This window comes from Macrobrachium rosenbergii, chromosome 41 (assembly GCF_040412425.1).
Source record: "Macrobrachium rosenbergii isolate ZJJX-2024 chromosome 41, ASM4041242v1, whole genome shotgun sequence".
Lineage (NCBI taxonomy): Eukaryota > Metazoa > Arthropoda > Malacostraca > Decapoda > Palaemonidae > Macrobrachium > Macrobrachium rosenbergii.
The window spans coordinates 23475381-23535380 of record NC_089781.1 but is presented as its reverse complement, the minus strand read 5'-3'; the positions used below and the strand labels follow the sequence as shown (position 1 = coordinate 23535380).

At 34.9% G+C, this 60000-nt stretch overlaps 2 protein-coding genes, 1 long non-coding RNA gene and 1 pseudogene across 3 annotated transcripts; all 4 read right to left on the bottom strand.

The window, feature by feature from the left end:
• The window catches only part of LOC136826751 (uncharacterized), a 5192-nt pseudogene extending 163 nt beyond the window's left edge, over nucleotides 1-5029 (bottom strand).
• Nucleotides 5030-11646: 6617 nt separating this feature from the next.
• On the bottom strand, nucleotides 11647-17021 carry LOC136826750 (uncharacterized). Its single transcript, XR_010849700.1, has 3 exons — nucleotides 16086-17021; nucleotides 15597-15688; nucleotides 11647-12279 (listed from the first exon to the last, which is right to left on the bottom strand). It is a non-coding gene; the product is annotated as an uncharacterized lncRNA (long non-coding RNA).
• A 4643-nt stretch (nucleotides 17022-21664) lies between these two features.
• Nucleotides 21665-37817, bottom strand: LOC136827057 (probable cyclin-dependent serine/threonine-protein kinase DDB_G0292550; the record flags this gene model as incomplete). Its single annotated transcript, XM_067084808.1, is given in 4 exon segments — nucleotides 21665-21883; nucleotides 22657-23033; nucleotides 34883-36374; nucleotides 37164-37817. Coding segments are annotated over 4 exon segments (2742 nt in total), but the record flags the coding sequence as incomplete, so codon positions are not given.
• Nucleotides 37818-46207: 8390 nt separating this feature from the next.
• On the bottom strand, nucleotides 46208-52616 carry LOC136826749 (uncharacterized). The gene is made up of 3 exons (XM_067084159.1): nucleotides 51712-52616; nucleotides 48839-49641; nucleotides 46208-48154 (listed from the first exon to the last, which is right to left on the bottom strand). Exons 1-3 carry the CDS (start codon nucleotides 51743-51745, stop codon nucleotides 46778-46780), a joined length of 2214 nt encoding a protein of 737 aa, XP_066940260.1. The 5' UTR covers nucleotides 51746-52616; the 3' UTR covers nucleotides 46208-46777.
• Between the last annotated feature and the right edge of the window lie 7384 nt (nucleotides 52617-60000).

Genomic DNA, 60000 nt, shown 5'->3' with positions numbered 1-60000 from the left:
TATATAATAGTGCTAGATGGCGGGATACAAAGAAGTCAGCTTACAAAGTCAGTATCCTGACGATCTGCGCTGAAATCAGGTGACTAAAGGTAACAATGGTGAAGAGAGATAGTTGATATATCTTTCAACTTTCGTTCAGTGTCGAGATATATTGAGAAGCATTGCCTAAAAAGGAGCATTGAAGAATGCGTTGTTGGGAGGGTTGGATTTAGCTTTAAAAGGAGCATTTAGGATGGGAAGGAAGGGTTGATGAAGATCATTACAAAAGGAGCATTGAAGTTCCCTAGGAAAGGGATGTTGAGGATACCTCGAAGAAGACCACTGGATAACTAAAAAGGGAGATTTAGGAAAGGCGTGTAAGATCATTTGCAAAGGAGCATTGAAGTTCCCCAGGAAGGGATGTTGAGGATACCTCGAAGAGCACTGGATAAATAAAAAGGGAGATTTAAGAAAGGGCTGAAGAAGATAATTTCCAAAAGGAGCATTGAAGTTCCCTAGGAAAAGGGATGTTGAGGATACCTCGAAGAAGTCCATTGGATAACTAGAAAGGGAGATTTAGTAAAGGGCTGAAGAAGATCATTTTCAAAGGTGCATTTAAGTTGCCAAGGAAGGAAATTTTAAAAAGGACTACTGAATGAAATAGGGGCATGATGGGTACATAAAAGAAGGATTAAGGATTACAACGAGGCACTGAAGGATACATTAAAAGGAGAGCTGAGGATAGATTTAAGAAGACCATTGAGGATACGTAAGGAAGGCGAGTTCAAGAAATTGTAAAGCGAATTAGGGATTTCGTATACAAGCGCATGAGCGGACAGATAGCTTCTACATATGAGCGTTGCTGTGCACATGGATAAAAGCATCGATAGATAAAAAAGAAAGAAAGAAAGCTCCCCGTATGAAAAGAATGAGGGAAAAAGAATGAGAAAGATTATGCACACTGGAATCCAAAACTAGAAAAACAAAGCTTGGTCTAATAGTTCTATAACGTTATAATCATTAAATCATATAAATAATAATAATTGTTAGTACGAGTCTCAGCCTCTTCTCGCGACAGAAAGGAAGTCGTTGTTCAACCGTGAAGTCATGAAGTCAGAATTCAAATTTCATTTAATTAAGGCGAGCTTATTTCGAAGGTGCGCCGTACAATCCATTTGGAGCAGCGGGAGCCGGCGCTGAGTAGTCGTATCCGTTATTGGAACCGTTTCCGTTGGCGCCATTGCCGTTTCTGTTGCCGAAGCCGTTTCCGTTGGCGCCGTTGCCGCTGACGAAGCCGTTGCTGTTGCCATTTACGTTACCGGCAGCGAAGCCGTTGCCATTGTTGACGTTGCCGTAAGTGTATCCATTTCTGTTTCCGTTACCGTTGCCATTTACGATTCCATTTCCGTTACCGTTTCTGTTTCCGCCGGCATTGCCGTTGCCGTTCCTGTTGCCGTTACCGCCTCCGTTCCTGTTGCCGTTACCGCCTCCGTTCCTGTTGCCGTTTCTGTTGCCATTAGTGTTTCCGTTTCTGTTACCGCTGCCAAAGCCTGCGCCATTACCGTTGCCGTTACCATTTCCGTTTACTGTTACGCGGCCGATCTCGGAGTTCAGCCCGAAGAATTGTTGGGCAGTGGAACAGTCGAAGTTGTACCACCAGTCACACACGAAGTACTGCTGGTTGAAGATGGTTCCGTTGGGACACAGGAAGGAGTCAGTCTCCCGTCAAACTGACAGATGTGGAATGCCTGCGGAAAGGGGGACAGAAATATATATATATATATATATATATATATATACATATACACACACACACATATATATATATATATATATATATATATATATATATATATATATATATATATATATATATATATATATATATATATAGTGTATAACCTCAATAAACAAGAGGAGTCCATAATATTACGGTAATAAAAATACATTTTTTTTTACACACATACGCATACATTACTGTCATAATTGCATTCACGACTGTACCAAATGTAATTTTTAGGCAACTGAAATTTATGGCAACGTAAGAAAAGCACGCTAAATACCATTTAAGGAAGCCATTGCAAACGCATACAGGACTGCTGTATATACATTCAAAAGTGAAGTGTATTTGCTAAGCAACTCCAAAGTACGACAAATTAAAAAAAGACTTCACATCTCTTATATCGATCTCTTTTTTTAATAACATACAAAAAAAAACACACACACACACACAAACACACATACACAAAGTTCACTCACAAACAAGCGTACCAACATTATTCGATCTACACACCTACAGATGCATTCGACGGACATGCGCACAAACAGCTGTACGTGCATTGAAAATGTTACGCTAGAAAGCTAACCTGACATCTGGACTCGGCGCTCGTATCGGCGTAGTATCCGGGAACGAGGCCGTCGCAGGTGAATCCGGTGTCCGGAACGGCGGCCAAAATGGGATAGTCCTGTCCGGGGACGCCGCCCCCTCCGATGGCTTCGGCTAAGGCGCTGATGGGATCGACGGCTCCGTTGCCGCTGAAGCCGCCGTTGCCGGTGAAGCGGTTGCCGTTGCCGGTGAAGCGGTTGCCGTTACCGCTGAAGCCGTTGGCGCTGCCGAAGCCGCTGCCGCTGACGGATCCGAATGCGTTGCCGCTGGCGGCTCCGAAACCGTTGCCGCCGACGGCTCCGATTCCGTTTCCACCGGCGAAGCTGTTTCCACCTACGACGCCGTTGGTGAAGCCGTTGGCACTGGGATACGAGTATCCGTTACCATTTCCGTTGCCGTTACCGTTTCCTCCGTTACCGTTAAATTCGTTCGTCGGCGCAGAATAACTCTGCTGCTGAGCTAAGGTGAAGCCAATCAAGGCTAAGAAGAAGAAGAAGACGAAGAAAGTGAATACATGTTGATTATGAATATGTTCGCAAGAATACATATGTGAGCAAACACATGTGAATATGTATGCATGAGAGGCATATACAACGACCGACACCTAAAGTTTATTTTTGAATTTTTTAAATATTATTATTATCATTATTATAAGAAAATTCAAGTATAATCAGGCTGCTTTCTTACTGACATACTTCAGTTGACAATGGTTCTGATAACCAAGAAAAACCTGTAGAAAATTTTACTGTCTGTAGATTATATTCCCTAAAGTGTTGTGAACAGGAATGAGAAAAAAAGAAGAAACTACATGATAGTTACGAGAGAAATAGAAAACATGCGTTAACCAAATCAATTTTGCAGGAACAAAAACTAGAAACAACTGTATAACCATGTGGAGTATATATGTATATGTATATATATATATATATATATATATATATATATATATATATATATATATATATATATATATATATATATATGTGTGTGTGTGTGTGTGTGTGTGTGTGTGTGTGTGTGTGTGTACAGTTAATTAGAAAAATAATTGATAAAAATTATTAGAAGTGAACTAAATAAAACTCCATAAATATGAAGTGAATAAAATACTGAAAATGGGTTCGCTTGAACGAAAGAAATAAACTCGAATAGAAATACACAAAATTTTGCAGAAAACTTTGAAATTGTATGTATAAAATAAATTAGTAAAAAAAATGGAAATACATTAGCTAAACTTGAAAAACTCTATATAAGATCAGCTATAAACATTTTGAAACATAGACCTGTAAATATTACAGTAAATAACAAAATATAATCATGAACTAAATAAACTTTAAAGAGATTTAGACGAACTAAAAAAAAAAGGAAGAAACTATAGAACACGAAAACGGTTAAAAATATGCACATCAACTCTTAATCAACTAAAACCAAACTCAGAATAAGTTATAGAAAAGCCAAGCAGCACTCATAAGACCGCAATTAACTCTAAGAGGGCTAGATGAGGAGAACGTTCGCGCAATCAACAGTTCATGAGAGTGCAGATCACTTCCTGGCATTAAGAAGGTCAAAGAATGTGGAGTGATCATAAATGTAAATTGATTGGCTCCTCCCCTGAAGGAAGTTCTTGAAAGTCAGTTTTGCTTTCGGTGGCATAAGGTACCTTTCTACCTGTTCAAGCAGCTATTTCATACCTTTTCGTTTCTCTCTAATTTAAGTCGGTATACCTGTTACTTTCAAATTCTTGATAACGCGGCTTCGGAACCTACCGTGGAAAGAGGGTTTCGAAGTTATATTTCCTTACTTGGGATTCAGTGTTTTCATACAGAAAACTTATGCAAACATATTGAGAAAATAGAATCTTGAGAGTTCTTCGTTAAAACTAAAGTCTTGCTTGTTTTAATCTTAAGACATTTGCAAAGGCAAAGTTCGGCTGTTTTGATCATTGAGGTTTACATTTAGTGCATTTTGCATGATTGTTTTAGTTCGATATAATCTCATGAGGCTGGTATTTGATGTTTAAATTCGTATTTAAAGAGGTATAACAATTTAGATTTATGAAAAATAATCTTTCCAAATCAACGAGAAGCTTTTCTAGAAATTTGTCCTACGGACTGAATATCTGAAACGTACTTATACCCAGTCCTCACTAGAAAACTATGTTCGCAAATAATGCTTGCAACTTGTTCCCGAGTTGTTTGCAAAAGGATTTTCAAAAACGTTTGCAACAAACATTTTGCAAAATGTTCACAAACAAGTAGAAACAGTTTATACATTTTTTTTTTTTGCGAACAAAGTTACCTGGTGTGAACCTGACGTTATCGAATGTCTCTAGTCTGTATCACAGATTTTTCAAATACTCTGGGAAGAAAAAATATACAGATTTCATAGTAAATTTGTCGAAAATAAAACGAAAAAGAAAGAAAGACGAAGAAAATCTCATACTCACCAGTAAATAAAACTCTGCTGAACATCTTAGCAGACTATGTCGCTCTACAAAACCGGAGATGCAAATCTACAGAGCCCAAGAAATACGTCCTCAGAGGCCACTGTTCGTATTCGGTCAAATCGAAAACTTGTTCGGTGTTTGTTAGTAACAGCTAGAGAAGAAGCATGTGTGAGATAGACAAGAGAGAGACAGAGAGAGGAAGAGGAGGCTGTCGTTCAATCGGGAACAAATGGTTGTATGTTGCAGGTTTCTTGTGCACTCAGCCTTATATATATATGTGTACATGCCTAGAAGGTTTTGCAATCTTCCTGGGGAAGACCATTCCCCGGGTAAGGGGTTTTGGGGGAGGGGTGTTCTTTGGGGAGAGGGTTGGGGAAGAGAGAGGAAAGAGGAAGAGGAGGAGGAGGAGGAGGAGGAGGGGTCGCTGAAAAGTAAAATGAGAGGCAGATTTATGAGTACCAGAGGCATATGTGAGAAAGAAAGAATAACATTCTCAAAGGCTGTAATTTCAGAAGAAGATGTGCCCTGCTCTAAATGCCCCTAAATTAGGCTGCATAGCTTTCTCTCTCTCTCTCTCTCTCTCTCTCTCTCTCTCTCTCTCTCTCTCTCTCTCTCATATATGCAAGTCCTATTGTCTGTGTTTGAATATGAAACTTATACATACATTCATACATACATACATATATATATATATATATATATATATATATATATATATATATATATATATATATATATATATATATATATATATATATATATATATATATATATATATATATGTATGTATATATATATATATATATATATATATATATATATATATATATATATATATATATATACCATTTCATAAATATACTACATCATCTGTGCACTTCTAACCTAGCCACCATCTGCTGTTATTTGCTTGAGCCTTTGAGAAAATAAAAAAAAAATTTCATACTATCGTAAAACAATAGCCCACATCATTTCGGCTCTTTAAAGGCACGTGGCGAAAAGGCATGCAGGTAGGAAGCAAGTCACAAGCATTGGCATTTTAGCAACAATAGATTGTTGTTACAGTTGACTCGTTACTTATGAAAATGAATATTTCTCGTTTTGATTTTTCACAAAGATTCACGATCAGATTATTACTCTATGCATGAATAGCCTACCCTTCGTAATGAATAAATCTGGTGAGACTTTTTAGATTCTAAGTCAAAATGGATTCACTAATCAGATTATTCTCAAGGAAACCGAAAATGGCCTACTTTCCTTTCAATGCTGCACAAAGCATCTGGGACCATCTTAACGAGAAATATTCATAAGGATTCATGATCAGATAATTCATTCTCTATGAGAATAGCCTACTTTCATAAATCTGGTACACCTGGTTATTATTTATTTCAAAGTTGGCACCAGTGCACGTTAGCCTTAAGTGAAGTTACGTTGATGGTCCCCAGATGCTTTGTGCAACATTGACAGGGAAAGTATTTGCCATTTTCGGGTTTCCTTGAGAAGAATTATAAAAGATTAGTGCCATATTTTGCCATAGACGCATATCCTAGTTAACCCAATAGTCTTGAAGATGTTTTAGAAGCCTGAAAGTTTGGAATATCTTCCTTCAAGTTCACACTGTTTTGTCATACTTAGTCAGTCGTTCATCCTCATCAGCCTAAAACTGGATACAGAATGGATATAGATTTATGATGATTTAGAGGACGCTTATGAAATCAGCAGAAAAAAATAATTTTCTTCAGACTAAGAACCACCCACCATTTCCTAGTATAGGCTGCATGACACGCCAACTTTATTCTTAGTATTAGAGGGACTTATATGTATGAAATCAACTATATTTGTTTTATATAAATCAACTGACGCCTTCTTTGTTTTATGGAGATGTGACCTTGAAGTCCCTCCTTGCATTTCCCGTGGGACTGCAACCTCATCCCATAAACACTTGCAGGAAACTGTAATGGGAGTGACTCCTGGCGCCACCCCTCCAAGGGAGAAAAGTGTACAGTGGAATAATATATACATATATATATATGTATGTTTGTGTATATATGTATATATGTATACATATTTATATGTATACATATACATACTGTATATATATATATATATATAATATATATATTTTATCTATTATCTCTTTCTCTCTGTCTATCTATCCATCTGTCTATTTATATAAATACCTATATAAATATATGTAAATAAATTTGTATATATGTATATATATGAACATATTTGTGTATATATATATATATATATATATATATATATATATATATATATATATATATATATATGCACGTATATATTTATACAAATAAATAGATAATAAATAGACAGACAAACAGATAAAGAGATGAACAGATAGACAGATATCTTAGGCATCGTTATATTTCCTGAAAGAAAAGTCACCCAAGGCCTCGAAGAGCGTTCTCCAGCCCGGGGCTAATGTAACGTTAAAAAAAAAAACTTCGACAGTAACTAACAAAGTATGCGTAGTATTTAGGCCTACCCAAATAGCAAATAGGTACCGTTGTTGTTATCACCCTGATTAACTCTTGAGTTAATCAGGGTTAATTACGTTACACGTGTCTTTAATATGTTCTCCTTCCGTTCTTTCCTTATCCTTGTTCATTAAATTGGTTTTTTTTATATTATCGTTAATTTAAAAAATATTTTTGTAGGTTGTAAATTATAAATTAAGAGACTCACGGTATAAACATCCCATCTTTCATATATCAATCAGACTGAACAATGGTGGAGGGTTGTTAATAATTACAGGCAACAATCCCTTGCTGACAGCTTATCAAATACAATAAACCTTTTCAATTTCAATTTGACTTATATAAACATTAAATCTTTTCAATTTCAGGCAGACTGAACAATGATGGTTCGTTAATAATTACAGGTAACCATAACCTGATTTGAACTTATCAAATATAATCCCACTTTCTTTTCAATTTCAATAAGACTGAACAATGGCAAAGGTTTGTTAGTAGTTAAAGATAACAATCACCCGCTTACAGCTAATCAAATGTAATCACCCATTTTTCAATTCCAGGCAGGGCTGGACAATAGTGGAGATTTGCTAATCATCAAAGGTAACAACCACCTGCTCACAGCTAATCAAATATAATCATCCTTTCTTTTCACTTTCAGGCAGACTGAACAATGATGGAGACTTGTTAATAATTACAGGCAACAATCACCTCCTCATAGCTAATCAAATATAAACACCCTTTCTTTTTAATTTTAACTAGACTGAACAATGGCAAAGATTTGTTAATAATTACAGGTACCAACCATCTGTCACAACCTCTCAAATATAATCACACATTCTTTCAATTTCAGTTAGACTGAACAACAGTGGAGGTTTGTGAATCATTACAGGTAACAATCACCTCCTCATAGCTAATCAAATATAAACACCCTTTCTTTTCAATTTCAACTAGACTGAACAATGGCAAAGATTTGTTAATAATTACAGGTACCAATCATCCGCTCACAACCTATCAAATATAATCACCCATTCTTTCAATTTCAGTTAGACTGAACAATAGTGGAGGTTTGTGAATCATTTCAGGTAAAAATCACCTGCTCACAGCTAATCAAACATAATCACCCATTCTTTCAATTTCAGGCAGACTGAACAATGATGGAGGTTTGTTAATAATTACAGGTAACAATCACCTGATCTAAACTTATCAAATATAATCGCCCAATCTTTTCATTTCAATTAGACTGAACAATGGCAAAGATTTGTTAATAATTACAGGTACCAATCTGCTCACAACCTATCAAATATAATCACCCATTCTTTCAATTTCAGTTAGACTGAACAATGATGGAGATTTGTGAATCATTACAGGTAACAATCACCTGCTCACAACCTATCAGAGTGGAGCACTAGGGGTACTAATTAACTCATTCGCAACAGACAGACTCGAAAGGAAAGTTAAAAAAAAAAAGTCTCCGAAGGAACGAGTTTTCGTTCGTGGAACTTTCGAACGAGGTCCGGGAAATGTCGGGATGAGAACGAAGGAAGGTCATGTCGTAAGCTTTTTTAGACCACCTCGCGCGTTGCCCTCAAGTGATGATAATGGTCACGGTGACCAGGAGTTTCTCTCTCTCTCTCTCTCTCTCTCTCTCTCTCTCTCTCTCTCTCTCTCTCTCTCTACACACACACATTCTGAGTTTGTTTTTCATCTTATGTTTGAAAAAAATGTTCACATTCTTACCTGCTATTTTCATCCTTTTCTCTCTCTCTCTTCTCTCTCTCTCTCTCTCTCTCTCTCTCTCTCTCTACACACACACACACACACACACACACACACACACACACACATTCTGAGTTTGTATTTTTCATCTTATGTTTGAAAAAATGTCCAAATTCTCACCTGCTGTTTTCATCCTTCTCTCTCTCTCTCTCTCTCTCTCTCTCTCTCTCTCTCTCTCTCTCTCTCTCTCTCTCTCTCTCTCTCTCTCTCTCTTTAAAATGTCATTTCTAACTTTATTTATAGAAAAATCCTGAACCCTTACGAACTCAAATTTCATTGCATTCAAAACCAAGCTTTGGTCGTCATCGGTCTTCGGTTAAGAAATAGAGTTATTCCTATTTCATGGCTGATATCCACAATATTCACATTAGCTGGCTAGGAAAAACTAGTAAAAGCGTAATTGCTAATAGTAAAATCCACGTAAGGATCGGCCTACTGTATTTTTACGACTTATTCTTTTTAGTTACATAAGCTCAAAAGCTTAACGTACAGTGTGCATATGTATGTATGTATGTATGTATGTGTGTGTATATGTGCATATATATATATATATATATATATATATATATATATATATATATATATATATATATTTATATATAAGTGCATATATATATTATATATTATATACATATATATATACATATTATATATACATATATATACATATATAATACATATATACAGACACACGCACATATATATATATATATACATATATATATACATATATATATATATATATATATGTTATGCGGTTTAGTTTTTCTTTGTATTGCGTTGCACCACATATGAATGACCGTGTCTGTAGACTTTCATTTGATAGTAACGCAGGGGACTCGGTAAGTTAGGTTGAAATTGTCTATTAATATTTTCTAAATTTCAGGAGGGGGTAAGTATTCACCGGGCACGGTTTTTCATAAGTTTTATTACAAAACTATTTCACACGGCCAGCCACCCTGGACTTAGAAATTTCTTGATGTTAAGAGAGGAGCGAGTGACACAATCCTACCCAATTTGGTTTTCAAGTAACTCTGGCTAAAAATTGATCAGAATGAACTCTGGACCTATGTTGAATAAAACTCCGCCTCCTTGAGGACGTCTACTTTACTCTTAATGGTTCAATCTTAACTCCCACTTTTGGCAAGGACAAATCAGGTCAATTTTGCTGACCTTTTCACTTCTTAGTCTATCCTCTAACTCCTCCTTCCTTTCCCACATCTTGGAGGTTTGTTATGGTTAGTCTTCAATTTACTTGGTCCCATGGCTCATCATTTTAAACTATCAACATCGTGTCTCTCTCTCTCTCTCTTTCATAATCCCGATCAGTGAATCTCATACTTATTCACTGCATAACATCACTCGGTCACCTACCTGCATTGACTACAATGCAAGTAGATAACCAACTCAACTTGACTATAGTCAATTACTTCAATGTCAATGATTTCTATTAACAAGCAATAAATGCAAGAAATACTATAATGCATCATAGTGCTAACACAAACAATATAAGTATGAATTTGAATATCAAATACTCAAACTAAATGCAGAAAAATTATGGCAAAGTAAATACATCAAATGCCTATTACTCTCTGGTTATCAATTATAAATTGTAAAATAAAAAAAAATCAATCACCAAATGTTCAAGTGCAAGTCAATGGTAAACGCTATTACTCTCTAGGAAGGATTCTGTCCATCATGTCTTTGATTAAGGTAAGCTTATTCAATATTAATTTCCTGACAATCATAAAAGAAATGAAAGCAAACAGTATTAAAAGAATGACATTTATGAATGACATGATAGGAGAAATCTCGGTCTTATATATATGAAAGAAAGTATGAACCTCTTCTAGCTTTGTGAATGTCTCCAATTCCAGTTCTGAAAGTTGAAATTCGTTAATAACTGCAAACTGATGTACACTTTTACTGAAATTCAAACTGTATGTCGAAGAAGACTGTAGGTTTGTAATACAAATTATGTAAAATAACCAATTCACAAGCAGATGAAAATGAGTGTACGTTAATGAAAATTACTTCTGTTTTGTTTGACTTACAGTCAATCTTAGCATTCAATCTGTTTGCTGAGAACACAAAAATTTCATCACCAATGATTTGAGCCTTGAAAGTTTCTGTAAACGGTATATATTTACAATGGTTCTTACCATTCTTGTTGTTTACAAGATCATCTAAGCAATGAAGAGCACTCAATGGTTCATAGAAATTCACAATGTTACAAACATATACACCATCATTAAGCATGACACATTCCCTGAATTTATGTTCGGGAATTTCAGTCACTAGGAACGAATCATGCTGCAAGGCAAAGTGTCGAACTGTTCCTTCTAGTACAATGGACTTATTATCTACTACCATTGGGAATGGATAGACTGACATCAATGAGTTGACGTCTGGATTGTTGAAAGGGATCACTAGTATGATTTGATTGGCTATCACTTTCACTGTTATCAGGCCATAATAGTCCACTATATTTTCTACTAGTGGCTTCAAGTGATTGTTCACAACACATTTCTGAATAATGGCTTCAATTTCACTAGGGTTATCAGAAAAGGCGACAGCAGGTTTTACCTGCCATCATGATTGCATTGAGTAATTCCTTGTATTCCAGAAGGAAATTACTTGTTTCTATGAGCAGTTGCTCCATCATTTCTGTTTGATGGATTTTAGCAATTTCTGATGAAACATTATGGAGGGCACTATTCACAAATTCTTTCAGCACTGTGATCATTTTCTGATTTTGATTGACATTTCCTATTACTTTATTATAGACAGTGCCCTGCTCAGAAGCCCAATTTTCAAGTTGTGCCACTCTTTCCTTTAGCCTTTCAACATTACCATCGGTCGCCACTCCAAAGAGATTGTGTAAAGCGACGCCTATAAAGGGTATGAGTGATCGCTTTACTACTTTCCTTGGCATAACACTATCGATGTCCCTCTGCAACTTGGAGAGCATGTCGTACAAATTTCTATCTTGGACACTTTGTAATCCTGCCTGTATCTGATTGCTCAGCTGGCCTAACTGCTCTCTCTGATCGATAATGGAGTCCGTCTGGATCTTAACAATGGCTAGGTCCTGTATCATCTTAACCTTGCCATGCTCCTTGATGATGGCTCCCTTCCTTAGTTGTACGAGTGAGTTCACAATTTGACTCACTGCCAACCACCATACAATCCATTTGCTGAAATAATGTTATCAAGCAGTAAAAATCTTATCAACTACATTTGTTTACCATTGCACTTGCCATTACCTTCTTCTCAAATTATACCTTGGGGTCATTGAAGATTCTATTTTATTATCTATCTTATCTTTATTGGACAAATCTTTTAACTGGGTAGACGACCAAGGTTCTGAATGAACTACTTTAATGTGGTTCCAATGTACAATGGATTCTTTCAAGGTAATTTCATGCATTAACTTGAATTTATTCAACTTCAAAACTTCTAAAACTCTATATGGACCTCGAAATTTTGGTGATACTTTAATATTAGGTCCTTCAAGAACATGATTGAGTACATAAACTTGTTGTCCTACCTTTAACGAGGGTATGGTGGATCTGTTATTGTAATACTTACTAGATTTTTATGTAACTCCTTTAATCTAGCCCTGGTGACTTTAACGGTCTCGTACGTACGTCTTGTCTTCCAAGCAATATAGTCCTCGTAGTTGTACGTACGTCTGGGTGGTGCAGGCATCATCCAAAAGTGAATTTGGCATTCTCTTTTGGTAGCCATACAATAGGAAATGAGGAGTTTCTCCTATTGATTCATTTACTGTGTTGTTTAGAGTAAATTGTATGTCTTCGAGAGTCAAGTCCCAGTCTTCAGTGCTAGGGGTTACCAATGTTTTCAGAACATCCTTTATCTTGCGATTTGTTCTTTCTACTGCTCCATTTGAGCTTGGCTTATATGCTGTTATTTGACATTTCTGTATTTCATAAAGTCACACAATTTCGTTAGAATGTCACTAGTAAATTCAGCAGCATTGTCTGAGAGCAAAACTTGAGGACATGAATGTCTGGTTATAATTCTAGACTTAAAGGCTTCTGCCACCGTTGATGCTTCTCTGTTTCTAGTTGGAACAATTTCTACGTATCTGGTTAAATAGTCAATGAAAACTAAAATCTGTTTATTTCCTCTGATGGTGTTCGGGAATGGACCTAAGAAATCCATTGTGACTACTTGAAAAGGATTTAATTCTGAAGGATACATTTCCAGAGGAGCCTTAACGTTGACATTCCCCCTTATGTATATTACATAGGGTACAATTCTGAACAAATCGAGTAGCATCTTCACTACATCGAGGCCAAAAATAGTTTCTAGTGATTGTTCTACATGTTTTCTTAATTCCAGGATGTCCTGATAACTTGTATGAATGGGTTAGTTCTAAAACGTCTTGTATTAGTGTATTAGGAATGTACAAACGTGAACAAGCATTTGGTTCGTCTGAAGTCTTGTACAATAACCCATCTATCAATTGAAACTGAATTTTTCTCACCTTGCAAGAGGTTACCTATTACTTCCTTTATTCTAGAATCCTTTTGTTGTTCCTGACGAACTTTGTCTAAATCTAAGTCTGTGATTTGACAACTGAAGGCGAAATTATGAGTGGTAATTTGTTTCTCGTTCTCTTCTTGTGATCTAGATAAGGCGTCAGCTAATGTGTTATATCTACCAGGTATGTATCTAAACTCTGGGGCAAATTCTAATACGCTAACGAACCATCTATTGAACTTCATATTATTGGTAAAAGCCCTTTTCTTGAAAAGATCACAAATGGGTTTATGATCTGTAAGAACATTAATTTTATGTCCTAGCAAAATGTGTCTAAATTTCTGTAATCCCCAGACTAATGCCAAACATTCCCTTTCTGTTGTACTGTAATTTCTTTCAGCTGCATTCAAAACTCTACTGGCATAGTATACAGTCCTCATCCTTGTTTTATCCTTTTTTTGCATCAAGACGGCACCTAGTCCTGTACTTGAAGCATCACAGGCTAAGTAGAATTCCTTCTCGAAGTCTGGATAAACTAGGATAGGATCTGTTATCAACATATCCTTTAGTGTTTTGAACGCTGCTTCCTGTTCATCTTTCCACTCATAGCTAGCATCTTTCCTAGTTAACTCAGTTAATGGTTTTGCTATGGTAGCAAATCCCTTTATGAAAGGTCGATAATACCCTACCATACCTAGGAATCTTCTTAGTGCCTTCAAATTTCTTGGGGCTGGATAGTCTACAATAGCCTTAATCTTTCCTTCTTGCATTTTCAAACCATGTTCACTGATAACATGTCCTAGATATTCTAGAGATTTCTTCAGAAACTGACATTTCTTAATTTTTACCTTTAAACCGGCCTTTCTGAGCCTATCTAATACTAATTCTATTGTCTTGAAATGACTCTCTACATCCTTACTAGCAATTATTACATCATCAAGATAAACCGATACGTCTTCAACATCTCCCAAGATTTGCAGCATTAAACGTACAAACGTTAAAGGAGCTGAAGTAAGACCAAACGGCATTACCTCAAATTGCAAATGTTCTTTATGAGTACTGAATGCCGTGAGATGCTTGGATTCTTCATCGAGAGGAACTTGCCAATATCCACTCAGTAAATCGAGGCTAGAAAAACCTTGGCACCTCCTAATTGAGCTAACATGTCATTAATGACTGGCATTGGCATTCGATCAGGGATGGTGTGGGAATTCAATTTACGGTAATCAATTACCATCCTCCATGTACCGTCTTTCTTTGGAACTAGCAGTAAAGGTGAATTATAAGGTGACTTAGAAGGTATTACAACTCCATCTTCCTTCATCTCTTCAACCATCTCGTCTACAATGGGTCTTTGACTTATTGGAAGTTTGTAGTTAGGTATATAAAAGGTCTAGCACCATCTTCTATGACTATTTTGTGCTGCAGGACATCTGTCCTTCCTAACTTATCTCCTGTTACTGCTACAACACTCCTATATTTCTCTAATATCTGTATTAACCTGTCCCTACAATGAGGAAAATCTGTATTATTTACTTCCCTTCTAATTTAACTCTTGTGTATCAGCTACAGAGACAAATGCTTTTTCACTTAGGGTTAGTAAAGGGTTAGTAATCACAATTCCCTTACAGAATTTTATGCCGGCATGCAATTCTAGTCTCTTGTCAGAATAATTATACACATAAGTCGTACAATTTCCACCATTAAGTCTTACTAGGAATTGTCCATTTTCACAAAGTCTGGTAAGTCTTCATTAACTAATAACACATCTGTATCACCTGAGGTTTTTATCTGTTAAATTCTAAGACAAACCTTTGTCAGACCTTGTGGATGCAGTATAACGCTATTGTTTAATTTGAGTTTTACAAGATTATCATCGGCAGTACTAACTAAGCAGATCTCTTCTGCATTCTGTTGCATCGGCAGTGTAACAGACATCAGTATCATCTTAATTTTCATCTTGTAATGATCAAGAACCTATCTCTGTCATTTTCAGGTTGCCTACTTCAATTGCATGTTTGCTGAGTTGACTGTATCCCTCTATACAAAAAAAATTCAAATTTTTCCTAACTCATTCCTTCATAGGACTCTCTCAATCTGAAAAAGTCTGATATTAGTATTTATGTATACAATTGTTTGGGTTCCACTGCAAAATGCTGCGCCAAGTGTTTAACAAAAAAATTTATTATGATAGAATTATTTAAACAGAATTGTCTCTATCACCAAGTGAACGAAAATTTCTATTTCGTAAAAAAAATTACTAAATATGAGAAAAAAAAATTATTTCCTTCGTACAACAATAAGGAAAAATTCTTCAGAATATTATTCAAAAGAAAAATAATTTACTTAAATCATTTATGTTTAAAAAAAAAATTATTTGCGCACTGCAGGAAAAATAATTATACAAAATTTCACTCACACACAAAAAAATTTAATTATTCACAGAGAAAAAAATTCTCTTGATAATTCCCCGATACTAGGAATGAATGTTTACTATTCAATTAGCTTCGTGTCGCCTTGCACTTGAAGATCGCGCTGATTGCACTTGAGCGCAATTTGTCGTTAGCATCCAGCGATAATTCGGCACAGCTCGGCCGACTTCCAGTCCGTACTTGCTGAATTTGGCGAAGAAAAATTTTGGAATCCTTCCAAATTGTTGATTGAAGGCGTCACTTCCCTTTCGAGAGGCGGTTATCAACGCGTTGACTTCTAAACTTTATCGCCGTTCCGAATTCTTCACTCTCTTTCGTCGCCGTCTTCCGCTCTCATTCGTCGCCGTCGTCGTCACTGCTCTGCTACCGCTACTTTTCGCTAAGTCTCCCTTTTAGCGACCAAAAATTTTTGGAATTTCGTGTATTTAAGTCCGTACACGATAGAAAGTTCACTGAACTGACGTAGATATTAGCGACTTTCATACGTCCGCCAACACAGTTTGTTTTCGTCTTCTCCGCTGCTGCGATCGGCGTAGTATAGGGCGAGTTGCTGATTCTTTCTTTCGTAAATTTCGTTTTCTTATAAAAATCACCGCTGTTCTATGCCGTGATTATTACTATTGTTCTTATTATGTTCATATATAATTATTAAACTGAATTTCTGGTTGATCTTATGCGAATGTTCGGAAGTTTCAAACTAGGCAGAGATTTACCGCTGTCAATTTTTCATTCCGATCGACGCAAAAAGATTCACTGCTTCTTGGAATATTTCGTTCTGCTTCGTTTCCCTTCTGCTACAGTGTTGATGTTGTATTGGTGTTTCTAGTGCTGAAGACCGTCTTGAGATTATTTGCGCTGTTAAATTGAGAGTTAGTTTTAGCGCTGTCACCGCTCACTCTCTGTAAATTTCTCTAGGGCCGTGAACTTTAATGTTTTTCAAATGTGCGCTGGGCGAAATCCTCCGAAACTGCCACCAAATTATATGTTATGCGGTTTAGTTTTTCTTTGTATTGCGTTGCACCACATATGAATGACCGTGTCTGTAGACTTTCATTTGATAGTAACGCAGGGGACTCGGTAAGTTAGGTTGAAATTGTCTATTAATATTTTCTAAATTTCAGGGGGGTAAGTATTCACCGGGCACGGTTTTCATAAGTTTTATTACAAAACTATTTCACACGGCCAGCCACCCTGGACTTAGAAATTTCTTGATGTTAAGAGAAGAGCGAGTGACACAATCCTACCCAATTTGGTTTTCAAGTAACTCTGGCTAAAAATTGATCAGAATGAACTCTGGACCTATGTTGAATAAAACTCCGCCTCCTTGAGGACGTCTACTTTACTCTTAATGGTTCAATCTTAACTCCCACTTTTGGCAAGGACAAATCAGGTCAATTTTGCTGACCTTTTCACTTCTTAGTCTATCCTCTAACTCCTCCTTCCTTTCCCACATCTTGGAGGTTTGTTATGGTTAGTCTTCAATTTACTTGGTCCCATGGCTCATCATTTTAAACTATCAACATCGTGTCTCTCTCTCTCTCTCTTTTCATAATCCCGATCAGTGAATCTCATACTTATTCACTGCATAACATATATATATATATATATATATATATATATATATATATATATATATATATATATATAAATATATATATATATATATATATATATATATATAATACACACACACGTATATATATAGATTATATATATATATATATATATATATATATATATATATATATATATATATATATATATATATATATATATATATATGAATGAGTCGTGGCGGACGTTTCATATATCATTGGCATAAAAATGCTTTTGGGATCATTGCTTTGGTAGGATATCAGCGTTCAACTTTTTCTGAGTTATCTTATTTATATAATTCGTGTACGTGTGTATGCGTGTGTGTGTGTGAGAGAGAGAGAGAGAGAGAGAGAGAGAGAGAGAGAGAGAGAGAGAGAGAGAACGATGGACGAGCAGACTTGTGAAGCCACTTAGAATAATTATCGAAAGCTATGAAATATTAGTTGTTTTTGTTTGTTTATAATGAAGAAGGCTCGTCTTCTTAATTAATGATCATTCTGAATATAATGACTACCTGGTCGCCAACAGTCCGTGTTGAAACCTCAGAAGCAATCTCTTACGGTAACATAACACTAACTACTTAAACAATTAAATCGTGATTACACGTGTACTCGTGTACGGGAATGGGCATAACGCTGATTTATGTCCTCTTCTTTTCGTGTAATTAAAATCTGTCTAAGATCTTTAACGAGAGTAAGTTTTCACTTCTGTTGCACAAATAATTAGGAAGTGACGACGGTGATCTTTTTATAATTGGTGGCGCTGCCAATTTCCCGGAAGAAGCAGTTGATCACTGGGTAATAATTCATCGAGTACAATTGCGCGTGCCCCTGGGCACAGGGCGCATAAAATTAAGTATACATAATTTAGGCCAAGATAACGAGACATGGCATTAGTTAAGGTCCATGAAACTAGAGTAGTTAAAGGTTAGCCCTTTCTACTTCACTGAAGAGAACAGACGAATTAGCTGCCAGATTTTTCAGTGAACTATTGTGCTAACAACATGGAAGACATTTTGAAGCCGTCAAAAGAACCCCGTGAAATAAAAATAACGGCCCGGTGCTATTAACCGTAGCTCTAAGAAGTCACTTACGTTCATTAAATACTTTGGATGAGGTTCCCAGTAAGTATGTATACAACATCAATGTGAAACTGTACCTGAATCGTGAAGATTTCAGCATACCCAACGCTGAAATATCTATTCGTTCCTTCAGTTACGCTCACTGTAAACTTCTGAATAAGTTCCCAGTAAGTTTGTATACAACATCAATGTGAAACTGTATCTGAATCGTGAAGATTGCGGCATACCCAAGGAAGGAATATCTATTCGTTCCTTAACTTTACATAAGAATAATAATCTTTTCTGTGCATGGACATGGCACGCGTTTTTTTTATCTAATATATATGCCCCTACAAAACATCAAATGAATAGATTTTGAGTATCAAAACCAATGGCATCGAACGTAATGGGTAAAATCTTCATTGATTTATTTTCGTCTGTATTAGACCCAGAAAGGGAGATTAGTGTTTTTATCTAGTGTAAATGCGAAGATTGTCTCACAGAACGAAGATGAAAGGAATCTGGATAAAAAAAATATGACGAGAATTTTCACGATATGAAAAAATTAGCGTCGTATCAAAATTTCTTAAAAATCTGTCAGAGAAAATTAGTTTCGGCGTGTATGCTGTTAATAGGTAAGAAGAAAGAATTGGATGAAAGGAAACACATTTTATGTAATATGAGATATGAAAATAATGTCGCACTTGTAGAATATATATATATATATATATATATATATATATATATATATATATATATATATATATATATATATATATATATATATATATCTATACATATATATATATATATATATATATATATATATATATATATATATATATATATATATAGAATGATTATCTCATTATCAGTAATATATGGCACTAGTAACCCACGAGGAATAATATATTAATATTATTATTATTATTATTATTATAGATGCTAGAACTAAGTGAGCTTAGTTCTGAAAATATGTAAAAAATATAATAAATAATGATATATGAAATTAGTAAAAATATTATTGTACTATTTTGTTTATTTTCAGTGCTTGAGACCTAGCAATCATGTGCACATAACAAAATGTACAAACATATTGCGATTATATATATATATATATATATATATATATATATATATATATATATATATATATATATATATATGTATATATATAATTATATGTACATATATAAATTTATATATAAATATATGTATATATATATATATATATATATATATATATATATATATATATATATATATATATATATATATACTCGAATATATATATATATATATATATATATATATATATATATATATATATATATATATATTTATATATATATATATATATATATATATATATATATATATATATGAATGAATTTTATCACAACACCGTGATTTTTATACAAGCATTAAGCTACAAGTGTCGTTTAGTATCCAATTCGCTCTACACTCGGAAATAATATATGTACATATACGTAAAAACTGAAGGGCAATTACATATATATATATATATATATATATATATATATATATATATATATATATATATATATATATATATATATATATATATATATATATATACATATATATATATATACATATACAGTATATATAAATATATATATATATATATATATATATATATATATATATATATATGGGATGAAGCCACTAGCCCCATGGGCTTCTCTACTGGTGCTGCTGCAACCAACCATGGTCGACCAACTACTCATGAATCGATCTTGGGTCATTTGCTGGTGAGGAAATATCGTTAACTATTGCATATACATTTATATATATATATATATATATATATATATATATATATATATATATATATATATATATATATATATATATATATATATATATATATACATATATATATATATATATATATTTAGTTCAAAGGAAAATATCTTTATTAGAGAAAAAACAAACACCCATTCTTTTTGGGGATAAAAAGAATTATGCAAGACACCAGAGTGTAGTTCAGTGAATAATCTTTATATTATCATTATTACAATATTTGTGATTATTATCATTACTATCAGTAATGCACACAGCAATTTTAGTTTTTCGAAGAGACAAGAATGCCATTGACTTCATGTGTGATCACAGTAGAAATCAATTCTAAATGAAGATCGCATTATATAGAAAACAACTTTTTACTCCGAACACTTGAAATTCTCTCTCTCTCTCTCTCTCTCTCTCTTTCTCTCTCTCTCTCTCTCTCTCTCTCTCTCTCTCTCTCTCTCTCTCTCTCTCTCTCTCTCGGGTGTGTAGTGAAGAATCCTTTGCCATCTGTTGATCAACACGCAACTGCATCATAGCTGAGTTTTTTTTTTTTTTTTTGCAGTAGCTCTTCCTGCATTTCCCAGAGGCGTTTTTGATTGATTGTAATACCCGTTTCTCCATCATTTCTCTGTCAAAAGTTCTTCCAATTCGAGTATAAGGATTTATCTTATTTAAACAACCATAACTCAAATGTCATCAACACTGTCGCTTCGAAGTCCATCGCCATTGAATAGATAGTCCTCTAATCACGGTAAACTTCTATTCTAAGTATTTCCGTTTTATCAACATATCCCAGAGTCCAAGTTTTCCATCTTGCCCCTTTCTTGAAATTTCCAATGACAGGAAACTTGATTTCGTCGTCTCTTACTACAAAGTGAGTGTTGTCGTTTTCAACGTGATATTCAGATCATCAATTATACTGCTGTCTTGACTGGAAATTCAATTTCCAACATCAACAATGTTGCTTCCAGTAACGTTGCCACATCTACTGGAACACGCATGTACCACATTGCTACAAATAGTGAAGGTACTATCATTACCATATCATTCCTGTCATGTCATTCATCTCCATTACCATCATCGCTCAAAATACCATTCCCATGAGAAATTCTATAACCAGTTCCAATTTAAAGCAGTTTTTCCATCAATGAAAATATTAGCATTTCCATTTTAAGCACCATTGCTAATGGTAACCGCTTCGGTGTATTCCTCTTCTTTCGGATTGGCTGAAGACTGGCCTAAAGTTAGATTCACCGAAAAGAACTGGTCTGCGGTTGAGCAGTCGAAATTGTACCACCAGTCACACACCAAGTGTTCCTGGTTGAAGACTGTGCCGTTTGGGCACAGGAAAGAATCTTTCCTTTGGTCGTGTTGACAGATGTGGAAGACCTGTAAAAGATATATGGAGACATTTTAAAAGTAACGGTAAATGTTGCCAGTTACACTTGCCTAGATATTCTTGAGCAAATGTTTGCAATGCTGTTGGGCTTTGATGTAAAACAAATTTTGAAAATTATATATGCGTGCTGCTATCGTTTAGCGTACATTGTATCTTGCTGAATAGAAATTTGGTGAACTGTGGGTCTCTCTAAGGCCTTAAATGTCTCCATTGATGTATGCTGATCTTTACGCTAAATCCAAACTTTTTTTTCTCTCTCTCTCTCAAATAGTTCATCCATGATGTGGCTTTTCAAAAATAATGGTTCGGTTGTTTCAGTGAAAAAAACTAAAAAAATAAGCGAGCATACATCATAATTCAAGTAAAACAGATTGTATTTTAAAGCTTCGGACATGAATTTTTTCATGCTTCTCATCGAAAAATGTAAATAAGCTCTAACCATTTCTTGTTTCTCTTTTCATGAAGAATTGCATTTGCAACGACTATGAATTCCAGCAAAAAAATTGTGAATGACTGTTTTGATTAGGCTATTAGGGTGCTCAATAATTTTAAAGAAAACAGTAAGTAACTGGCCTCCTCTAACTTCTGTAAACCACTTTAACAAAACCAAAGGCCAGTTAATGAAGTTTTTTGTTGCTGTAAACCCTAAACATGAAACCTGTTTCAAAAAATTCTTCCACAAACATCAGAAACAGAAAGGCTCAATATATGTGCTATTAGGCCGAACCATGACACCTGTTCAACAGGTAAAAATCCTCCATACCTGGCAACGGGCTTCTGGATCCACGTCAGCGTAATATCCAGCAACTCGATCCTTGCAGGTGAATCCAGTTTCTGGAACGGTCGCAAGGATCGGATAGTCCACACCTGGAACCCCTCCTAGGACTAGAGCTAGCCAGTCAATGGGGTCGATTCCGTTGTTAGTGGGATTATTTCCATTAATGTTATTGATATCACTGATGTTATCACTGATGTTAAATGTACCATTATCAATTACTGCATCAACAATGCTGTTGTAGGCTTCTGTATTGACGGTGGCTTCGTATCCCGTTCCAACTAATGTATGATTCTCAGTGATGATTTCGTTTGGCGTTCGTAGCGTATTGTCCTGTTGCTGGGCTAAGCACACTTCAAGGAGCACTGAGTAGGAAATATAACAGAGAAGCATTTGAAAAGATATGATTAACTAGTGGACGAGGCAGATATTAAGTAGCACCATTAGGTAAAGGAAATTGAAAAGAACTAGGTATGAAGAAATTATAAATTAGAGCACAAGGCTAATTCCAGGTAGCGCTCTGTAAGATATCAAATAGGAAAGTAAACATGAAAATATCTTGTATAAAGATATGAAATAAAGTACTATTGACAGAATGAGTTCTAAAATTAATTTTCAGAGAATTGCTCCCAAAACTGAAATGTCTATTGACATTAATTAAACATCAATCAGTAGGAGAAGCGATGTGATTCTTCAATTTATAGTAATTGTTAATGGAAGTATATGGAAGAAATCAAATGAAAACTAATGCACTTTCAAAGCAGCTGGCTACTCTGATATTTCTTTGAAAATTAAACACAACATACGTTAGTCTTAATTACCCTTTTTATCTGCTCATTTTTTATTTACGTATTTGTTACAAATACTTTCTGCGTTTAATTTTACTACTGTAAAAACACAGTATCTCTAATTATAATGAAAACTTACCCGTAAAAACAATCCTTCTCGTAACTGAAATCATTTTGCACTTTACTACTCAGTACCGAATATCTTTTCCTGAGTTTTCCTATTTCCTCTTCGGCTCGTTATTTATAACAAAAAAGCGATGAATACGAGAATTCGAAAGTACTTCTTAATACCACTTTTCACGGAGATTTCATGTTGCGTACGACGAGCAACAGCGGCTGAATAGAAATTGCGGGAAACAGCAGAATTAACAGCAGGAAAGGAAGAAGAAGAAGAAGTTGTCGACTCGCCAGAGAGAAGGGTTGTGATGTCGACGAAGGACACTCGCCTTCTTATATACTTAAGAAGGCCCGACTACGCAATACTCTTCTGAAATGCTCAAATGCAAGAATGATTAGGGACATAAATGGTGTACTTTTATGTTATCAAGCGAACCGCAGGCATTACTTGACCACTAAAGATTGCAAATATACTCTAATTCAGATGTCACGAACGGATAAGGAAAATAACTTAGATCTACTGTTTTCGGCGGAGCAAGATGATGAGGTATTTATTTTTGATGTGTTCATGTGAAAAACGCAAATAATTTCTCCGGCTTTTTTTTTTAGCTTTGTCTTTATTTTCCAATTCTTTAAGCCTGTCTTGCATGGAAAGATTATCTTTAATGAAATAAACCTATATGAAATTGTCATTCCAATGAAGATCGTGAATAAAGTCTCTCTCTCTCTCTCTCTCTCTCTCTCTCTCTCTCTCTCTCTCTCTCTCTCTCTCTCTCTCTCTCTCTCTCTTATTCCTCTAATCTATCGTAAAGAGGCCATGAAATATAATGAGACGAAAATAAAATCTTAAAAACGTGTATTCCTAAAATTCAGGTCACTGCTGTCAAAAAAGAAACATGGCTGCTTTATTTAAAAAAAAAAAAAAAAGAGAACAAATAATTGACTGATTGATCAATGATTCAAATCTATAATCTGGCGTTCCATCAGCTATAGTCAGCGGCTAAAGCAACTGACTGACAATAAGAAAAAATATTATAAGATTTTTCTTACATAGTTTTAGTAAAATACATATTTGTCCATAGAATTTCAGTTTAAGCCTCGCACCCGTTAAATTGCTGATGAAAAATAGAAAAAATAAATAAAGTTATATACTGGTTATTCCTGATGCAGAACTTTAAACCAGTGAATTTTATTGGCGAGATTGTCCAAAGGTGATATATTCATAAACTTTGAAGGCGTATCCATGTTTTTTTTTTTTTTTTTGGTGCGGGCCAGGGGAGGAGGAGGAGGAGGGGGGTAGGGGAAGGGGGGGCGGAGGTATGAGCTTTGCCAAGGCATTCTAGTTAAAATAATAATAATAATAATAATAATAATATTATTATTATCATAGAAATAATAATAATGATAATAATAATAATAATAATAATAATAATAATAATAATAATAATAATAATAAAACAAACTAGACTAAGAATCGTGTAAAAAAAAACAAAAAACAAACGAACGCACTGAAATGACACCAACGTGATTGATGCCAGAATTTCCATGACTTAGTAGGCCATTACTGTCGCTTTTTCCCCCCAAAGCAATTTATGTGTCACAGCTGAAGCGATGCGTTAATTTCTTCAGCATTTATTTGAAAATTACAACACCAGAATACATATTTCCCCTAGTCACCATATTTCAAGAGATTTCCCTTGGCGATGTATCTTACTGTTACGTTTACCTTTATTTATTTATCTATTTATTTATTTATTTGTTTATTCATTTAATTATTTATTTACATTTTACTGCACCTCTTTTGGTTTTTTTTTGTCACATATGAGAAATTTACTAACTGAATTTTACTATGTAAGGTAATGAATTCCGAACGTGCCATGTTTTTGTGCATATAATAATAATAATAATAATAATAATAATAATAATAATAATAATAATAATAATAATAATAATAATAATAATAATAATAATAATAATAATAATAATAAAATTATTATTATTATTATTATTATTATTATTATTATTATTATTATTATTATTATTATTATTATTATTATTATAAAAATCTCATCATCCCACGAGTCACAAAAATTGGCGAAGAAATCCACAATGATGTTATTGTAAATATCGTTTTGGATTTCTTCACCTTTATTATTATTATTATTATTATTATTATTATTATTATTATTATTATTATTATTATTGAGGGTGGTACGTGCAAGAGTCTTTGGTGATTGTTATCAGCTGACAAAAAACTTTGGTGTATGAAACATTTTTTAATCTATCAAACTCAAACGAAAACAAAGTCAATAATTGCAATGGAAACTTGCTTTGCAGAAACAAAAAAATTACATTTACAAGCTCCTACTTTGGAAAACGTTATACATAAATATATCTCGACCTTTCTAATGAAATCTTAATGAAAATATAGACATTCTTCTCTTATAGGTATCTTCAGAAGATTTCGCGCCTGGATAATTTTTTTTTTATCGTATCTTACGTCACGTTTTCGCATCACGGAAAGGAAAGGAAAATGGGACTTTTTCAAAATCTGTATTAAAGGTGATTGTCTTTATAAATCCCTTTAAAAATAAGATGAAGATCTTCATAAACAAATAATTATCTGGAACTCATTCTTCCATTTGTTTTTTGTCTGGTAATAAATGTTATGATCTGAATATTATATAGTATGATCATCACAAAGAATATTGTGATAATATGACAATAAATGCAGTGAATATGGCAGAATGTGGCTACGTAAAAGAATGCCATTGTAGCTCTGAATGAATAATAAATTTATGATAGTAATATCTTCTAAAATGACAGATACTCTTCCTTTGTAACGAAAAATGTGTTTATGATCATAAATACTAAGGGATATGAAAGTAAGTAGTCTAAGTAAAATGATAAGTTTATACTAGTAAAGTTTATACTCGTAAAGTTTATGATTATGATAATACATGCTGTCAATATAAAAATCAGGCTGTCTATAATGATTATCATTATGACCAAGAAAGTAAATTCTTTTACTATGATCATAAATGATAAGATTGTAAATACTATCATTTGCATCTAGCATAAATGATAGGATTGTAAATACTATCATTTGCATCTAGCATAAATGATAGGATTGTAAATACTATCATTTACATCTGTCATAAATGATAGGGTTGTAAATGCTATCATTTGCATCTATCATAAATGATAGGATTGTAAATACTATCATTTGCACCTATCATAAACGACAGGATTGTAAATGCTATCATTTGCATCTATCATAAATAATAGGATTGTAAATACTATCATTTGCATCTATCATAAATGATAGGATTGTAAATACTATCATTTGCATCTATCATAAATGACAGGATTGTAAACATTATCATTTGCATCTATGTTTATCATGTGAATGTCAGAACCACACGTTATGATAATTCTTTTTAGCAGTCACTCTCTTCAAGATGAATCTGACAAAGACAGTGTTTATATTGTCCATAAGGGTGAGAAGTAATGTCCTCAACACCAAAACTGAACTACACTGAAGGTAATTTTGGATTTAGGAGGTAATGATCAATAATATCAGTAATTTTGTGCTTGTAAGTAATTTCTCACTTAAAGCTTCTTGTCATCTGCATAATCATGACATACATTTGCCAGAATATTACAGTCATCTCGCCACGTATAATTTACCTGTGACTGCTTTTAATTTTCAAAAGAAATGACCTGTTTACCTTCACAATTTACTTATGACAATTACACCGCCATAACTAGAGAGCTAAACCGTCCATCTCAATTACGTATAAAAAATTGCTTTGAGCAATAATTTTCCTAAAATCGCCGTCAGGTTGCATCAGGGGATGAAGAGGACAACACCATCAAATTTATCACCATTATCACAAACATCACGAGCCCTCCGGGGATCTAAAGCATATGCAAGAACAAAAAACAAGCATCTGTATCCATAAAATTACGTTGCACAAGGAGCAAAGACAAAGGAGATAAAGGGGGTTCTTCTGCGACCGCAAAAACACTCGTTGGTCGGACAGAAAACGTAAAATAATAAAAAGAAAGAAAAACAAAAGATCACTCTACTCGCGAAATTAGTCTGTTGGATTGCCAAGCGCAAGGTGACTGGCGTGCAAAGAAAACGGAGGGACTGCGAGGGGTAACTCAAGAAGGACGGACGCCTCGCGTTACAAAAATGACATTAAATTTGATTATATGTTGTGGCAAGTGTCATCATCATCGCTTGTTATTGATTATATAATGATGGTCAGATATATAATTATTAAATGGTTGCTTATGATAGTCAAAATGAGCTATTGGATTTACAGGTAAGGAATTCAATTAAGTAAAAGTTCAATATGTGACACAATGTGCCGCGGAATTGGTAAGATGATTAAACCAGAAATTTATAAATAACTGATTGTATGGTAAAATATGATGAAAAAAATTGATTTTGAAATTGGCAGTTGGCATGACGACCGTTTCGTACAAGAGGTAAATGCAAAGTGCAAAAAATCATGTGGGATATACCATCTATAACAAAAATCTTACGATTTACCGAAACAACAAAAAACTTGATACATGGAATTCATTCTTACATCAAGGAATTCGTTATGCTGACGTCATCAATATAGTAGAACAAAATAACTTTCCTGGGGTATATTTACACCAAACTCAATATTGAAGTGATTATACGTGAGCGAGAATTTGGCATGTGCTTAATATTAGGATATCCTAGCAGCATTTTCCCGAGACGTAACCGAGTACCGGGACCTTTCCCTGAAAAAAGCGGGACGCCATATCTTAAAAACTAACCATAGAATTTTCGTGAAAATAATCTCGTTATGTTTCCCCATACCCAAATTACGTTGGTATAATGAATCTGACCTAACCTAACCTAGATGGTAAAAATACCGGGCCTGGTGCAATACTAGTATACATCTCAGGAATTTGCATCCCGGCACTGATATAGTGATGTTTTCGTCTCTGCTTCAGATTATTTCAAACTATGCTTTTCGTAAAGTACGTTAAAGAAATGAATGGAAATTATGAAAAATGAAACAAAGTATTATGGTACATCCACTCAAGTGCAATCACTTATCTGGAATAATAATAATAATAATAATAATAATAATAATAATAATAATAATAATAATAATAATAATAATAATAATAATAATAATAATAATAAATGTCATTTTTTTCAGCTCAGGGCCATACATATGGAATATACAAATACAGTACACACAAACTAGATACATGAAATAACACGATAAAAATTATAATCGGCAATATCCGCACACTTGCTGATGAAATAGAAAAAATAGTATTCATAATAATGGTAATGACCGTACTAATATGGAGAATAATAGTAAAAAAAATATTAAAAACTATAACAATAAAAAAAACAGACTGCATACAATTAATTTCCAGCTAGGGACCTTAGATCGCATATTCAACTTATAAGTACGGCTTTGTGTCTGAAATTCGATCAGATATACAGAAACAAATTGGAAGAAATTCCAGGTAGAATACGATAAGAAAAAATTAAGCATATCAGAGTCTTAGCGACCTGTCACATTACCTCTGTCATCATTAAAACCACTTCACGTTTACCGAGACTTCTTCAGCTGCCGTAATTACGTTTATGTTAGAGTATTTTTTTGCTTAACAAGATCGTATTTTTTTGCTCAACAAAGTCATATCATAACTACCGAGGCCATAACCATTTTCCAATTACGACACATTATCATATCGTTACTCACATTATCAAGATCGTTTCTGCCGGTAAGACTCCTCAGATTGTTGTTCTTATGTTTACATGAGAGAGTTTTTATTTTTTTTATTATTATTTGCACCATTTCCATTCGCCCGTGACGTCAAAGCTGCCATTAGTTTTAGAATTCAGGATTCCTTTTTTTATTACTTGTACCATTTCCGTAGCGGTGACATCAAAGCTGCCATCAGTTTCAGAATTCACGATTCCTTTTCTTATTACTTGTACCATTTCCATAGCCGGTAACATCAAAGTTGCCATCAGTTTTAGAATTCAGGGTTCCTCTTTCCTAATATTGCCATATCCATGGCTTCTTTCTTTGTTGAAGCTGTAGCCATTTACAATTCTAGTGGTGAAATCATTACCATTATGTAATGAGTCCTCATTATCATTTTCATTGACCGTGTTAAATTCGTCTCCATTTCCATTGCTTTCTAGTAATGCCAACTCATTTCCATTAAAATGGGTATGACCATTTCCAAAAAAGCGTTACCATTTATATGAAGAGTTTTTTTTTTTATTAATTCTGGTAGTATAAGCTCGATCTAATTCAGATTTCAGTTGAAAAAGCTGTTTAGATGTTCAACAATCGACGTTGAACCACCAATCATATTCGGAGAACTGTTCGTTAAATATTGGGCCTTTGCGTAAAACAGGTGGTTCGTTCTTTTGCCAATTTTTGGCTGCGAAGACGTAAAATCTGAGAAAGATTTGCTTGTAAGACAAGGAACTGGACTCCAATAACAAGATCCACCTCCTATTCCCGCTGGAATAAATATCCGTTGAATTTTCAATAATTATGGTCACGACACCGGAGATATTAGCTAAAATGACTCTTTTGTTCGAATGAGCAAAAAACTGATCTACTAAAAATTTCTGTACCCGATGACACGCAATTAGCAAATGCCTAAAATAAATGAGAGAACAAAGGGGCATGACAAAATTAAAGGCTAGACTGTATCGGGGTCAGTATCGACCTAATATCTAAGAATCTGTTCTTAAAAGCAAACTCTGCTTCAGGCGTTGAAGAGGAGTATGTGGGTAATTTACGCCTGGCTTAGGGATTACACAAGATTCTTTATTTGTTTCTTATATGTAGCACTTAAGGGAATAACAGCCCTGAAGCTAATGTTCTTGACCCCGTTTCTGTCCAAATTCTCGGATGATTATAAGCAGAATCTTCAGTACTATTTTCCATGTTCGTAAACATTGCTTTTCCCAAAGTACATGAACACGACATCTATTAAATTTAATCCCACAGTGACGCAACTACAAGAATGAGCTAATTTATTTTATCTAATGTCGTCATCCTAATTCCTCGAAATCATCAGGAAAAAAAATTATGTTCCCCGAGTCTTAAAATTAGCATTCACAATTTAACCGCAAGAGACGTAAAAGTACTTTATATCGTTCAAGATGTCGAAAGAGCAGCCGTTTCACTTTGACAAGGACAGTGGAAATGACCCTTATTAAGTTATTAAACGATTGAGACAAATATAGTTTTCGCTTCCCCGCTCGGAGGAACGAATGCTTAAAGACGGGATAATTTTTCTTCAGAATGAGGTTTCGTGAGTTCTAGGTTATGTCATGTCATTTGCATTCGGCTGTAACCTAGTTGCTTTACTTACAATTCTTCTAGAGATATTATGAAATAGTTCCTCCTTGGCAGTCTATTACCAGGTGGAGACCTGTTCTATGTAAGTTTTTATTATTATTATTATTATTATTATTATTATTATTATTATTATTATTATTATTATTATTATTATTATTATTTTATTATTATTATTATTATTATTATTATTATTATTATTATTATTATTATTATTATTATTATTAATTTGAAAACAATTGTGGTTTAAGTGACATTTAGCCTATATAGAGTCTTCTCTGTTTTTCTTCTTCCTCTTCTTCTATTTATTATTATTATTATTATTATTATTATTATTATTATTATTATTATTATTATTATTATTATTATTTAGAAATTTTATAGAATAAGACCAAAGAGCCATTAACTTGCAAAGCAAGCCCTCCCCAAACAAAAAAAAAAAGACACAGAAATGATGACATGAAAAACAGTGAAGATAATAACAAAAGTTTGACGATCAAATAATGGTAAATCGACGAAAAGATAATGATGTAGATACGTGAAAAGCTTAAAATAATGTCAGAATAACCAAAAGTATGGTGGATGATACTCTTAAAGTACTTTAACTGTCTCTCTTAAAATTGTGTCTTTGGTTGCTTTAGATTAAGTTGGCCTTATGCCAGCATGAACCCTTAACCAAAGGTGGCCCTTTAGTGCTGTAAGGTGTTAATGGGAATATGACGCCTGGTGCATACCTCTGGATTTGGGCAGCCAAACAAGAGGAACGCTTGCAAGATTCAGCATTAACAACAGCGCCAGAAAGACTTCCAAAGTCTTACAGGGGAGGGAATGAAGTATCCTTGGCTCTGTATCATGATCGTTACTGCCGCAGTGTGGGGTCTGCGGTGGGAGATTGAAACCAACATTCGTTGAAAGCTTGAACTTCAAGTCAATGGCCCCTGTGTGCTTGTTCCATGTGAATAGTTTTCATCTATCGAGGTAATAAAAAATAATAATTAATGTTTCCCAATTTTTCGGATCACAATGTTTTCAATGTTCTCCGATAACAAGTGTAACTATTTCTTTGTCAAGAGATGAAACTAAAATATGGCGAAGCTGAAAATTTGACCTCCTCAGGTTTTTTTTAATATTCGAAATTTCGTCAACGATTACATTAAATTTCAACAAATTTAATCTGCTGATTTTTGTTGGAGATCACTGAGAAAAAATTTACCTCTGTCTTCTCAGCAGTTTATAGTAAAGTTTAATTATGACCGCGAAAAAAAAATCGAAATTGAAGATGGCTTTTCTTATTAGTCGTAGTATAGAACAATTAGTTTTGTTGAAAGAAACCAATTACGTGCTTTTTGAAACTGAACCCCCTCTTGTTATTAGTTTTCTGTAAAAGAAAACTATTGAGATGGCTTCGTCTGTTCGTCCGCACTTTTTATGTCCGCCCTCAGATCTTAAAAACTACTGAGGCTAGGAGGCTGCAAATTTGTATATTGATCATCCACTCTCTAATCATCAAACATACCAAATTGCAGCCCTCTATCATCAGTAGGTTTTATTTTATTTAAGGTTAAAGTTAGATTCATCGTGCATCTGGCAACGATATAAGACAGGCCACCACCGGGCCGTAGTTAAAGTTTCATGGGCCGCGCCTCATACAGCATTATACCGAGACCACCGAAAGGTAGATCTATTTTCCGTGGCCTTGATTATATACACTGTAGCGGCTGTACAGAAAACTCGATTACGCCGAAAAAACTTCGGCGTATTTTATACTTGTTTACATTTAAGATGCATCTCCGGCAACATAAATATATGATGCCTTCAAGCAAATGGGATGTGATTTTATTACTGTCATTGAAAAATGTTAACAATGCCCGAGATTGCCATGTAATTAGGGGTTATAGAGCCAAGCTTTCTTCATGCAACTGTAATGCAGAGGATGGACAAGAAAGGAAAGCGTGGAATATAATGAAAATAGAATTGGCCAGTGGAGAACATAACAGATAAGTCCCAATGATTAAGGAATATGAAATAACACAGAAAACATTATTTCATTTCAAAAAAAAGGTTAGCACCGTCTACGATTAAAAACATTTGAAGAAAAGAATCACCAACAGGTTGTTAGTCAATCTACTATTTTTCAGCAGAGTCAGACTCCAAATAAAGATTTTCTACGCAAGTTACGCCACTTATTGCACAATGAAACTTGATTTACAACCCTCATTACAGCCCCATTCTCAGTGGTTACAGTGATCGTGGATGCTCAGTATAAATTGGCATTTATAAACAGCCCGCAGGCACCAGGGAAGCACCTCGTATTAACAAAAGCACACCTTCCGAAGCATTTTCTTAATGCTGTTCATTATACGATATGAAATGGGGTTACCTGGAGTATAACGTTCTAAAGACGTTGAGTTGATTTGTAATATTTATCATTTAATTGAAACGTGAAGAAGCCATCATATTTTGGCCAGAAAATAAGAGGAAAATAAGACATGTTATAAGAACAAGTTTCTTTGTTATTGCTTTTGTTTTCGTAGACTTATGGCGGCGGGACCGGTTCAGCTAGTTTTTGAGGAATGCCTACCAGTGACGTCAGTTGATATACCAGGTTGGTCACCTGCACTGTTTCTCATTATCATGGACAGCACCAAGTTTGGGCTACTGGAGATTTTAAGACCCACTCCTTAGTAGGTGTTCCATGAGCAACCTGTCAGATTGGGAACCTCTATCAGAAAAGCAAGGTACACTATTTGACTTTAGATTGTAACTCGTATTTGGCGGTTGGAATTAACAATTTTTCCAAGATACACATTTGTCATATGCTGTCCTGATGTCGATTATGGGCCAATCATTTGTAGGACTCTCAGCATTCTCCAGTAGTATATTCGGGGCATCTTCAGACCATTGTGGACCTTTATTATAAGAAATTAGGAGCTGACATTCCTATTCTTAAGCAAATGCATTAAATTACCGGTTTGGGATGCCTAAAATATACCCTTTTCTCTTGTTTTCTTAAGAGTTCATCATTAGAAATTAGGAGCTGACATTCCTATTCTTAAGCAAATGCATTAAATTACCCGTTTGGGATGCCTAAAATATACCCTTTTCTCTTGTTTTCTGAAGAATTCATCATTAGCCTCTAAATACAATAATATTACAACCTGTTATGCGCCAAAAAATTACTAAAAATGTATGGAATACAACAGGGAAGGGAAAAGTAGCGACGAATTACTAATTCTTTATTATAATATGCAAGTGTTTAATATACCAGCTCTATTAAAAAATTACAATTCACTTAATAGTTATGAAAGACCGTATGGCACAAGCGTCGTTCATTTGAAATGAATTGACACTAAGTCACTTAAATGCTAAGAGAAAAGACAGACATGAGAAACCTTCCATGGCACGGGTGGTATTAGTTTTAAGCCGTATAGTTCCCCAGGGGCGATAAGATATAGATACGATACTTGGGAAAGAAAATTAGTGGTTACATGAAAGTTAAATGAAGCGTGTGTGTGTGTATATATATATATATATATATATATATATATATATATATATATATATATATATATATATACATATATATATATATATATATATATATATATATATATATATATATATATATATATATATATATATATATATATAATACAGTATGTGCAATTATAATGAAGTTTAGATAATGCCCTACGAAACTTCCATTCGTCTGATTCTCAAAACCTTCCTTCCACATGCAAATGAGAACAATTATTCTCTTCATTAATATTAAGAGATATAAAATCTTGCAGAGCAATATTTACGATGAAAAAAGCGAAAAGTAAGTAAAAGGACATCTTAAAATTAACCAAGATAGTCTCCACCTAATATAAATATCTATAATTAATTAAGGAAAAATGTTCCGTGAAAACAGACATTGTTTTTTAATGGGAGTCCTTTAGAAACCATTAGGTGATGCAGGTGTAGCGTAAGAATAACCATTATTGCTATTGGCATTTCCATTCCCATTGAAGAAGCCATTACCATTTCCATTCCCATTGAAATAGCCATTACCATTTCCATTTCCATTGAATCCATTGCCATTTCCATTACCATTAAAGCGATTACCATTCCCATTCCCACTGAGAAAACCATTACCATTCCCATTGAAGCCATTACCATTACCATTCCCATTGAAGCCATTACCATTTCCATTCCCACTGAAGAAACCATTACCATTTCCATTCCCATTGAAGCCATTACCATTTCCATTTCCATTTGCATAGTTATTTCTATTCCCATTCCCATTTGCATAGCTATTCCCATTTCCATTCCCACTGGCATAGTTATTCCCATTTCCATTCCCACTGACATAGCTATTCCCATTTCCATTCCCATTGGCATAGCTATTCCCATTTCCATTCCCATTTGCATAGCTATTCCCATTCCCATTTCCATTACCATCGTTATCATTAGAATATCCATTTATACCTCCATTGCCATTGGTGTAGCCACTAATTATACCATTAGTAAAACTATTTTCATTGCCAATAGCACTACTATCAGTTATTACGTCTCCATTTTCACTATCAGTTGTATAATCATTGCTAATGGTGATGACTTCATCAATGTCATTAACATCGGTGGCGTCATTATCATTCCCACTGAGTATAACAATATCACTATTTGTATATCCATTACCATTGACACTGGCAACATCATTGCCATTAGTGTACCCATTGTCATTTACTTTGCCACTGGCGAAACCATTGTCACTGACGACAATGTCACCATTAACAAGGCCATTACCATTGCCGTTGGTGTATCCATTAGCATTACCGTTGGTGTATCCATTACCATTGCCGTTGGTGATGCCATTTCCATTACCGTTGGTGTATCCATTACCATTGCCGTTGGTGATGCCATTTCCATTTCCGTTGGTGTATCCATTACCATTGCCGTTGGCGATGGCATTTCCATTTCCGTTGGTGATGCCATTTCCATTTCCGTTGGTGTATCCATTACCATTGCCGTTGGCGATGGCATTTCCATTTCCGTTGGTGATGCCATTTCCATTTCCGTTGGTGTATCCATTACCATTGCCGTTGGCGATGCCATTTCCATTTCCGTTGCCATTGGGGTAACCATTGCCATTACCATTGGTATATCCATTGCCGTTGCCACTGACGATAACAATGCCATTACTGTTGCCATTAATACTGCCACTGGGAACACCATTTCCATTGGCAACACCATTTCCATTGCCATTAACTTGTCCAAAGACAGCGTTCAGACCCAAGAATTGTTCAGCTGCTGAGCAGTCGAAGTTGTACCACCAGTCACACACGAAGTACTGCTGGTTGAAGACTGTTCCGTTGGGACAGAGGAAGGAGTCCAGTCTCCCGTCAAACTGACAGATGTGGAATGCCTGGAAAGTAATTGATATTTTTGATCTGTTGATACAAGTGCAAATTGAAGTAACGCCTCAAATTAACGGACCTCAACTTAATGGACCTCAATTTAATGGCCCTCAACTTAATGGCCCTCAACTTAACGGACCTCAGCTTAACGGACCTCAGCTTAATGGACCCCAACTTAATGGCCTTCAACTTAATGGACCCCAACTTAACGCACCTCAAAAATTAACGGACCTCAACTTAACAGACCTCAACTTAACAGACTCAACTTGATGGACCTCAACTTAACAGACCTCAACTTAATGGACCTCAGCTTAATGGACCCCAACTTAATGGACATAAACTTAACAGACCTCAACTTGATGACCCTCAACTTAATGGACCTCAACTTAACGGAACTCAACTTAACGGACCTCAACTTAACGGAACTCAACTTAACGAGCTTCTGTACTTACCAGCTACATTATTATAAATATTTGTTGTGATGCCACCACTTTAGAGGTGATACATTTTAAGATAAACCCCTTAAAATGAATTTTAAGTGCAAAGTGCAGATCAGTCCAGGTTAGGAACTATATGAATTTGCTATTAGCTGTGAGATAGCTACAAAAGGGTCTTTCTTACTGAACAGACCTTGGTACTTATCAGAAAGCCAGACTCCCAGAGAGTCTGTTAAACTGGGGCGATACTGTATACCTTCCATATCTCATTCAAGAGGCAAAGAGAAGTTTATATGTATTTTCAGTGAAGTTTAAAAAGGATGCTTAACTAGATAAAAAGCTAAATACTTTGGATATTACCTGACATCTTGCTTCTGGTGCTGTGTCTGCGTAGTATCCAGGAATCTGTCCCTCACAGGTGAAGCCGGTTTCAGGTACAGAGGCCAGGATTGGGTAGTCGACTCCTGGAACGCCGTCTCCAGCAATGGCTTCCCCAAGGGCGGTAATGGGGTCCACTTGTCCGTTGAGCTCGTTGCCATTAAGGTCATTTCCATTTAGGCCAATGCCACCAAATTCATTTCTAATAAAGCCATTTCCATTAAGGTCATTTCCACTAATGCCGTTGCCATTAACACCATTAACTACGATTTCGTTTCCATTTCCATTACCGTTTCCAATGCCATTTTCAATGGCGTAGCCATTGCCATTACCATCAAAAGGCCCATTGGTCTGGCCATTCCCATTCCCATTGATATTACCATTACCATTACCATTGATGTTTCCACTGGTATAGCCGTTTCCATCACCATTTCCGTTGGTAAAGCCATTTCCATTACCACCATTGTAGCCATTGCCATTAGCGTTGCCGTTGGTATATCCATTTCCATTGCCGTTGCCACTGGAATAGCCATTCCCGTTCAAGCCATTACCATTGTTATTGAACCCATTCGTTGGTGGCAAGTACAGCCGCTGTTGCTGTGCTATGCAGATGCCGATCAGAGCTGAGAGGTTACAAGTTGATAATCAGGTTGTGATCTAAGGCGTGCATGGAGTATTTTAAGTTATAATAATAACAACACATTAAAAACTCTGACGAAAAGATATGCATCGTATATTTCACTAGAGTGTTACTAGTCTGTATTATTTGAGCTGATGGTTTATGCTTTACTAAAACGCTATGAATTTCTTAGGGGAAGTCATTTTCAAAACTTTACACAAATCTCTTGGAGCGCATGGAATACTCAAGTTATAATAATAACAACACATTAAAAACTTTGACGGAAAGAGAATGCATCGTATATTTCACAAGAGTGTTACTAGTCTGTACTATTTGAGCTGATGGTTTATGCTTTACTAAAACGCTATGAATTTCTTATGGGAAGTCATTTTCAAAACTTTACACAAATCTCTTAGAGCGCATGGAATACTCTAGTTATAATAATAACAACACATTAAAAACTCTGGCGGAAAGAGAATGCATCGTATATTTCACTAGAGTGTTACTAGTCTGTACTTTTTGAGCTGATGGTTTATGCTTTACTAAAACGCTATGAATTTCTTAGGGGAAGTCATTTTTAAAACTTTACACAAATCTCTTGAAGCGCATGGAATACTCAAGTTATAATAATAACAATACATTAAAAACTTTGACGGAAAGATAATGCATCGTATATTTCACTAGAGTGTTACTAGTCTGTACTATTTAAGCTGATGGTTTATGCTTTACTAAAACGTTATGAATTTCTTATGGGAAGTCATTTTCAGAACTTTACACAAATTTCTTGGAGTGTATGAAATATTAAAGTTATACCGATAACAATACATGAAGAACTTTGACGGAAAAAAGGCATAATAAATGTCACAATAATTGTACTAGTCTTTACTGTTTAAGCTGATGCTTTATGCTTTACTAAAATTATATGAATTTTTTATGATAAGTCACCTTCATAAGTTTACACAAATCTCTTGGAGCATAAGAAATATTAAAGATGCAGCAAAAACAATATCTAAAAAATTAAATGGAAACAAAATGCATAATATTTTTCAAAAGAAGAATACCATCTTCACTGTTAAGTTATGGTTTTAAGCTTTACTAAAATAATAGAATTTTTGTTTTTATAAAAAGTTATTTTAGCAAGTTTATACAGATCTCCGAAAGTCTCAACCCATCAGTTTGTTATATTGAATTTCTTGGCCGCGTATTTCACTATAAATCAGACACCTGGATTTTGAATCAAAGCTAAAGAATTAGAGCTTAGAATTTTCGAAGTCATAATGTATAATAGCCTGCTGTTAGGTAATAAAGATTTGATTAAACTTTGAAGTTTTTCGTTACTTCGTTAATTCTATTGCAGTATATTTATCAGGACACCTAGATTTTAATTCAAAGCTAAAAAATTAGAGTTTAGAATTTTCGAAGTCATAATGTTTATGTAATAAAGATTTTATTAAACTTTGAAATTTTTCATTACTTCGTTTAATTATATCGTAGTATATATTTATCAGGACTGTGATGTAAAAATTGAATAACGTAGAGGATAAAATTAAATTCTGAAAAGAAGCCACAACAAAATTAAATCATTCTTTTCAAAAGTGTGCAAAGAGCTTAAGCAGATCTCAACCTTTTCCTCACCAAGCAACCACAAGTTATCACACCTTCGACCTAACAATAATTCTGTGCGAAATGATGCTGCAGTTTTAATCTAGCAGTTGAAATTGTAATGGACTGAAAATGCAATATCTTAATCAATTCGTATAACGGGACTACGCAAGAGTGAAACTGAAGTCAAATCAAAAAGAGACCTTTGTTTAGAACCTTGCAAGTAGGGATTAAAATGTCCTTCCAGATCTGAGTTGATAATTTATCGCTGCCAAAATCGCACACGAACCAATACTTACCGGCGAAAAGAAGTTTCTTCAGGTATAACATTGCTGATCCTTGTTTTACGACTGTAGTTCTCAGTTAATAAGAGGCTTCGACAAGAGAACGTAGCAGGACATGAATCTGGTAGGGACGCTTCCAAAGTTCGAGTCCAGAAGAAAGGGAAGTGTTGAGAAGAAGAAGAAGATTCAGAGCTGTTGTTGTCGTCGTCGGACCAACACAGGTAACAGTGATATGGTCGAAGGGTGTTTCCACCCTTTTATATGTCTGGTTTCTTTACGATTCGCTTCACCCGGGAGGAATTCCGTGCGGATAAAAATGACCTACATATCCCGAAGGTATTCAAGAGTACTTGAGATGGACGCGAGATAAAAACCTTTCTCTTTTTTTCTCCGGACATCATTAATTGAAAAAGTGATTCGTCTTGTTAAAAAAAAAAAAAAAAAGCATGCTTTGACGCATATATTCGGTTTAAACACGGAATCCATTTTTTTTCTCCAAGGCCTCCCTTGGAAAGTATTCGAAGATGATGATAATCTCGTTGATAATCTTTATCTTGTTCGTTTAATCGTCATTAGATCATCTTTCAAGGTTCGGTTGGTCCTAGAATGGTTTCTTGAATCATAGGATCAATGTTTCCTCAAGGAATATTTGTTGTTCTGTGGTAATACTTGACCTAGATTTTCATAGGTGCGTGATCTGTTTCCTCACCTAAGGACACGTGAACTGAGGGAAAACATTTATCTTCTCGTCTTCATCATTTCCTCATCCTTTCTACTTCAAGAGGAAGAGAAAATGTTATTCTTCTGTATTTCTTCTGAACTCTCTTTTGACTTCTGCGTTTCCTTCCACATGTCAATTTCTATTTCCGTTGGCCTGAATTGGAATATGATAACTCCGGAGAAGCTCAGTGTCAGGAAAACGATAAGAAATAAAGTCATTTTTATTTGCAGTTACATTCGTCCTTGAGATGTTTGCATCTTTCAGATCCATATGGAAGTGGGTCACAACAAGACCCAGTTTCCAAGTCAAGTCTGATGCAAGTCAGTCATCATTCAATATGAAAAATTCTGGTGAATAATAATCGCCGAATTCTAAAAAGTTTCAAAAGTAAAATGGGAAAAAAATGTCACGAAATAGTGCCATTGAAAGTGTCAAGAAACAGAATATGCAGGTTTCAGTAGGAATACTGATGACGCTGTCATCAAAACTGAGGCTGAGAACGCATCCTCAGGGATCCTTAATTGAAAAATGGAGCAGATGTGCTACATTCATTCCAGCCAAGTACGTCGATTATTATTATTATTATTATTATTATTATTATTATTATTATTATTATTATTATTATTATTATTATTATTATTAAAAAGAATAATCATAGAAGCATGAGTCTTGAAATGGATAAACAAATACACAGTTAGGTATGGGTACAAATACATTTGAAAATAAAGCTAAACGGAATGCTTTCGAAAATCTGCACGATTCCCCTTTACAATACATTTAAAAATAGAGCTAAACAGAGAGCTGTCGAAAATCTGCACGGTTCCCCTTTATAATACATTTGAAAGTAGAGCTCAACAGAGAGCTTTCGAAAATCTTCACGATTCCCCTTTCCTATTTTTAAAAATAGAGCTAAACAGAGAGCTTTTGAAAATCTGCACAATTCCCCTTTACAATATATTTAAAAATAGAGCTAAACAGAGAGCTTTCGAAAATCTGCACGAGTCCCCTTTATAATACATTTAAAAATATAGCTAAACAGAGAGCTGTCGAAAATCTGCACGATTTCCCTTTACAGTATATTTAAAAATAAAGCTAAACAGTGAGCTTTCGAAAATCTGCACGATTCCCCTTTGCAATATATTTAAAAATAGAGCTCAACAGAGAGCTTTCGAAAATCTGCACGATTCCCCTTTACAATACAGTATATTTAAAAATAGAACTAAACAGAGAGCTTTCGGAAATCTGCACGGTTCCCCTTTACAATATATTTAAAAATAGAGCTATACAGAGAGCTTTCGAAAATCTGCACGGTTCCCTTTACAATATATTTAAAAACAGAGCTAAACAGAGAGCTTTCGAAAATCTGCACGATTCCCCTTTATAATACATTTAAAAATAGAGCTAAACAAAGAGCTGTCGAAAATCTGCACGGTTTCCCTTTATAATACATTTAAAAATAAAGCTCAACAGAGAGCTTTCGAAAATCTTCACGATTCCCCTTTCCTATTTTTAAAAATAGAGCTAAACAGAGAGCTTTCGAAAATCTGCACAATTCCCCTTTACAATATATTTAAAAATAGAGCTAAACAGAGAGCTTTCGAAAATCTGCACAAGTCCCTTTATAATATATTTAAAAATATAGCTAAACAGAGAGCTGTCGAAAATCTGCACGATTTCCCTTTACAGTATATTTAAAAATAGAGCTCAACAGAGAGCTTTCGAAAATCTGCACGAGTCCCCTTTATAATACATTTAAAAATAAAGCTAAACAGTGAGCTTTCGAAAATCTGCACGATTCCCCTTTGCAATATATTTAAAAATAGAGCTCAACAGAGAGCTTTCGAAAATCTGCACGATTCCCCCTTCCTATTTAAAAAAAAAAAAATAGAGCTAAACAGAGAGCTTTCGAAAATCTATTCGATTTCCCTTTTCGTCAACACTGAAAAGTAGAATCGCACATAACTGTGGTTTGATTCTCCTTTATTATTATTATTATTATTATTATTATTATTATTATTATTATTATTATTATTATTATTATTATTATTATCTATAGTGTGAAAAACTGTAATCTTCTACATGCAATGAGCTTCCTTTGCAAGCAGCAGAGCAAAGCAAAGGAAAGGTTATTATTACTATTATTATTATTATTATCTATAGTGTGAAAAACTGTAATCTTCTACATGCAATGAGCTTCCTTTGCAAGCAGCAGAGCAAAGCAAAGGAAAGGCTTAGGGGCTACAAGCACCATTGTAAGATCTAAACACAGAAAGTAAGAAAACAAAGAACATAAGTCAAGCGTCACTGAGAGTGCAATTGCTTTTCGATGTTTGGTTTCTGAAAGGTGTGGCGGCTAAAGCAAAATGGATTACTGAAGGAAAAACAACTTGAAAAACAGGAAATCTTAATTACCAAAGTTAACAGAATTACCATATCTTATGTAGAAACATAAATCATTGCTCTAGAGGAAAAACTTTCAACTTGAAAAACAGGAAATCTTAATTACCAAAGTTAACAGAATTACCATATCTTATGTAGAAACATAAATCATTGCTCTAGAGGAAAAACTTTCAACTTGAAAAACAGGAAATCTTAATTACCGAAGTTAATAGAATTACCATATCCTATGTAGAAATGTAAATCACTGCGGATTATTCCTAGATAGTGCCCGCTAAGGGCTTTCGGGGGTCGTTACCTAGGTCTAATATTTCTTGGGGTCATTATCTTTATGATATTTACAGTCTTTTGTTTATGTTTTTACGGTAATCCCCAACGAGCTTGTACTAAACGCGCCGGGGAAGGTGGATACATACCGGGTTAAAATTACCCTTGGGGGTCACTGTCTAGGAAAGAGCCATCATTGCTCTAGAGGGAAAACTTTCAGCTTGAAAAACGACGAAATCTGCTTCACTAAAGTAATATAATTACCACACTCTATGTAGAAATAGACTGTAGAAATAGAACTCTGCGAGGAATAACTCCATTATATTAACTAACTCATTGAGCTCAAGTGCTTTCAGTAACTTCGGGAAAGGAATTGTGATTTCCTCTTTTTAAAGAATCCCATTTTCTGTCAATCGAATACACGTAAAAAAGTTTACATGAAATTATTGTTCCAAACTACAGTACATATTCATATCCAAAAGATAAACAATGTGCTGGTAGGATTATCCTAACTCGGAAAAGAAAAAGTAAGAGAGACTGAATTGTTGGTTGGGAATCTGTTCAATTCCTAGTTCAAAATACCTGGAACAGGCCACCCGCCCACTTCCCCCCCACCCCCATCACCCCTCCTCCCTCCCCTTCACCTACATCCTCCCTCTCCCCTCCATCCATAACCCTTCCCCCCCCTCCACCTACAACGAATTGTTGGCAGGATATGTTTTTTTTTTTTAATGTTTAATTTTTATTATTTCTCCTTTCTAATTTCATGTAAGCGTCTATGTAGGCAGAAATAATACTCTTGCGGTATCTTCTTTTGCATAATTTTACGAATTATGGTGTCTTAAAAACTAAAGTTAAGTCTTATGACCTGCACAAAGACTAGAAAAAGTATTTTTTTCTATTTAGTTACTCTAGAAAGTTATTATATATATATATATATATATATATATATATATATATATATATATATATAAATATACTATATATATATGTGTGTGTGTGTGTGTTTTACCGCTCAATTCAGTATCGTAAGTTGTGAGAAAGTTACTCTAGACAGCCTCTTTATCATTTTAACCGAGCACACTTTCTCTTGACAGATTTTTCGCGTCATAACTGCGTTTGTATTTACGGTTTTCTCTCATTCATTACACAACGTGAAATTTTGGATTTAATTGGGGCTAACTCCCCTTGTGTAAAAGTTAAGACAAATTGAAACCAAATGTGTTTTTTGGGCTAGAATGACGTGACAATTATACAACTTGTTCTTGAAATTCTTACAAATGCTAATTCCACCTTTTCAACCTCTGTAGCTGACTATTTAACTTTAGAAGGAAATTAAAACAAGACTAAAGTTATTTACATGATGCATTCTGAATTTTTCATCATTATACCAATATGAGGCTCCTGTTCATGGAAGATTGAGTTATTCAGCTGATCTGCAATGGTACCTTGCAGGTGCCCTGATACTTGCACACTATATCTTAATTGTGCTACTTTTCGCGCTATTTCCCTACCTTCCTACCTAGATATCTTGCTATTTTTCAGCTATCTTTCCGGCAGATGGTTCATAATTATAAGACTGATGGAATATAGATACATTTTTCAGTTCCGCATATATATTAAGTACATTCATATGAGTATTTATTCACCTTCTCATCTGCTGAATACACGACATTACCATATATCAACCTTTGATTCCATTGCTTTGGAGGGAAATATATTGAAGCACGCCACAGACATTAAAAAAACCCACACAGATATATAGTAACTGATAAGAAAACTAAAGTCATAATAAGTATCTAATACCACTAGGATAGGGCTTCGTTCGTGGGTACCTTCATTCTACTTTAGAATAATCCGTTTTGAATTTGCAATGTGCTAATATACAGCCAATGTACTAGTTATTTTTATTTTTTTTAATTTTTGCTGAAGATTCATAAATAAATGCAAAACACTAATTCATTAGAGAATCCAGCTGTTACTTAATATTTTAGAATGGTTTAGTACGGCATATAAGAGATATAAAGAACTAAATGAATTATATCTCAAATTTATAGATATAGCTCCTTCCCTTTACTCTCATATACAACAGGATTGACCTAAAAGTTCACGACCTTACCGAATATTATTAGGTTATAGGGAATAAATATCTAATAGTAAGTGATGTATACCTAGGATGCAAAAGAGTATAACGCTTAAGAATTGTTCACAAACGTAGTTAGAAAACGCTTTTGAAAAAGTATACTTCCTCTAAGGTAATCAACAAAGAAAAGGGAAATAAAAAGAACAGGTAAAAAATGGGCCGAAATTTCTTCGGCGCAATCGAGTTTTCCGAACAACGCATAATCAAGGCCACCGAAAACAGATCTGTCTTTCGGTGGTCTTGGTATAATGCTGTATGAGCCGCGGCCCATGAAACTCTCAGCCGGCCGTGGTAGCCTGTGTTGTTCCGTTGCCAGAAGCACAATTATGGTTAACTTTAACCTACAATAAAATGAAAACTACTGAGGCTAGAGGGCTGCAATTTGGTATGTTTGATGATTTGAAGGTGGCTGATCAACATACCAATTTGCAGCCTTCTAGATTCAGTCATTTTTAAGATCTGAGGGCGGACAGAAAAAGTGCGGACGGAATAAAGTGCGGACGGACAGACAGAGCCGGCACAATAGTTTTCTTTTACGGAAAACTAAAAGCGTCATTGATCAACATCCGGTACCAACTTCATTTTAAAATTTAGTCAATTCTTCCTTGGCCTAATACCCAACATTGACCACCTCCTCACAAATAAGCTTCAATAGTTCTGACATAGAAAAGAGCATAGAAAACTGATCATCAGAACAGCTGTAATTTCTCACTTACACTGATTTATTTAAACTTTCCAAGCTCATGATTTATGTCAGAAAATATTGACAAAAAAACAGAACACTTGTAATTTCTCAGTTACAGTGATTTATTTAAACTTTCCAAGCTCATGATTTATGTCAGAAAATATTGACAAAAAAACAGAGCACTTGTAATTTCTCAGTTACAGTGATTTATTTAAACTTTCCAAGCTCATGATTTATGTCAGGAAATATTGACAAAAAAACAGGTTAGGGTAGACTCATACACAGTACTGTTACTTCGAGCTTTTTTTTATTGCATTTTGTATACATAAAAATACTATTCATATATTATAGAAAAATACTCTTTCACTGGTTAAATAAGAAAGACTTATGGCACAAGCATTGCACTAGGTAATGGTACTATATATATATGTGTGTAGTCTGATAATTTACTGTGGCTGTTTTAATTTCTTGAGAACAACAGGAATGGAATATATTTTCACGGCATTCGAAGAGGCTGAAAGGGAAAGCTAATTTTCGGAAATGGCTCTGTGAGACAGATAACAGCGACTCAACTTTCACTGACAGATGTCCTATAAACGAAAAGTAAAATTAGCCAAATATTCTTCGTTCGCTGAGAACTTGAAAATGGAGCTATGGCGTTTTGGGAATCAGACCAATTTGTACCGAAATAAAAAGAAATACTGAAATACTATAAACAATAAGAGAAATTCCACACTAATAACTGAAGAATGAATCTTGGAATTTAGGTAACATCCACAGAAGTAAACCCGATTATTCATGGCAACAGTAAACTATCAGAATTTAAGCGAATTAAAAAAAATAATCTAGACAACAGAATGTAATATCAAAAACGGGTTTCATACTACGGGTGTCTGGTAGAGGCCGCTGGGTGATGAGGGCGTTGGGTAAGAATAGCCATTACTGCCATTTCCATTTCCATTGCCATTGCCATTAGCTGCTCCATTGGTGTAGCCATTTCCGTTTACTGCTCCGTTGCCATTTCCATTGCCATTGCCATTAGCTGCTCCATTGGTGTAGCCATTTCCATTTACTGCTCCGTTGCCATTTCCATTACCGTTGCCATTGGTGTAGCCATTTCCATTGCCATTTCCGTTGACTGCACCGTTACCATTGCCATTGGTGTAACCATTTCCGTTGCCATTCCCGTTTCCATTAACTGCTCCATTGCCATTTCCATTACCGTTGGTGTAGCCATTTCCGTTACCATTGCCATTAGTGTAGCCATTTCCATTTCCATTGCCGTTGCCATTGGTGTAGCCATTACCATTTCCATTCCCATTACCATTGGTATAACCATTGCCATTTCCATTACCGTTGGTGTAACCATTGCCATTTCCATTTGTAGCTCCATTACCATTTGCAGGCGCACCATATGTTGATGAAGGTCGGGTTACAGTGGCACCATTTCCATTTCCATTAACAGCACCATTTCCGTTGGTGTAACCATTTCCATTTCCATTAGCAGCACCATTTCCGTTGGTGTAACCATTTCCATTTCCATTAACAGCACCATTTCCATTGGTGTAGCCATTTCCATTTCCATTAACAGCACCATTTCCGTTGGTGTAACCATTTCCATTTCCATTAGCTGCACCATTTCCATTGGTGTAGCCATTTCCATTTCCATTAGCAGCACCATTTCCATTGGTGTAGCCATTTCCATTTCCATTAGCAGCACCATTTCCATTGGTGTAGCCATTTCCATTTACAGCACCATTTCCATTGGTGTAACCATTACCATTTCCATTGACAGCACCATTTCCGTTGGTGTAGCCATTACCATTTCCATTAACAGCACCATTTCCATTAGTGTAGCCATTACCATTTCCATTAACAGCACCATTTCCATTGGTGTAACCATTTCCATTTCCATTGCCATTTCCATTGGTGTATCCATTGCCATTTCCGTTGCCATTGCCATTTCCATTGGTGTATCCATTGCCATTTCCATTGGTATAGCCATTGCCATTTCCATTCCCATTGGTGTATCCATTACCATTACCATTTATGACGCCATTTCCATTGCCGTTGGCAACACCATTGCCGTTGCCATTAACTTGTCCAAAGGCAGCGTTCAGACCAAAGAACTGAGCGGCTGTTGAGCAGTCGAAGTTGTACCACCAGTCACACACGAAGTATTGCTGGTTGAAGACTGTTCCGTTGGGACACAGGAAGGAGTCTTGTCGGCCATCTGCCTGGCAGATATGGAACACCTGCAAAGGTAAACGTGGAAAGTTAAAACGTAAAAGGTTTTGGTGCATCTGATGGTCAGCGGAGTCCTGTAATTTCCCTTAAGAGACCTTGACGTAAGTTATTTGCCTTACTAAGAGAAATCAGGCACATTTGACAGACAGAAACAGAAGCAGAACTACAGAACCGTTTGCTGATTTTTTGATGAAAGATTATGGCATATATTTTCTTTACCTATTTCTGCATTAATTTGGAAACGCTCTCAATACAAATAAATTGCGATTAACAGCAAATCACAGCGTTCGGACTTAACTAACAATAAAGAGGTTTCTTATGTTCTGAACATGACTTTGTGTAACTAGCCAGTAAAGCTCTGCATTTTCTAGCTATGTAAATAAAGATGTTTGTGAAAAGGAATGTCTAATTTTCTTTTTACATTTTTTCCTATACTTATCTCATTTTGATCTCATTTTTAAAAAAATGAAAATTTGCTTTTTAAATTTAAACTTCTCTGGTCGTTAAGGTATGCCACTGAAAATTAGTTCCCTGTGACTGATATTTTTTGTCACACTAAGACAATATGTCCCGATCATATCTCACTTTGAAACAGGAGTCATGTAATTTGTTATTCCTGAAAGAAACTGGAACATAGACTTTTCAGTCAAGGAATAAACTGAAAAAACAAGACTGAAAGACTGAGAAATTACCTGACATCCTGCTTCTGGTGCTGTGTCTGCGTAGTATCCAGGAATTTGTCCCTCACAGGTGAAGCCGGTTTCAGGTACGGAGGCCAGGATTGGGTAGTCGACTCCTGGGACACCACCTCCAGCAATGGCTTCCCCAAGGGCGGTAATGGGGTCCACTTGTCCGTTAAGGCCATTTCCATTGATTCCATTACCATTTCCATTGGTGTAACCATTGCCATTGCCATTCCCATTGCCATTGGTGTAACCATTTCCATTGCCATTGCCGTTGGTGTAACCATTTCCATTGCCATTTCCATTGGTGTAACCATTTCCATTACCATTTCCATTGCCGTTTCCATTGGTGTAACCATTTCCGTTGCCATTTCCATTTCCATTGGTATAACCATTTCCGTTGCCATTGGTATATCCATTTCCGTTACCATTTCCATTGGTATAACCATTTCCATTGCCATTTCCATTACCATTTCCATTCCCGTTGGTGTAACCATTTCCATTAGTATAACCATTACCGTTGCCATTGCCATTGCCGTTGGTGTAACCATTGCCATTTCCATTGCCATTGCCGTTGGTGTTTCCATTGCCATTGCCGTTGGTGTAACCATTGCCATTTCCATTGCCATTACCGTTGGTGTAACCATTTCCATTACCATTGCCATTTGTATAGCCATTGCCATTGCCGTTGCCGTTGGTATATCCATTTCCATTTCCGTTGCCATTTCCATTTACACCATTACCATTACCATTAAATCCATTTGTTGGTGGTAAGTAGGCTTGTTGCTGCGCTAAGCAGACGCCGAGAAGAGCTGTTTGGCGAAAAAGGATGACCAGTTAAGAGTTGAGAAGATATCCAGTTAAGGATATTGGATAGGATATCCAGTTAAAGATATTGGATAGGATATCCAGTTAAGGATATTGGATAAGATATTCAGTTAAGGATATTGGACAGGATATTCAGTTATGGATATTGGATAGGATATTCAGATAAGGATATTGGATAGTGTAACCAGTTAAGGATATTGGACAGGATATTCAGTTAAGGATATTGGACAGGATATTCAGATAAGGATATTGGATAGGATATTCAGTTAAGGATATTGGATAGTATAACCAGTTAAGGATATTGGATAGGATATTCAGTTAAGGATACTGGACAGGATATTCAATTAAGGATACCGGGCAGAATAACCAGTTAAGGATTTGGAGAAATCAGTATTAAATAGACCAAGTAACTTTCAGAGAACATGATTCTTTAGACCATTACATGTGAGAGAACTTCAACATGACTTTGTGTTTTCTTTTAGCAGAATTGACAGAATTAGGTCCCTAAGATTCAGAAACAGCTATCTACGAGTAACATTCGCTAGAAAGGTTGAAAAATATGAGAGAAAATAGTGGTAAATAGTTTGGTTTTATTTAATTATTCTAGTTGCTTTTGCTATTTGGTACTGTACTTACAGCAACATCATTTAAATTTTTATTTCTTTTAGAAATGAAAGAAATATTTGTCCTTCTCGTAGGAAATACTAAGCAATCAATTTTGTAAATTCAGTGTATAAACGTGTAAGTTAATAAACTCTTCAACAGTAATCTGCTTTTAGAAATATTTATACAAGGTTCCATATTATTATTATTATTATTATTATTATTATTATTATTATTATTATTATTATTATTATTATTATTATTATTATTATTATTCAAAAGGAGCAAATATTCAAAAAAGAGGAGCAAACACAGGAAATAAATAGAAATATAAATAAGTTATGAAATTCATGACTTCGTGCAATTTAACAATAAATACAAATGAATTAATTCGCTATTGTCTCGATTGCATTTGTTTAATGGCGTGCACTTTGTGAATCATTTTTGCCAAAGGAATGTCACAAAGAAACTTATAGAATATCTATGAGAAGAGAGATGAATATATTGAATAAATATGAGATTAATGACATCAAATCTTGAAAGAATAAGTTTAAGTTTATGTTAAGTTAAAGCTAAGTTAAAGACAGGTAAATTTAAAACAATATGCCGGCTACCAATAAACAGTTAGTCACATGGCCTACTGATCTTCAAATTTCAAGGAAACGATATGAATACTAGTAACTCAAGGCGTTCGGTTATAAAGATCTGAAAGTATACAGATACTAGTATACATGTATACAGATTACAGGAAATATAGATCTTTTTTCCAAACCAGAAATCTGATATAGCCATCCATTAGAATACTCAACCTTCAGATAGAATGGAAATCGAAATATACCGAAGGTTGCAAACCATTTTGAATCTTATGATAACGTCTGGTTATAATGTTCATAATGTTCGAATTCCGTAGTACTGTGAGTATATTTATTTTAGTAATTGGCTGACTTGGCAAAAATGCTGTTCTGAATTAGAAATGAAACCTTTGTAATTTCTCTATTGTGTATTTTCCAACTAGGATCAGTGGAGAGAATTTAATAATGAAATTATTGGAACTGTGATTGAACATTACTGAATATAGTACTCTCAACATCTCTGGTTAATCTTACATGTAATATATCCATTTTTTATGTTAATTTTCATTTGTTCTAATGTTAATGACTGATGTAAAATACAAAAGTAAGTAAATAAGATATTCCAAGAAAATTTTCAGTGAATTTTCAGTGAAATCTGGTATCTTCGGTCTACTTAAAGCAATCGTTGAGTTTTCGAATCTATAGTAATAAAGATATAAGCTTTATCAAAATATTCATATCTATATAGATCGTATATTTCTTCAGTAACGGCCGCTATATCTTACTGTAGTTAATAAAAGGCAGATTTCCTATTCAAAGCTGTGAAAAGTACGACAGTTTGAGAATAAATATTCAAACGAAGTTCGGATCGGTACTTACCGGCTAATACAAGTTTCCTGGTTAAGCAAGTCATCGTAGTTCCTTAACTCTACAAACTTCAGTTTTCGTCAATGATATCTTCGGCAAGAGAAGCAAAATAAAAAGCAGTTTTTTTAGCGATTTCCAATTCAGAGAAAGCCCACTTCACTGGTAAATATACTCTTTTTAAATTTCCGCGCCCGAGTCGCGTTCGATGGCCGCGGAGTCTCGTTCCAGCGAAGGGAGAAGAAGAAGAAGCAGCAGCAGCAGAGGGAGGATTTGTTGTTGTCGGATCGAAAGCGAGAGTTGCTGTTGCTGACGAAGGGCCCCTGGCTCCCTTTTATACGTCGCGTCCTTTTGCAATCGTCGTAGTGGTGGCGGCGGCACCCGCCACTCGGGGGGCGGAGCGGGGGCGGAGGAAGACGGAGGAGAAGAAGAAGAAGAAGGGCAGCAGATGCATAGGAGATGCGGAGGGGGGAGGGGACTGAGGAAGGTTGGGGGTAATGGCACGAGCAAACAGAAGAGACGAGGGCATTCCCCCAGGGTCATCTGCTCCAGATCCTCCTACTTACTCCCCCACCTCCCCCTTCGGCATCACCACACTCCCGGGGAAGTCTCACCCTTCGGCGTAACTCACCACAGTCTTTGGGTTTCTTTTCCTCTTGGCTTGGGACTTTAAGAATGGACTCATATTCGTCTGCTTCCTGCAGAATTTAAGGACTCTAGACTCAGAATTAAATGAAGGGGAATTATATTAATTTATTTTACTGTATTCGAGGAGAAATGGTAATATTTTATTTGAATTTGTGAATTACAGTTTATCTAAATAGCTTTGGCTTTCTTAAGGTACAACTGTCGGTTAAATATCGTGAAAATACGGATGACAAGGCTGGGAAGTAGATAAATTCACTAGCGATCAGTTTCTAAAGATTTATGTATCAGATTTTTTTTTATATTACAATAGTGTTCTTTGTAAGGTTATACAAATTTTTCCTTAACTTCCCAAGCCTTTAAGATTTCATGTAGCTTGATGTTTATACATATACTTCAGCAAATTTCAAAGTAATTTTTACATAAATTATCTCTCTCTCTCTCTCTCTCTCTCTCTCTATAATGCATATATATATATATATATATATATATATATATATATATATATATATATATATATATATATATATATATATATATATATATATATATATATATATATATATATATATATATATATATATATATATATATATATGTATATATATATATATATATATATATAACATATATATATATACATATATATATATATACATATATATATACATACATACATATATATATATATACAGTATGCATATATATATATATATATATATATATATATATATATATATATATATATATATATATATATCGATTACATGGTACATAATAATAGCATAATATAAAGATATCAAGTCAACTACAGAATTAAGCTTTCCTTTTTTCCGTGTCTTTAAAATGCATTAGCAAGATGACGTCGTGCTTTGCTGATTAAGGCTAAGGTAACCCAACTTACGTTGAAAAGCGCAAAAAAAAAAAAACTATGAAATATCGCTACGCTCTTAAGTGCAAAATTTTTTTTCCCTAAAAAAAAACCTTATCTCTTAACGGAGAGTCCGACGGAGCAAGAAGATGAATTCCCTTATCTAGCCCATGTCAAATGTCAACCAAGAACATAATAAATAATAATAATAATAATAATAATAATAATAATAATAATAATAATAATAATAATAATAATAATAATAATAATAATAATAATAAAAACTGAATAGGATTACATCCAAAAGCTAGGAAAGAGAGGGAAAGAAATAGTCAGTGACTTGAAAAATCTTATATTTTTCCCAAGTCCAAAATCCCGAAATTTATTACTTTTTTTTCAGTTCTTTACAATATTATGATATTTCTGATGACTGATTTTGCGTTGAAGAGGCAAGAAATACCTCGTCAAGGCATTCCCATGGGAATGACTCTTACCTCCTCGAGGTCCTGCCAGAGGGTGAGGATTACCTCATCGAGGCCCTACCGGATTTTAAACTATTTTCTAACGTTATACATACAGTTCAACAAATGCATAGTAGGTTTTAAACATATGCACCCATAGTGTTCCATTTTCTTGCCCGGGGATCGAATCCAGGATAACTAGTGGGAAAAGATTGTATACAAAGCACATCTGGCTTTCCTCCTCCAAGGGCTGCTTTTGGAAGCAAGAGCCTGTGCTGGTATTAAGCCAGCTTTTGTCTAGCAACAAACAGGCAACCTGCAAAATTCGTAATTGTTAAACTATTCATTAATATTATATAATAACGTTCAGAAAGCTAAATCAAGGGGTAAATATAATTAATAAGATCGCAATTGTCCTTCTAGATTTATCGATTAAGCAATTTCCACTTACTTCTTCATTCTTTTTAAGTTATTAGTTATTAGGTCTTGGCCAACAGGGATAGCTTTATGATTTCTGTAAACAGGGATTTGAATAAGATACGAATCTTTTTGAATATTTCTGTAAATAAAAAAACATTGTCTATATTTCTATTAATATAAATATTGCAACGCCCATAGAGAAACATTCCGCAAGTCCTTCTGACAAAACCTAATATAAATACTGCCTTTGAATTTGAACAAGATATGAAAAAGATCTAAATTATTAGCCTTTGAATAATATTCCAAGTGAACAAAAAAAACATTGTCTTCAAGTCCTTCTAAAACAATGAGATATTAATATAAATATTGCCCTTTGAATAATATTTCATGTACATAGACAAATATGGTCTTCAAGTCCTTCTAAAACGAGATACTAATATAAATATTGCCCTTTGAATAATATCTCATGTGCTCAAGTCCTTCTGAAACAACATACTAATATAAATATTGCCCTTTGAATAACATCTCACATACATAGACAAACATGTCCTGAAGTCCTTTTGAAACAAGATACTAATAAAAAAATTACCCATTAAATAATATTTCACGTTTATAGACAAACACGGTCCTCAAGCCCTTCTGAAACAATGTAGGCAAAAACAAACACTGAGAAAAACATCGTCTTTCCATTTCGCGGTCATGAGTCCGTGAGACCACAAGAGCCATAAAAAAAAAAACAGTTTGTGTTTGCTTGAAGAGGAGGAGGCATGTTCTCCTGTTTGTTTCGTCCCGTTTGTGTACTCCTGTTTGTTTCTTCGATCAGGGCTCGCTTCGTTGGCTCGTGAATGACCGGCTGAAATAGAAGTCGGTGAATTGGCTCGTTCATGCGCGAGAGTGCTTGCTTTCTTCTTTCTTGCTTGCTTGCTTGCTTGCTTGCCTTGCTCGCGCCTGACTACCTCCTCATCCAGCTTTGCCTGATGTGTATGCTTTTCTCGCTCCAGCGCCTAAGTTGGTTAACATTAAAGAGGACGAAGGAATTTCATTGCTGGTGAAATGATTGTATGCATCATGAACGGTGAGAAATTTTTGCTTTATATTTTATATACATATAAAAAAATTATATCGCGATTTCTTGATTCATTCAAATGTATTTTAATGAATTTACTATGACAGATAACAATTTATAAATGCGTATGTTTAATCCTTGTGTCCACTGTATATATCAAGATTTCTTGATGCATTCATATGTATTTTAATGTACTTGTTATGATAAAGAATGATGTGTAAATTCGTATGTGTAATATTTGTGTGCATCACAAACAAAAAAACAAAATTCTTTTACTTTATATCTTTCAAGTTTTACATTATGATTTCTGGATGCAGTCAAATGCAACTGAATGTACTTACTACCATAAGGAATAATTTAGAAGAAATGTTTACGAGCATCGCAAATAACTGAAACAAATATTACCAAATTAATTACTTTATATTTTCTAACCTTTGTATTACAATTTCTTGATGTATTGCATTTTTTTATGGTTTTGACTCTATCCACAAGCTGCCAGCTGTTTTATAAATCATAAAGCTTCAATCATATTGCTGAATATTCAGACAGACAGATAAATAAATAAACAGATAAGCCAACAAATAATAAAGAAATAAATAGGTAAATACACCATAAACCATTACTTTAAAATTTCTTGTATGTTTGCTATTTGCCTGTTAATGTACTATTTAACTTCAAATACGAACGTGTTTGCATTTTGAATGGTCGTAATGACAAGCTAAAACTGCAAATTGATAAATCAATTAATAAGATAATTTTCTCAAATAACAAATACGACACATAACAGTTTTACCTAAGTGATAAACAGCTCATATTTATACAGCAAGCGATAAACTGATTTTGAGTCAAAGAGAACTTAGTCCTCAAACAGAAATTTTATAGTTAAAGGACATTTGACAAATGATGAATAAATCTTTTGCCGAAGGATAATTTGGTCAGTTAGATCAATAAGTTTCATATCCAAAAGACCATTCAGCCAGATGATAAATGACCTTTCTCCAAAGGGCGCTTAGTCGATTGACAAATGAAACCCTTATCCAAAGAAGATTTAGATAACTGATGCCCTTCTACAAAAAGCATCTGGCCAATTGACAAACATATACCTTATCCAAAGAACAGATTTTGTATTTTTGTTTGCGATGCACACAAAGATTACACATACGAATTTATACATCACTATTTATCGTAGTAAATACATGAAAATACATATGAATGCATCAAGAAATCGTGATATATGAGATGCACACAAAATTAAACATGCGCATTTGTAAATTGTTATCTATCGTAGTAAATCCATTAAAATACATTGAATGAATCAAGAAATCGCGATATAATTTTTTATATATAAAATTTCAAGTAAAATTTTTTTCTATCCGTCCATGATGCATACAATCATTTGTTAAATGTCCTTCATCAAAGGTGATTTAGCCAACTGATATTTGGATCCCTTACCCAAAGATCATTTAATCAACTGTCAAATAGCCCTTAACCAGAAAGTGTTTGGCCAGTGGATAAATAGTTCCCTTACCCAAAGAGCAATTAATCAGTGATTGATGGATCCCTGACCCAAAGAGCATTTAGCCAACAGATAAATGGCCCTTATCCAAAGAGCGTTTAGCCAGGTGGATAATGGATCCCTTAGCCCAGTGGTTCCCAACCTTTTTCCTGTCATTTCCCCTGCACCCAGTGCAACCTCCAGATTTCCCCCTTCATGTGTATGAGGGACAGAGTAGTTAAAACACACTGTGATCCAAAAATATTTTTCCATTATAGACAAATAGCTGATAAACAAATAGTTAGCCCGCATAGCCATAGAGAGCGGCTAGTAGATACGGTGCCGCCCATCTGCAACAGACATTCTCTCTCTCTCTCTCTCTCTCTCTCTCTCTCTCTCTCTCTCTCTCTCTCTCTCTCTCTCTCTCTCTCATGATAAAATACATCTGATATTTTTTTAGTTAGTAGGTAGTGTAATTATTTCCCCTGGTAGCTTCAAATTTCCCCAGGGGAAATTTCCCCCAGGTTGGGAACCACTGCCTTAGCCAGCTGATAAATAGATCCTGTTCCAAAAAGCATTTAACCAGCTGATAAATGGCCCTTATCCAAAGAGCATTTAGCCAAAAAATAGATCCCTGACCCAAAAAGCATTTAGCAAACAGATAAATGGCCCTTATCCAAAGGGCATTTAGCCAGCTGATAAATAGATCCCTGATCCAAAAAGCATTTACAACTAATAAATGGTCCTTGTCCAAAGAACATTTAGCCAGCTGGCAAATGGATCCCTGACCCAAAAAGCATTTAGCAAACTGATAAATGGCCCTTATCCAAAGAACATTTAGCCAGCTGATAAATATATCCCTGATCCAAAAAGCATTTAGCCAACTGATAAATGGCCCTTATCCAGAGAACATTTAGCCAGCTGGTAAATGGATCCCTGACCCAAAGAGCATATAGCCAACTGATAAATGGCCCTTATCCAAAAAGAATTTAGCTAACTGACAGATGGCCCTTATCCAAAGAACATTTAGCCAGCTGATAAATGGATCCCTGACCAAAAAGCATTTAGCCAACTGATAAATGGCCCTTATCCAAAGAACATTAAGCCACCTGATACATGGATCCCTGACCCAAAAAGCATTTAGCCAGCTGACAAATGACCCTTATCCCAAGAGCTTTCAGGTATTTCATAAATGGATCCCTGACCCCAAGAGCATTTAACCAACTGATAAATGGATCCCTGACCAAAAGAACATATAGCCAACTGACAAATGGCCCTTATCCAAAGTGCATCTAGCCAGCTAATAAACGGACCCCTGACCTAAGGAGCATTTAGTCAACTGACAAATAGGACGCCGTCCAAGAAGCACTTGGTCAAACAGAAGTGAGGCCTCAGGCACTTGAAGAAGAGTCTTTTCCCTTTCAACAGCCTTCTCCCCACCGGACCCCCACAAGGAGGCATTAAGGGTGATAGCCCCTCCCCTCCCCTAGCACCTTCGAGGTATTAACACCCCTCCCCCACCCTACTCCTCCTCCATTCCCCAAGGCCCACCGTACCTCGGGGCCTTCTCCGACGTTGATTCATAGGACGGCGGCAAAAAACAATCAAGAACTGATTGCGTATTGCGTCATTGTTTCCTCTACGCACGCGTTCTATGGCCTTTTACGCACGCTGGTGAGCAGAAAACGAAGACGTTTATGAGCATGCGTAATGACGTTCACTCTGTTCTTTAACTTCTTTACGACTTGTTTGAATCTGTTTCCTCGCCTTCTCCTCGGTGTTAGATTTTCTTCTGATTTGCTTGAACCTGCTTTCACAATTTCTCTTCTCTCTCTCTCTCTCTCTCTCTCTCTCTCTCTCTCTCTCTCTCTCTCTCTCTCTCTCTCTCTCTATATATATATATATATATATATATATATATATATATATATATATATATATATATATATATATATATATATATATATATATGTGTGTGTGTGCGTGTGTAAGTAAATATACATTTATATATATAAATATATTCACATATTTATACATATATATATACATATATACATATATATACGTATATATCTATACATATATTTCTATTTATTTATTCATTTATATGTGTGTGTGTGCGTGTGCGTAAGTATATATACATTTATATATAAATATATTTATATATTTTTACATATATATACATGTATATATATACGTATATATCTATACATATATTTCTATTTATGTATTCATTTATATATATACTGTATATGTGTGTGTGTGCGTGTGCATAAGTATATATACATTTATATATAAATATATTTATATATTTTTACATATATATACATATATATATACGTATATATCTATACATATATTTCTACTTATTTATTCATTTATTCATTCATTTATCTGTACAGTCATCTGCCTTCGGTCAGTGTATGTGAAATCCCTTGTGAATATTCATGAGGTCCAGCTGCCACCGCAAAAGCTATGCAAAACTAAATGTTTACAAGCGTGTGTTTTTTTGAGTAGTCATAAATCAGTTAAAACACAGAGAAGGAACTAATTTAGAGAAGTTAACTTTATTGTTGCTCCTGTTTTTATTGTGCAAATCCCTGTCATGCAACAAATACGCAAGGAGTTTCCTCAACATTAGATATCTCTCTCAGTTCTCTCAGGTCTTCTTAACATTTATGGAATTGAATTGAATTTAAAGTTTAGGCCAAAGGCCAAGCACTGGGACCTATGAGGTCATTCAGCGCTGAAACGGAAATTGACAGTAAAAATAGTTTGAAAGGTGTAACAGGAGGAAATCCTCAAAGCAGTTGTACTATCAATCAGTTGTTAGGAGAGGGTGGAAAGCAAGATAGAAGAAAGATAATATGAAAGGAGGTGCAGTAAAAGGAACGAAAGGGGTTGCAGCTAGGGGCCGAAGGCACACTGCAAAGAACCTTAAGTAATGCCTACAATGCACCGCATGAGGCGCACTGATGGCACTACCCCCCCCTCCCCTCCCCGCCCCTCCCCCGCCCCTACGGGGTTAACATTTAGGGAACCACACGATCTGTCGTTTCGGTTGGGTGAGCCGATTCCAGAGGTCCGCACCGGACTTCTTGGCTTCTTTAACACTTGACCATAATCCAAACATTACTTGCAAGGAATGTAGGTAAAATTGTAATAATATTTGACGGGTGGTGTCCTATTGCGCCAGATGCATAACACGTGAATAACGATTGCCTCATCAGCTGGGACATTTTAGGCTAATTAGGTTAAATACCGTTATGCTTCTCTTCAAGTGAGCAGGAAATCATGTTCTTAAAGGTTAGACTGCTGTGGGGTATCGCAACCCGTGAGGAGGAAT

Coding starts and splice junctions, on each gene's coding strand:
- LOC136826749 (XM_067084159.1), bottom strand. CDS start 51,745: ATGACTTGCTTAACCAGGAAACTTGTATTAGCCG. Junction 49,642..51,711: donor CAGGAAACTTGTATTAGCCG/GTAAGTACCGAT, acceptor TTCGCCAAACAG/CTCTTCTCGGCGTCTGCTTA. Junction 48,155..48,838: donor CACCAGAAGCAGGATGTCAG/GTAATTTCTCAG, acceptor TTACCTTTGCAG/GTGTTCCATATCTGCCAGGC.